Source organism: Brachyhypopomus gauderio, chromosome 12, assembly GCF_052324685.1.
Source record: "Brachyhypopomus gauderio isolate BG-103 chromosome 12, BGAUD_0.2, whole genome shotgun sequence".
Taxonomy (NCBI): Eukaryota; Metazoa; Chordata; class Actinopteri; order Gymnotiformes; family Hypopomidae; genus Brachyhypopomus; species Brachyhypopomus gauderio.
The window spans coordinates 4,801,842-4,873,930 of record NC_135222.1 but is presented as its reverse complement, the minus strand read 5'-3'; the positions used below and the strand labels follow the sequence as shown (position 1 = coordinate 4,873,930).

General features: G+C 43.1%; 3 protein-coding genes and 1 long non-coding RNA gene across 5 annotated transcripts in view; all 4 read left to right on the top strand.

The window, feature by feature from the left end:
• p3h2 (prolyl 3-hydroxylase 2) overlaps window positions 1-21,531 on the top strand; it is a 41,104-nt gene extending 19,573 nt beyond the window's left edge. The window contains exons 2-15 of the mRNA XM_077024567.1: window positions 10,469-10,621; window positions 11,521-11,710; window positions 12,491-12,622; window positions 14,012-14,139; window positions 17,184-17,273; window positions 17,968-18,008; window positions 18,107-18,198; window positions 18,382-18,509; window positions 19,056-19,151; window positions 19,288-19,438; window positions 19,567-19,684; window positions 19,965-20,040; window positions 20,137-20,277; window positions 20,678-21,531. Coding sequence (XP_076880682.1) covers window positions 10,469-10,621; window positions 11,521-11,710; window positions 12,491-12,622; window positions 14,012-14,139; window positions 17,184-17,273; window positions 17,968-18,008; window positions 18,107-18,198; window positions 18,382-18,509; window positions 19,056-19,151; window positions 19,288-19,438; window positions 19,567-19,684; window positions 19,965-20,040; window positions 20,137-20,277; window positions 20,678-20,767 — 1,626 coding nt within the window. The 3' untranslated portion in view covers window positions 20,768-21,531. The remainder of the gene's footprint in view (window positions 1-10,468; window positions 10,622-11,520; window positions 11,711-12,490; window positions 12,623-14,011; window positions 14,140-17,183; window positions 17,274-17,967; window positions 18,009-18,106; window positions 18,199-18,381; window positions 18,510-19,055; window positions 19,152-19,287; window positions 19,439-19,566; window positions 19,685-19,964; window positions 20,041-20,136; window positions 20,278-20,677) is intronic.
• A 9,378-nt stretch (window positions 21,532-30,909) lies between these two features.
• Window positions 30,910-36,607, top strand: LOC143528726 (uncharacterized). Its single transcript, XR_013134518.1, has 6 exons — window positions 30,910-31,139; window positions 31,245-31,378; window positions 32,078-32,437; window positions 33,016-33,066; window positions 35,616-35,723; window positions 36,196-36,607. It is a non-coding gene; the product is annotated as an uncharacterized LOC143528726 (long non-coding RNA).
• A 1,416-nt stretch (window positions 36,608-38,023) lies between these two features.
• LOC143528715 (semaphorin-4E) lies at window positions 38,024-54,593 on the top strand. 2 transcript variants are annotated; one of them, XM_077024566.1, is made up of 15 exons: window positions 38,024-38,259; window positions 45,411-45,707; window positions 46,158-46,303; window positions 46,414-46,476; window positions 46,636-46,734; window positions 46,901-47,000; window positions 47,483-47,593; window positions 48,037-48,188; window positions 48,322-48,494; window positions 49,064-49,223; window positions 49,311-49,533; window positions 49,746-49,861; window positions 50,505-50,668; window positions 51,153-51,205; window positions 51,288-54,593. In XM_077024566.1, the coding sequence occupies exons 2-15, from the start codon at window positions 45,596-45,598 to the stop codon at window positions 51,983-51,985; spliced, it is 2,370 nt and encodes a 789-aa protein (XP_076880681.1). In that variant the 5' UTR covers window positions 38,024-38,259; window positions 45,411-45,595; the 3' UTR covers window positions 51,986-54,593. The 2 variants fall into 2 exon arrangements, with proteins under 2 accessions (XP_076880681.1, XP_076880680.1); XM_077024565.1 differs by lacking the exon at window positions 38,024-38,259 and adding an exon at window positions 43,554-44,142.
• Window positions 54,594-70,805: 16,212 nt separating this feature from the next.
• onecut3a (one cut homeobox 3a) overlaps window positions 70,806-72,089 on the top strand; it is a 10,230-nt gene continuing 8,946 nt past the window's right edge. Inside the window, exon 1 of the mRNA XM_077024577.1 lies at window positions 70,806-71,838. Within this exon, the coding sequence (XP_076880692.1) occupies window positions 70,806-71,838 (1,033 nt within the window). The remainder of the gene's footprint in view (window positions 71,839-72,089) is intronic.

Sequence of the window (72,089 nt, the reverse complement as noted above, 5' to 3'; positions counted from 1 at the left end):
AGGTATATACAAGGAAATATGTACTGAGATATATAGTGGTGAGACCTGAGATTTGCCTTTAGGCCTGTTTAGCCATGGCTAGTTTATAAGACCCATGGCTGTGACTGAACACTCTTTTTTGGTTTTCCTATCCTCATTTCTCAATAGCTACCCCCCCCCCCCCAAAAAAAAACAAAAAAAAAAAAAACAAAAAAACTAAACAATAACAACAATGCCGGAACAAACTATCACCGCCTGCTAGAGGCGTTTACTCCTTGTTGAGCACCTAAACTGCTTTCCTCATTAGGACCACGGTGTTGATCTCCACCGTGTGGGAGATGCACGGAGCTTTCCCCAGAGCAGCTGCCTGCCTCGGCTGTTGGCCACTGCTCTGTTCCCCTCAGCCTGAACCAACAGCCCTCCCACGTCTCGCTCCCATTTTGTCAGCTGACAGCCTCCTAAACTGCATCCTGAAATGCGAGTCGCGCTTCATCACACGTCCACCATGGAGCTGCAAATTCATTAGTGGGCGGTTTGCCCTAAAACCGCACTGTAATAAGTAACATAATGGGGAGCTTCCCTGCGTGTGGGGGCTCTCCATAGTAATATGACGATCTGCGATGATGACCCTCGCCACTGCACCCCCCCCCCCCCCCCCCCCCCCAACACGCATTGCCGAGCGACTAGGTATACAACCGCAAAAAGACTGTGTGATCTTGCAGATGGGCCAGGGGGCTATTGTGCGGTTTGTATCAGCAGGGCACATATTAGCATGATGAGAGCATAACGGGCAGAACTCTAGCCACAGCCACAGAGCACAACTCTCACCCAGATAAGAGAGAACAGAGCACAACTCTCACCCAGATAAGAGAGAACAGAGCACAACTCTCACCCAGATTAGAGAGAACAGAGCACAACTCTCACCCAGATTAGAGAGAACAGAGCACAACTCTCACCCAGATTAGAGAGAACAGAGCACAACTCTCACCCAGATTAGAGAGAACAGAGCACAACTCTCACCCAGATAAGAGAGAACAGAGCACAACTCTCACCCAGATTAGAGAGAACAGAGCACAACTCTCACCCAGATAAGAGAGAACAGAGCACAACTCTCACCCAGATTAGAGAGAACAGAGCACAACTCTCACCCAGATTAGAGAGAACAGAGCACAACTCTCATCCAGATTAGAGAGAACAGAGCACAACTCTCACCCAGATAAGAGAGAACAGAGCACAACTCTCACCCAGATTAGAGAGAACAGAGCACAACTCTCATCCCAGATTAGAGAGAACAGAGCACAACTCTCACCCAGATTAGAGAGAACAGAGCACAACTCTCACCCAGATTAGCCACTCACTCTCTTATTATTACATCTAGCGAGCTGCTTCTGACATCCTTCCTCTGCCTCTCAGAACAAAGAGATCCTGAAATAGAAATGCCGCTCAGGTCTTTAGCCTTGACAGCAAAGCTTGGTTGGCAGGAACCCAAATATGAATCATTTAAAGCCTCATGACCCTATTGGAAGTGCCTTTGAAGGAAAATAGAATACTCTTGACATATTTATGTTATAATTATCAGCAAACAAACATTACTAAAAGTTTATACTTTTAGTGGTTGGTTGGTCAATTTGTGCTTTTTAGAGAAAGTCTGTTTCTAGTAGGGCAGCTTTTAAATAACCCAGGCAAGGAACTATTTGAAAAACACTGCCCACTCTCCTCTTTTTCAGTATAGAGCACAGAGGTCAGTATATTTCAGTATAGAGCACAGAGGTCAGAATTTCAGTATAGAGCACAGAGGTCAGAGGTAGATTAGTAGGCTATGTCATCCACTTGATCTTTCAAAGTTCAGATAAAAACAATAAAAAGACAGACAGTTGCTGACTGCTGTCAGCACAATTCTAACACAGTCTAAATGTCACATAAGGTATTGGGCAGTATCCTGTACACAGTCACAAAATGTCACTATTTTAAATTGCCTTCATCTCATTCAGCTGACTGACATATAAACACTTGTCTGCTTCCCAACAAAAACAAAAACCAAAATGATTTTATTTTTCTAATATACGTAGATTGATTAACCCCACTCATGGCATCTCTGCAGTTATTCTTTGTGAGCAAATGAAGTTTGTTTTATTTGTTAACAAAATTACTTCGGTAAGCAAAACAATCCAAGGTTTGCATCATGCAGGGATGTTAAAGTACATTTCTCAGCTGTCTAAATATTTACAGAAGCCCTATAACTTTTAAACTCTTCAAGCGCTGCACATTTGGTCATTTACTCGTTAATTTTGAAGCACTTTTTTGATGTACTGAATAGTGTCAGTCATTTCTGTATAGAATGTAGTCCCCAACAGCTAATGTTAGGCCTCTATTGAAGAAAAGGAATCCTGACTTCTCAATGCTTAGTAAATTTAGGACCAATATTTGTCTTAATACTAATTTCTTGACACATCTTTGGAGAAGGCAGTATCCATTCAGTTTTTGTGGTTATTACAGTTTATTGTAAATAAAGCTCAAAGGACATATATAGTTGTATAGGTGGATTCCATGTCTGTGAAGACAAAAATGTTCATTAAAAAGCTATTGTTTTTGACAGTGACCTCAGTTTCAAGAACAATAATAGTGAGGTCTGTATGATGTCATTATGTCTAGGTTGATAAATACAGTGTTATTACAATGCTGTCTTATGTTGTCTACCAATAAGACTATATAATAATGTGCAATGAGTTCAGGATGTAGAAACTCCCATCCTCAAACCTATCCACAGGATTCCACTATCTTTCAGAGATGATTATAAGATTTTAAAATCTTTTTTATGTGTATTTTAATGATGATTGTTGGATATGCTTCATCTCTGTCTCCACAATCCTGGCGTAGGAGGTGATGATATGTTTGTTAATGTGGTTCCAAGATTATGAATTCCCTTACTCAATTTGAGCAGTTGACAACACCTTCAAAAACATCTTAAAACTTTTTTGCTTGATTTTTTGTCCTTTTTATTTACCTATTCCTTTATACTTACAATTTATTAAGAAGGCACTTTGTAAACCTTTTTTTAAAAGGTGCTATACAAATATAATGTGTAATAAACCATAAACCACTGTACATGGTCAATTTAAGCTCCCAGAGGGTCTCCAGAGTTCTCTTTGTTCATGGATATATACGACTGAATGGGCTGGCACAGGACCCTGTTTCACTGTTGTGTTTTCCAGCACTAATTTTTGGATCCAGGCTCATATGCTGGACCAAATAGTTTCACTGATCTCCTGGGAGGAGCGCAGAAGAGAAAAGTCTTTGGCTGGCTTCATGAGAGGATGAATGGTAGCATTGTCTGGGCATGGACAATCCCAACCCACGACCGCCACCCCAACTCCTCAATCTTTTGTGTTTGTCATAAGGGTCTGTTATGCGTGAACAAAGTATACGTCTGCTTTAGATTTGACGCCCGTACATCGTGGCTTGTTCCAGCGTGTCTTTTTTCCTCATTCATTGTATGGTCACGTCAGAGGAGATGATGAGAATTGATCTCAGTGAATTGAATGATTCACTCACTCACTCACACAAGAGCAGGCCATTCAGTGAGACAAGCTGTTCACATTTTAAATATAAACGTATGAGACCTTCGGACTCTGGTTCAAAGTTTCAGGAGGAAGAAAAATGTGCGGCAATATTTTTTTTGGTTATGGTTATGATTGGGCTGTTCTGTGTCCAGCTCTGCTGGTCGTTTCTGGTCATTAAAGGGGGCCATCATGAGTGCAACCTTCATGGTCAACAAGTCAAAGGGAGACTGACCTCTGAAGTCAATTGCTCCAGAAGAATGTGAGATGGAAGTTGATAGAGGCTGAGCAGTAGCGACATATAGGCTTGGATGTCATTAGCTCTAGACCAAGAAATCCCAAAGCTTGAAAGGAGATATAAAATAAGGGGGAAAATAGGACCATTTGGACAAATATGAAAGTACATGGAAACGTTTCCATCCCTCACTCAAGGCCCTTTGCGCTGATTGTATTTAAAACAAAGGCAGAGCCGTTGTTTAAGTAACAGCAGTGGGTTTTCAGAAGCTCCAGAGAGAGTAAGAGCCAGTGGTTTGGAGAAAATGAGCTTAACCAACCTCATTTAGAATGGTATTTCAGAGCATTTACAAGGTGTTTTCTAAACCTGGACAGATATCCTTAATTTAAGATGAATTTTGTATTTATTGTACTACTTTGAATCAGAATTCAACTACTGCTTTTCTCAAAGACTTTTGTATGGATAGTGGGGAAGTCATTTACAGACATGTCTTTTCCTCCATATTTGTCTACGCCCTGTGGTCATCCACACCTAAATTAAGTCTAAATCAACATGTCTTATTCAAACAAGATCAAGCAAAGGAGCCTGACAGACTACCAGACCACACCAAGGACACAGAACCTTCTTTTCAGTAGGTGGCGTCAGCAGCGACGGTGTACGCTGGAAAGATTAACGCTTTTTCCATTTAGCTGTGCGGCAATTTTTCCATCCGTCTTGAGTCTACACGTGCCGGCCCATAATGAAAGAGGCCGTGTGTGCCAAGCGCCCTTTAAAAACATTCCTCAGAAGTGACCTTACTGGACACGCGTGTCCGGGGGGGCTGCGGGGGGAGCTGAATGGGGCTCCTGTGTTGGAGGGAGGTGGGAAGGAGATGTGAGCAGACGCATGACATCATCAGCAGGCCGGGGGCTCCTGAGGCCCACGTGCATTCTCGCACATGCTCAGTGTGAGATCCAACTTCCTTTCCCACACAGGAAAGCAGCTTTTGGATTTCGCACGACTAAAGGTTAAACGTGAACAGTAGCATGTACACTCGTGTGATTAAACGTCTACTATGAGAAAATATGGAAATTTATGAATGTTAGGAATACAAAAGTCCCATATTTCAGAACTGCTGCAGGTCTAAGCACTCAATCTGTTGCGTCCTTTTGATACCTTTGAAAACATCTCTGTTTCAAATCTGAAGCCTTGATGTGTCAAAGACATATCTGGGATTTTAGCTGTGCCCTGTCTCAGTTTCAATTCTTCTACACCCATTACTCTGTGTGTGCTTTGGGCTTCACAAAGTTCAGTGACATGATCTGGCTATGTGCTTATGTCACTGGGTTGAGCATATCTCTGGCCTCATCTCCATTCTGTTTACATTCTTCAAAAGACTTCAGCTAGGGGGGGTAGGCATGTTCACCCAAAGTTAATTGTTTGCGTGTTCTGGCTGGGCCTGGCCATGCCAAGTTCTGAATAGCAGGTCTGCAGGTGTTCTGCCTCAATATTCAGAGAGAAATATTTGATTTCAAGGGCATTGCAGCGTCCTGTCCTGCAGTCTATCTGTGTTATCTCACCTAAAACCGATACTCTACTGGATCTGAATGGGAGGCAGAAATTCCCTTGTATCCTATCCAGATGATTTCAGATCGGTGGCAATGCAGTCAACGCCAGCTTGCTTTGTCCTCTCAGAAGAAACCAAATATGAGCAAGAATTTCACTGCCCACTGCTTTATCATAGAAGAGTCACTTCTATCCCAAAAGGGGGCAGGGTCCCATTGTCAAGATCAAGAGGACACACATGGCTGTTTACTGACCTCTTTCATGGAAATGAAATTCTTGAACATGTGCAGATAATAGACTGCACACATGGCCAACTAATATCCAAACATCGCAGGGAGGCGTGTGTTTTAGGTTAATCTGTTATGTAAGAGATGAGAGGGTCTGGGCAGGTTGTCCTCTGTGCATGCTTGTTTATGTGTGATTGAACCAAGTCAAGATGCATGCTAGGTGCCTACCTTAGGAATGCAGTTGTTGAAATCAAGTTGAAACTCGAAAGCTTTAGGGTGTTTGTGTGAGCAATAAACTGCTTGTAAATTTACATGGAAAATCATATGCCTTATATAATCATTCATGTATTCTGTAATCTGTAGATTAGATAGTTATAGTATTATTTGGTATCTGTGACTTGTTGAAGCTCTGCTACCATAGTATGTTTTTGTTTTTGTTTTTTTACTGCTGTAAATTACATGCTGTGTGTTTTTTATTCAAATGTATAAAAATCAAGTTAAATGAATAACGTGTTTTATGAGGAAGGTTTACAGTATGCAGGGTTTGAAGGCCTGTGGAGCAGATCTGAGGTCTGTGTTTCATCACGACCGGAAAAAATCAACTAACAGTCCCTTAACCCCCATTCCCCCCCTGCTTCTCCCCCTACATTGACATTTTCAACCCAGCTGAGACCAACTGCCTTCAGAAGTGGTCTTTAATGTACTCTGATCATAAATCTGAGCTCATGGTCTGAGCTCCTTCATTCATCAGATATGTAGAATATAAAACACCACACACCGTCACTCAGTACTGCAGAAACCTGTTCAATTTTTAATCATCAATTCTCTGTAAAATAAACCAAAGCTGTTTATCACATTTAGTCTAAAAACGCCACAAATCTTTGATCCCCACCCACACCAACTGGTTTTCCCCATTCGCATTTCAGCACAGGACTATCAGCAGCCATATGTCCTGACTTGTGGCTGTAAAATCCCTTGGCTTGATTAAGGGACCATAGAGCCGATCATGCTTAACTGACTTGGATGCAGTTCTTCTAATGTAGCGTTAGTTTCCATCTATGATTTCTCAATTTTACAGCTTCATGTTTTACAGACTCGTCTTATTTTCAGTTCATGTTTCTTTCTTTCTATGGTCTTCTACAAATATAAAAGCACTGGAAATGAGTTCTCCAAATCTGTCACTGGAGATTAAGAGCTGGCACTCCTGTGCCCTGTGAGGAGCATTAGGATGTTTGCAACAGACTCTTGACTGAGTCGGGACATCAGAAGGTGTGAATGGAGCCACTGGCATGAGTACAGCTCACATAAATGAGCAATGGGTCAAAGTTGGAGCCAGTTCAAAAGCCAGGCTCCATGGATCATTGTAGTGTTAGCATCATGCATATCAGCTACGGCTAATGCTAATCATAGAGCTGCTCAGAAACTGCTGCAGACAATGACATGAGAGTATAAGACTTCAATTGCAAAGCAGATTTGAACTTCTTCAAGTCTTCAGTGTAGGTCTTCCTAAATGTGTGTTAACGGGCCGCCCAATGGAGGATGGGTTCCCTTTTGAGTCTTGGTTCTCCCGAGGTTTCTTCCTATTCCCCACCATCATAGGGAGTTTTTCCTCGCCACTGTCGCCTTTGGCTTGCTCATTAGGGTTCTGGACCCATAGTATTGTTAACCTTGTAAACCCTGTAAAGCTGCTTTGCGACAACTTGAGTTGTTAAAAGCGCTATACAAATAAACTTTGATTGATTGATTAAATAAGTGAGCTTAATGCAGAAAGAAGAGGAAGAGGAAGAGGAAAAGTCAGAGGGTCAGAGTGCTCCACCAGAGCCACGGTGCCCCAGCTAGGGTTGCCACCTGTCCCGGTTTTCCTGGGACTGTCCCGGTTTTCACGTCGCTGTTCCGGTTTTCCTGGGATGTCCCGGTTTGTACCGGTTTTCCTTCTATTTAATATTCGGTCCTGGCAAAAAAAAGGAATTCATTTAATGTCCCGGTTTTCACTAGGTTAGTTCAAACGACTATTTAGACTGTTTCTGCACACTTTAAATCCGTCTTTTTTTATTTGCTGTGTCCATTTTACGTTCGCCACCCCCCCTCCCCCCCGTCAACAATTTACGTTTGCGTATGACAGAGTGTCCTTGTTTTTTGTCAGACCTAGGTGGCAACCCTAGCCCCAGCTGGTGGACACACACTTATCCTCAGTGATGACTCTCAATGGTGTGGAAAACCAGAAACCCTTAGTCCGGTGTGAGCACAACATCACAGTCTCTGAGCTGAATGAAACTGACCTACTGACTGAAAATACAACAGTGAGGCAGATTATTATTGATGTTGACCCGACTGACACGAGACACCAAGAGACTGAGTTATTTAATAGGGACTTCAATGAGCTCTCTAACACAATTAGCAAGGTCAACATGCAATTATTTATCCATGGTCCTCTGCCCGCGTGGAAAACAGATATCTCAACACTTCTTGAATGAAAGTCAAATAGACTTTATTGACATGTTGTAAATCTCTAACGGAGACCTTAATTTTCTCCATGTGTAGTTTATCTAGCCCACACAAGCATCCAAGGACCCGCTTGCTTAAGACGATGTTGTAACACCATCACACCTCTCAGTGCTCGACACTGTCCTCTGTGTCCACTCTTGGAGAAGCTGCCATTAGCTAGACGAGGCTGTCCCCCATCCTTGTCACGAAGCCCTTGGGTTCTCTTCCACCCTCATGTACTTCTCCACCCACACTTCCGTCCCCTAGACCTTCTGATAAGAAGCATCGAGCTCCTCCACCATGTCTCAAAGAAAGAGACAACCTCCTCAACCACCAATAAGGCACCTAACCTCTCTCCCTAAATGTTAGAAGTTCCACACGTTATGATCCACTATAATAGAAAATCATGACACAGTTTAAGGCAGTGTGGAACCATGTTATTTCTCAGGACTTTACTGCTTGGGATGACAGTGGCGAGGAAAAACTTATAGGGAGTTTTTCCTCGCCACTGTCGCCTTTGGCTTGCTCATTAGGGTTCTGGACCCATAGTATTGTTAACCTTTTAAATCCTGTAAAGCGCTTTGTGACAACATGTGTTGTGAAAAGCGCTATACAAATAAACTTTGATTTGATTTGATTTGATTTGATTTGACATCGGCAGTTCGTGTTTTCAAAACAAGCTTGGACCCAGCATGTCTGCAATATCTCCCATCTCCCATCCCACCGCTTGGCAGAAACAGAAAGATCAAGAGGAACCTATCAGTTAGTCTACATCTAACCTGCAGGATGTAAAATACGAGTCAGAACAGAAAGTGCCCAGGTTACTAAGTCAGTGCTAACATTAATCAATTTCATTAATGAATGAACAGATGTTATAGTTTATTTGAATGATTCTGACCAATTTGTAATTTGTGGTGATGTTAATATTCATGTTGGAAATCCCAGGAACAGCTATGCCAAGGAACTCTTCATCATATTGGACTGTTTTGGGCTCTCACAGCATGTGGCAGAGAGCACGCACTGTCACACTCTGGGTTTGGTTATCTCACAGGATGTGAACATCTGTGAACATGCCGCCTCAGTTGACGATGTAACTTAAGATCATTACAGATCATTGCTTTGTGTGGGCCTCACTAGAAGTCAAGACCAGATGCATTAGTTGTAAGACATTTAAAAAGAGAAACAACTATACTTTTTGAGCAAAATGTGCAAGGTACCATGCAAAGCATCCTGTCTGTGGATGCTACTGGAATGCTAAATTCAGGTGGCATAAAACCAGACAATGATCCAGACAGAAATGTTAAAACATAAGGTTGCAATAATGCAAAGCTAAACAGTCCATTATCTCCAGCATTATCGACATTAACATGTCCAGTTGCAAAATACCGTTCATCGTAGTTCACAAACAAGTCTACCTACACATATGGCTCATGAATTAGTATCAGTTCAGTAATACACTAAAATCAACAATATCAGACAAGCCTTTAATATGTGTACACTAATGAACACGGGTCGTCTCCAACACATAAAGATGTTGTGGTTAAAATAGCTCGGTTTGCTATTAACAATGACATTTTACATGATAATGAGTTACTGCAGACAAAACATCTGAAAGCACAAATTAAAAATGCAAATTACAGACCCATTTCAAATCTGCCACTCATTAGTAAAATCACTGAAAAAAAATTAAAAAATTAAGTCTTCAAGTAACTGCAAAGACAAATTTCACTCAGGATTTCAATAGTACTAAGACTACTCTAATTAAGGTAATAATGACCCTCATTTAAAGCTTCAGAAAAGTATCAGTTTTACAACTCCTTGATCTGAGGGCTACCTCTGATACCATTGACCACAAAAGACTTGGAGGTGGGTTGGGAACAGTCCAGAATCAGTTCAGTTCATACCTGCAAGGCAGGGATTCTGTTGCCAATATAGAAAATATTTTTTCTGAAAGCAGGTTAGTGACTTGTGGTGTCCTCCAGAGTTTGGTTTTTGGGCTGTTCTTATACAGCTGTGAGGATAACACTTACTTTACACTTGACCCTTACTTACTTTACACTTGACCCTTACTTACTTTACACTTGACCCTTTCCCCAAACAACTTTGGTCCCCCTCAACTCACATTTAGGGACCTTAAGCACTTCACCAATTGGATGGGCCAATACTTTCTGCAGTTGAGAAACACAGCAAGAAGAGGCACAGGATCTTTTATGTAACGAACTTTGTATTGCCACTGTATATGAAACAGATGGTCATGACCTTTGTGACTTCCTCAGATGCATACACATACACTTATACATGTACACACACAAACTGTCAAGTTGTCCTAAAACTGCACTGAATTTCATCTCTCTCTCTCTCTCTCTCTCTCTCTCTCTCTCTCTCTCTCTCTCTCTCTCTCTCTCTCTCTCTCTCTCTCTCTCTCTCTCTCTCTCCATCAGCTGAAGCAGCTGGACAAGGCAGCCGCCGCTGCTCACACGTATTTCCAGGCGAACCCCGAGCATGTGGAGATGATCCAGGACTTGGAGCAGTACAAGGCACTGGAGGGGGTGGAAGAGAAGCACTTCATCGACCGAGAGGCTCGCCCACATCAGGCAAGTGACCTTTGACCTCAATGAAATGGAGTTAGGGCATTGTACATATTACATTGCATCTCTTCAGTCAGGGCAATGCATCAGGAAGGATTATGGGATGTGAAGCAGAGAGCATCATTGATGAATTAGCATTCCAGAAGCTGAGAGTGAAGCACCTTTGTGCCAAGTGAAACAATTGGACCATTATGTCTATGGACTACTCCCAAAGCAAACTAGGTCATGCCCGACAGTCCATTTTGTCTAAGGCAAAGTGATATTGGGAACTCCAACCATGTTCAAGAATAAGTTGTATGTTTCAGCACCACCTACAGTAAGTTTTGACTGAGTGAAAAAGCTCCCACACCATGCCAGATTATTTAACGGATCATGTTTTGAAAACTCTTCAAACCATAGCCCAGTTTCGTCATGAAGATTGCCCAATGTGCTCTCTGGAGGTGTAGGCTGGGCACATGAAGTGAAAGGCCTGTATATTTTTAGAGGATTTCAAGTGCAGATGGCCAAAGGTTCATCATTCATCTGCTTGTGCGTAGGAAGCTTACGGTGGAAAGCATTGGTAATGACTACACAGCCAATCTAACCTAATCTGGGCCTGATGTGTAACGTAGTGCAACCTGTCTGAGTGAAGCTACTGTTGATGGATTCCCTGTTGTCTCCATTTATCTGGCTGGCATCTAAGTCCTTCCTTATATTTTTAATGAAATTGCAAAACGCTGGCACACTTACAGTGTCGGGAGGTTTAGAGGTGAAAACATCCTGCAGAAATGAACCGCCAATCCTGAACCGCGGAGAAGAAGCACTGTGTTTGCCAGTCGATGACTGATCGGCAAGACTTGGCTGCCGATTGTCTCAGCTACACCCTGAGAGGTGCAGATGTAAGACCTTCTCCCCCGTGTGTGCAGAGGGCCTTCTCTGCGGGGGTGAAGCTGTACGATAAAGGAGAGTACGGACGCGCCGCGACGCTCTTCGAGCAGGCCCTGGCCGAGTACTACCAGGCAGACGTGAAGTGTCGAGCCCTGTGTGAGGGGCCCCAGCACTTTGAGGAACAGGACCACGCCCTCTACCGTTACAGTCTCTATGAACTCATTTCAGGTGACTGCACGCCTCCCACACAAAACCTGGACACGGGTTTTGGTCTTTCCTTGTACGGCAGCAGAATTGTGGCGCCTAAAACGTTGCAACAAACCTTAAAAGAACAAAGCAAAGTTATTTGTTTTCTTGCATTGTCAATGCCTTTGAGCTAATCTAGGAATGAGCTAATCTAGGAATGCCTTAGCTTCCTGTCGGAGAGTAACTGGGAGTCCACACTCAAAGAGCAGGCTTCATGTTTCTTGACCTTGGGTTCATTCTGTGGGGTTCATCATTTTTTCTTTAATTTTTCCAGACTTTCATGTGTGTTATATAAGCCTATCCACGTCATATTCTCTAAATCAAAGGCAGCCGTGTGAAAATGCCCTACCCCGTGGCCCTGCCATGTCACAGGCCTTTAATTAACCCAGAGCAGAGCCTTGTGGGATGACGTCTAGCCACATTTAACGGCGCAGCTGGAGTGGTGTGACGATAGTTTGGGTGCTTCGTTCACGGAGATCACCATTCGAGAGGGATGGGCAGGCTGGAGATGACCCCAACCCCCCCCCCAGTGGTCTGTAGTACTACTTGAGCTGTGAAGCACAAAGCCATGATTACAGCACACTACTCCCAGTGGTGGCCCACCAGACTGTGACAGTGACAGACAGAATGAGCTGAGCTGATGTGGTTTAATGAGTCGATGTAGAGCTGAGTTTCACTCCCCTGTGTCTCCCCTGTGTCTCCCCTGTGTCTACCCTGTGTCTCCCCCGTGATGGGGGTTTGGATTGGATTTCTGCCTCCTAGATCACTACACGCAAATCCTGCACTGTCAGCACGAGTGCGTGCGGGACCTGGCCACGCGACCCGGCCGCCTCTCGCCCATGGAGAACTACCTGCCTCTGCACTACGATTATCTACAGTTCGCCTACTTCCAAGGTAACCTGCCACATGGGCCTGAGCCCGCCCCCGTGGGCCTGAGCCCGCCCCCATGGGCCTAAGCCTGCCCCCATGGGGCCGAGCCCGCCCCCACGGGAATGAGGTGCTCCCCACTTTAACAAGAGCAAACGTTCATGTAAAAATGGAACATAAACCGCCGTTCCGACATATAAATCTTCAAACAAGTCCCACACTGTTCATTTCATGTGAGCCACATGCTGTGCTTAAATTTATATCAGCTCAAGGCAGGTTTTGTGGTGTGGAAAAACCATGCAGATGATGTGGGTTTGGCCGGACTGTGAAGAACCTGCTTGTTTTAACATTGCCTTGTTTAAAGTGTTCACATATGTACGGGATGTGAATTGAAGCTTATTTTGTGTAGCTACTGTATACTATTTAGTCAAACTATGGAAAATGATTAAGGACTTGAGCTTTAGCAGAGTGAAGAAATGTGATTTCACATCTTTGTGAAAAATGTAAAATGCAATCAAAACTCAATTAATATCACTTTTGCTTCTGTCAGCTGTGAAACATGAACATATTTTTCCAGACAACTGTTTGCTGTGTGCAAATCACCACATTTTAAATCCTTTACATCTGATTTAGGTACTAATACCAATATCTCAAAGAAGGAGTCCTGTTTAATTATACCTGAAGTGATTTTAAACTGTAAACATGTTTAACTAGTAAACTAGGACAACTGTTTGTGTATGACTACATGCCCATGTGTGTGTGGGTTTGTTTGTGTGTGCGTGCACATGTGTTTGTGCATTTATATCTTTGCGAGTGTGTGTGTGTGTGTGTGTGTGTGTGTGTGTGTGTGTGTGTGTGTGTGTGTGTGTGTGTGTGTTTGTGTGTGTGTATGTGTGGATGTGAAGAAACCTGGTTCTGTTTCTGTCAAAAGTTATTTGCTATTTCCACTATCTGAGTCCAGGGTCTGATCCTCTGTGGTCACTGTGCTGGAACGTATGTGCTTAGAGTTACGTGTGATACGTTTCTGAACACCCACACCCCCCCTCAGAAGAAAAAACTTACTGCCTCAGTTACTACTGAGGAAAAAAGTGATTCTGTAGACACTGGATACAAGCAGCCTCATAAAATTAACAACATGCACTCTCACTCTCTCTCTCCCCCTCCCTGTCTTTCTCTTCCCATCCCCCTCACTCTCTCCCTCTCCCTCTCTCTCTCTTTCTCTCCCTCCATATCTCCCCTCTTGTCCCCCTCCCCCTCTCTGTCTCTCTCTCCCTCCCCCTCTTTCTGTCCCCCCATTTCTCTCTCCATCTCTCTCTCTCTCTCTCTCTCTCTCTCTCTCTCTCTCTCTCTCTCTCTCTCTCTCTCTCTCTCTCTCTCTCTCTCTCTCTCTCTCTCTCTCTCCCCTCCCATTCTCAGTGAACAAACTGGAGGAGGCTCTGGCCTGTGCTTTGACCTACCTGTTGTTCCATAATGGAGAGGAGTTCATGACTGAGAATATGGAGTACTATGCCGACATGCTGGGTCACGGGGGCAAGCCTCGCCAGGTGAATCATGGGTCACCCTTTACTCCCACTTACATAATATTAGCTTTAAATGAATACAACAACAAATACAGCATGTTTCAGAACCAGTTGTATAATCAAGAACTACAAGCACGATCCAGTAAAGATAAATCATAGCGGAGCATAAAAAGAGCGGATCAAATCAGGGGAAATATTCAACACATGGCAGAACAATGAAACAAACAGCAGGAAAGCCAAGAACTGCCCCTGCGGTGGAGAAGCACTCCGAGAGCAGGACTGTGCTCCACGCCTGCAAACCATGCGGGAAACAACGCCGTTCTAGCCAAGCGTGAAAACTCCACTTTCCACTCACACACGATGGTGCTTACAGTGTTTCGTTCCTATCCTGTACTGTAAATGATACAGTGCACATAGCTTATTGGTGAGCAGGCCAGCAGCTGAGGGAGATGTGTGTAGGAGGAATTGAACTGGGAACTGACCTCTTTACCGAGTCACTGAGGACTTAAATATGCTGATGAATGAATAATAGATGAATAAATGTGTTTTTGAAATTAACCTATTTGTTCTCGCATGAAGACAGACACTACAACGCACACGCTGGGAATGTGAGTAGGCTGTGAGGGGGTTTGTGCTTTTGAAGTCCCAGTGACTGACCAGTACCAGTTAGAGACTGGGGTTTGTACTGAGGGCTTGTCGGTCCCAGGATGCCAGACGGGACACGTGTGCTGGTCCTTGGCACGTAGCCCCTACTGTATCTGCTGTTTTTGGGGATGTCCTGCTGCTCCCTGCTTGGGTGTTAGACTGCAAAATGACACGTAGTGTAACTCGGCAGGCCGTCGGAGTCGCGCGGTCGCAGCTGCCAAGGTAATTTCGTCCTGTCACTTTTGTGTTTATGCGTCATCTACTTTATCCAGCATTGTGAAATTCAGAATGGAACACATTCATTCGCATGTAAAGCCGGGACACTGAAAGCACGCCTTACAGGCATGTGACTCTTCCTCCTGATCGGGACAGAGGGACTGGCTTGGCTGGCAGTGGCCACCCTGCTGTTGTGCCCTGTCTCTGGCCCTGCGAGTCCTAACTGCCTGCAGACCTGTCGGCTGGCAGTGGAGTGAAGTCTGCCAGAAGGCCCTGCATTTCAGGAAGGAGGGGGGGGGGGGGGGGTGTTGTGTCCTGATGGTGAAATATCCCAGCACTCATTGAAACTATTTCAGAGTTGTTTACTTTACCATTACTGACGAGAGGTGGGCAAAATTTGCCAAAACCACAAATGCTACCGGCTGCAGTGCTTTCATACTGCTCACAATAGCAGCCTTCTCCCCTCGCCACCGTAGGAGGGGTCCAGGACGACCCCCCCACCCCCAATTCTGCACCGGCGCGACTTCAAAAAGGGGGGCGCTCCATCCCTGTCAGAGTGGCTCTGTGTAAAGGGGTCTGGGAGTGGCTAAGAGGAGAGAAAAAACGTTCCTCTCATGCGTTCCTCTGGGTTATCACAGCATTTCTGAGAGATGGAAAAGTCTTTCCAATAGAAATATTCCCAACTATAAACAATCATCGGCCAAATATGGTTTGCGTGTTTTCAGCGTTGCTCATTACCGATCATTTTGCCCATCTTTAATGGCCTACATTTAAATTACTAATTTAAACTAATTTAGGTCTGATTTGCTTCTCACTTTCGTTTAGCACAGATGCTATAGAGCTGAAATGATCAGCTTTTCTTCCCCATGAGCACAGGCGATGTGAGATCGAAGCTCTACTCCGCATGAGCACAGGCGATGTGAGATCAAAGCTCTCCTCCGCATGAGCACAGACGATGTGAGATCGAAACTCTCTTCTCCATGAGCACAGGCGATGTGAGATCAAAGCTCTTTTCCGCATGAGCACAGGTGATGTGAGATCAAAGCTCTCTTCCCCATGAGCACATGCGATGTGAGATCGAAGCTCTCCTCTGCATGAGCACAGGCGATGTGAGATCGAAACTCTCTTCTCCATGAGCACAGGCGATGTGAGATCAAAGCTCTTTTCCGCATGAGCACAGGCGATGTGCGATCTAAGCTCTCTTCCCCATGAGTACAGGCGATGTGAGATCAAAGCTCTCTTCCCCATGAGCACAGGCGATATGAGATCAAAGCTCTCTTCAGCATGAGCACAGGCGATGTGAGAACTAAGCTCTCTTCAGCATGAGCACAGGCGATGTGAGATCTAAGCTCTCTTCCCAATGAGCACAGGCGATATGAGATCAAAGCTGTCTTCCCCATGAGCACAGGCGATATGGGATCGAAGCTCTCCTCCGCATGAGCAAAGGCGATGTGAGATCAAAGCTCTCTTCCCCATGAGCACAGGCGATGTGAGATCAAAGCTCTCTTCAGCATGAGCACAGGCGATGTGAGATCAAAGCTCTCTTCCCCATGAACACAGGTGATGTGAGATCAAAGCTCTCTTCCCCATGAGCACAGGCGATGTGAGATCAAAGCTCTCTTCCCCATGAGCACAGGCGATGTGAGATCAAAGCTCTCTTCAGCATGAGCACAGGCGATGTGAGATCAAAGCTCTCTTCCTCATGAGCACAGGCGATGTGAGATCAAAGCTCTCTTCCTCATGAGCACAGGCGATGTGAGATCAAAGCTCTCTTCCTCATGAGTACAGGTGATGTGAGATCAAAGCTCTCTTCCTCATGAGCACAGGCGATGTGAGATCAAAGCTCTCTTCCTCATGAGCACAGGCGATGTGAGATCAAAGCTCTCTTCCCCATGAGCACAGGTGATGTGAGATCAAAGCTCTCTTCCCCATGAGCACAGGCGATGTGAGATCAATGCTCTCTTCCCCATGAGCACAGGCGATATGAGATCAAAGCTCTCTTCCCCATGAGCACAGGCGATGTGAGATCAAAGCTCTCTTCCTCATGAGCACAGGCAATGTGAGATCAAAGCTCTCTTCCTCATGAGCACAGGCAATGTGAGATCAAAGCTCTTTTCCTCATGAGCACAGGCGATGTGAGATCAAAGCTCTCTTCCTCATGAGCACAGGCGATGTGAGATCAAAGCTCTCTTCCCTTCACTTTGCAGGAGGCCGTTCAGTATTTGGAGCGACACAAGCAAGAGTCAGAGCTGCTTCTCATCGGCACGGCAACGATGGGCCTAGCCTATACTGAAGGGGTGAGTACACTTCAGTGTCCCGCACAGTGCTGACCTGGAGGAGACCGCCTCCCACTCCCCGCTCAGACGTGCAGAGAAATCGGTGCTGAAGTGTTTTCATGTGTGGACTGTCCTGCGGAGATTGACCTCTAGATGCAGTAAAAGAACGTCTGAATTTATTCACTTTGTGTATTTATACGCTGAAGTCTTTTTTGATTTGTTTTGGGGAAGGCCCTAATGGATCATTCTAGAATTTATTTTACTTCACAGGCAGATAATGACATTCGCAAAGTGACCAACCGAATATGAGCATATCTGACACAACTAATACATTATTTGAATACAGAGTGCATTCTGGGGATCTCCCTCCTGCCGTGCTGGCAATTTGTGGCCAAGACTGATAGAATTTTATAATACAATTATGATTCTCAAAGTTACTTAAATCATCGCAGCTAGTCCAATTTCCTTGCTCTCTGACTCCCTGACATAATGTAGTTGTAACAGGCCTGTTTTTCCGGCTCATTCTACAACAGGTGTCTCAAAAGCAGAAAAATTGTAGGCCTGGTTTACAGTGCCCCCTCGTGGGAAGCTGTCACACTGCAATGCCAGTTGAACTAGGTGGCTGTGGTTTTATTGCCAGGTTTACATGCATAACCACATGGAATATGCATCCTCATCCTGTTTTTGTTTGTTTGTTTGTTTATTTACCTGTTAGAACTACTGGAACAGCCCAGGAGGAAGAGACAACACAGATAGGTATACATCACTCTGTTCACTGGTTCCCACTGTCCACTGGTAACAGCAGAGGCTGAACAGCTGTGCTTTGGTGATCATGCCAGACTTGTCGTTTCCAGGATCCCCTCAGGGACGGACGGTGAGGTGGAGTACGTGCCCATCTCAGAGAAGCGGAACACATCAATGACCGTGCTGCATGAGCCCAGGGAAGGTGGGTCAGTGCGACGCCCTGCCTGTGACCTGCCTGTGACCTGGAAGTGGTTATCAACACCTGTAGCACTGAGCCTCAGCATGTGTGTGTGTATGTGTGTGTGTGTGTGTGTGTGTGTGTGTGTGTGTGTGTGTGTGTGTGTGTGTGTGTGTGTGTGTGTGTGTGTGTGTGGCGTCTGCACAGGGGGCCCTTTGTTATATGACGGTGTGCGCCTGGTGCTGAACTCAGATGATCTTAACGGAACTCAGAGGGCGGTATTTGATGATGTAATTTCTCAAGACCAGTGTTTGGAACTAAAGCACCTGGCACATGTAAGTGCACTACGCCTGCGCTCACTAATCTCAATGTCTCCTACGATCCTGTTAGCGCTCACAGTGCATTTGGAGTGCTGTAAATGGGACCTTATATCTGGTACTGTGCCAGCTGTTTGATGCGGATTAAAAATATTCCACTTCTGGGGCCAGAACATATCTGACAACACATGAAATCACATTCCCAACAGAAACCAAACTGCTTACAGGCAACAAAGATCATGATGACCTAAACCGATCATATTCCAGAAGAGAAACAAATGAATAAAACATCACTTAGGTTGCCAAATATTGTCAATTGCTTTAATAAAGAATGTTTTTTGTCTGTGTTTACACTGCTTGTTGGACACCTTCTACTGGGTGTGGGAATAGAAACAGAGCTCTCCGTCAGAATGGTTTTGTTGTTTGTTCATTTGTTTTTTCAATTACTGATGTTACTTACATCTGTCATGTGTGCAACAGCGAAAAGCAAGCTTTACTTAACACATTACCAGGGTCGCATGGCTCTACTAACGGCTATTACCCTTTATTATGTTTCACTGGCAGACTACAACCATCGCTGGAGATGGCTATAGAGGCAAAATGTCCCCTCACACACCAAATGAAAAATTTGAAGGGACAACTGTGCTGAAAACTTTGCAGGTTTAATTTTAATTTAAATCTTTTGATGTGGTCTTTTTCATATATTACAACTGTGATGTATCCTTTCTTGCCATTTTACTTCTAATTTTTAAAGGGCAACCAGCCCGGTTGCTAATGGTTTATTTGTGGTTTGCAGTACGGTTACGAGGGACGCGTCCCTTTAACAAGCGCCCGCCTCTTCTACGATATCAGCGAGAAGGCTCGGCAGATCATCGAGTCTTACTTCATACTCAACTCCACCCTATATTTCTCATACACTCATCTGGTGTGCCGTACAGCAATTCCAGGTACATTGCGCTACGTGACCATAGCAGACTGTGACAAAGCCGTGGTCCTGATACCATTGTCAGGTTCCGTTCAGTTGTGTCAGAACCTTTGGAATGCTGAGTCATCTTTTTTCCACCAATCACCTAAGGTCAACAAGAGCTGAGGAATGACCTCAGCCATCCGATCCATGCTGATAACTGTCTACTGGACCCTGAAGCCAGCGAGTGCTGGAAAGAGCCTCCTGCATACACCTACCGAGACTACAGGTAGAAACGTGTCTGGGCATATTTCAGGCAAGGATTTCTCACATATCCATTTAAGCCTAAGGTCAAGACTGGTCAATAGCAGCTGAGGTAGGGGACATTACTATTGGACAGACCAAATCCTCTCTTTGGATTTAAGGTATTCTGCTTACTGAGAAATCCTGCTTCATGACATTACCCCCTCTGTCACTGGGACGGCACTTTGTGTAAAAAACTTTTTAGTAGTTGTATCTGTTGCTCCGTTTATAGATTATGCAGCGATCTTCTGGTTTGTTCCTTCTAGTGCCTTGCTGTATCTAAATGGTGATTTTGATGGCGGAGAGTTCATATTTACTGAAATGGATGCTAAAACAGTCACAGTACGTAAATTGCTGTAATGGTATATAGGCGTTAACTTTGAGACACGACATGCTTGCATGACTGAGTGCTCCTTCACTCCTCTGTTCCTGTTCTAGGCATCGGTGAAGCCAAGTTGTGGGAGGATGGTTGGTTTCTCCTCTGGCGGCGAGAACCCACATGGCGTGCGTGCCGTCACCAGAGGGCAGCGGTGTGCCTTGGCAATCTGGTTCACACTGGATCCTCTCTACAGGGAACTGGTGAGCAAGTTGCAGCTACTGTTCTCACAGTTCACCTCAGGTTTCCACAGCCCTGTGGTGGTTTTATGGCAAGACATAACATGGAGGTACTGGGGTGGTGTGGTGTGGTGACGTTACAGTTGTGGAACATACATTTTAATGAAGAGGAAGACCAACACCTTCTGTGGCTTAGGTGTCTTCAGACTGCCAGATTACATGTTGGGACAAACTCCACTACATTGTTCAGACCCAGTCATACTTTCTTCATATCTGCTCTGTGACCATTGTTATTGCCTTTAAGCAGCACCAAATTAGGAAAATCCTAAAACTTAATGTGTTCATCATATTCATTCTGCAAAAAATGTTAATTACATATAAACTAGTTATTGGGAAAAATAAAATAAGTTTGCTTGATTTGCAGGAGAGACTTCAAGCGGATGAGGTCATTCAAGCTTTGGAAAACCAGCTTCACTGGGCTCAAGATCACATTAACCCAAAAGATGAGTTATAGTTCAGGAGCCCTTGTGAGCCAGAGGCAGCCTTTCATTCAGAATTCAGTTCAGAATTCAGCCTTTCATTCAGAATTCAGTTTCTATTTATGATCAGAACCGTTTGGATTTTTTGCACTGTTTGATTTGAAAGTGTGTCACTTTGTTTCAGTTTCTGAGAATATAAACTTTAGTGTGCATATCAGGTCACTTTTTCGTTCATACTTTCCTATGACATGAACTGGTTTGCATCACACGGATCTGAGGGTATGAACTTGTACCTTTTAGAACAAGTCAAAAGTAAACAGTATGGGTACATGGGTATGTACAGTGTACTGTATAGTAAAATATACAGCAGAAAATGTCCTTTTCAGATGTGTGTGTGTAGGGGGGGGATTGGCTGGTTTACATCAAATATGTACAGTATGTTTCAGATTATATGAAAATTAATTTTGTGTTTACTGTATTTGCTTTGGTGGGACTGCTTGTGTTTAATCACCAGTCTCTGATTTAACCTCATACCATCAATATATAGTGCACTGTTCCTTTGTCTTTATCCAGAATAGTTAATGTGTCTCATGGTTGTAGAGAACTGTTTACATTACTGACTCAACACTGTGGTATGCTCTGATCATAAATATCCACCATAGCATGTGTCAGCATTTGATGATAGGATCTTTTTTAATAAAAGATACTTTTTATTCCTGTTTCAAGGAATTTTAACTTAAGTGTGGCATGTAAAGGGTCCTTTATTTTTTAATAATAAAGAATATGTATTTACAGTCTGTATCTGTGTGATTGAGTGCTGTTTGTACTGTAAGTTTAATCTTTCACAGTTTACAGTTTAGGTCATATTTTATTTTCAAAAAGGAGGACAGACAATGTATTTTTGTACTTTTTAAGCTTGTCCCGATCCGATGTTTGGATCGGATCGGGCGCCGATATTTGCAAAATATGCGTATCGGTATCGGATCGGCAGCCACGAGATCCAGACTCCCGATCCAGTTTTTGAAAGTCCGATCCGGGTTGTTCAGCGCATCCATTTAGATAATCCATTCCAGTTTTTGTTGTGTTTTCGCCAGTGAGAGTAAAATCCGGTCCGCATTTTCCAGCACACCTTCAGCACACGACCATATTGTAGCGTGTAGTGCGGAGGATTGATTAAAGGAACGAGCCATTTTTGAACACTTGCTTTCTTTATTAAGAAGCAGCCCTCTCTTTAACACAAAGGGGCAATGCTCGTGAGCTCGGACTGCACATACATTGAATGGGTGCGGGTTATCGAATGAGTACGGACACACGGGGGTGGTAGGTTTGACAGGCACATTAAAAACACTCATACATACATCAATTAAAAGCTTACATTGTACAGACACATTAATCACATAGCATTTTATCACAAGTACATTACAGACATTATAACACTAAACTTAGCGACCAAATATGACACGAAAGGGATTATGGGAATAGTACCGCCCTCCTAGCGGTCCCACGCTACACAGCCCCCCCCTTAAGGGTCAGACGTCCCGGCGACCCCCCAGCCCCGAACCACAAAATCATTCAAGTGACCCGGTAGCCGCCTATTTCTAGTGGGTCTAACCTCAGAATTAACATCAACGGCCACATCATTAGGCTCAACGATGGGTACAGGAACACTTGTACACAGAACAACATCGTTAACATCAGAACTAAGCACATTGTCGATAACATCATGGTCATTCTCGTTCACGCCTGGTGTGACACGGAGAGATGGCTGCGCCGTCGCATCGTCCCGCAAATTTCCACTTGCCAGTTTGGGCCTGTACGGCGCTAGGCGGTCACGGTGCACCACCAACTTGCGCCTGTTCTATCGTATTCGGTACACCACCTCACCTAATCTCGTCAGTACCGTACACGGACCCACCCAGGCGGACTGTAGCTTCGGGCACAGCCCTCTCTTTCTTACCGGGTTGTACAGCCACACCTCCGTGCCCACCGTGAACACCTCACCGAAACATTTCTCGTCATATGCCCTCTTCTGTTTACTGCAAGCAAGAGAAATATTATTGCGAGTCAGCCCATGAACAGTGGCAAGTGATTGTCTCAAGTCTTTAATATAAACAGGCAGCGAGCTATTCAGGTCAGGGTCGGGGTCCCCGAAAGCTAAGCACACGGGTGCTAAGCACACGGGTGTCTCTACCGAGCATTCCTGGACAGCTGACCTACAAGCTAAAAGTACCACCGGCAAATGCCTGTCCCAGTCCTTTTGCCTGTCCCAGTCCTTTTGCTGTTTGTCAGTGATGATCGCCAGTTGGCCCACCAGAGTGCAATTAAAACGCTCCACGAGGCCATCACACTGCGGGTGGAGCGGCGTAGTCCGAGTCTTTTTTATGCCTAGTAAACGGCAGACCTCTTTCATTACCTCCGACTCAAAGTTCCTCCCTTGATCACTATGAAGCGACTCAGGCATCCCGAAGCGGCAAAAGAACTCGTTAACCAGGGTGGATGCGGTCGTAACCGTGCTCTGATCAGGCACAGCGAAAGCCTCGGGCCACTTGGTGAAGTAGTCCATGGCTACCAAGACAAAACGGTTACCAGATTCAGATGTCGGAAACGGCCCCATTACGTCGGAAACGGTCCCATTACGTCCACTGCGACTCTTTCCATAGGGCGGCCTGAAGTCATGGGCTGTAGCGGTGCGTGGGATCGTCTTTGCGGGCCCTTTTTGGCGGCACAGCTGTCACAGCAATGTACGAATAGCTCAGTATCAGTGTTGCAGCCGGGCCAGTAGAAAAGCTGGCGGAGTCTGCGCAGCGTCTTGGTTACGCCGAAGTGACCCGCGCCAGGGGCCCCATGGACCCCCCGTAGCACCATACACCTAAGTGACGCTGGAACAACAGTTTGAATTAGTTCGCGGCCACTCGACGGGTCGGACCAGATCCTTTTTAGCACGTCGCTCTTTAGGCACAAGCTTTCCCAGTTGGAACGCAGTGCTTTTGCTATAGTGCCTAAGCCCGACACAACATCCCAGCCTGGGTATTCGTTCGCCGTCAAGAACGGTATTGCCCAGCCTATCTCTGGGTCCTCCAATTGCGCCGTCGCGACTTGCTCGTTCGACAGGGACTCGATTTGTTCGTTTAGACCAGCAGTGTTAGTTACAGCTGCGCATGTAGGCGCCATGGTGGCATTCGCATCCGCCCTGTCACAGTATTTACAACCATGTTCGGCGCATGGCCTACGGGAGAGCGCATCTGCGTTACCATGCGCGCGTCCGGGCCGGTGTTTGATGACGAAGTCAAACTCTTGCAGCCGTGTTAGCCAGCGCGCTAGTTGGCCCTCGGGTTCCCTAAAGTTGACCAACCATTGTAGTGACGCGTGATCCGAACGCAGTTCAAAGCTCACGCCATAGACGTACGGCCGAAAATGACCCAGCGACTCCACCACTGCCAGGAGCTCGCGTCGAGTTACACAATAGTTTCTCTCTGTTTTGGACAAGCGCCTGCTAAAATACGCGATCACTCTCTGAGCCGTCCTGCAGCTGCGACAGGATCCGAGTTCACGATAAATGGTAGCGAAAAATTAGGGAACGCCAGAATCGGTGCGCCGCACAGAGAGCGTTTTAAGCCCCGAAATGCTCGGTCCGCGGCGGCTGACCATAGGAACTTAGCCCCCCCCTTCGTCAGCTGGTGCAACGGTGTCACTATGTCAGCGAAACTTGGTACGAAGCGCCTGTAGTACGACGCGAACCCCAGGAAACTTCTGAGTTGTCTCACATTTTTCGGTTCAGGCCAGTCTTTCACCGCTTTGGTCTTTTCGGGGTCAGTCTCCACGCCGTCCCCACTTACTACGTGTCCTAAGAATTTTACACGTCGCTGGAGCAGATAACATTTCGCCGGGTTTAATTTTAGGTTAGCGTCTTCAATCCTTTTGAACACCAGCTCTAAGTTCTCGATCGCCGCATCGAAGTCGTTTGTGTGCACAAGGACATCATCCAAATATACGACGCATTTAGATTTAGGGATTCTGGACAGCACGCGTTCCATGAGGTGCTCGAACGTGGCCGGCGAATTGCAAAGACCGAACGGCAGAACTTTAAAATGCCACAATTTATTTCCTATGGAGAAAGTCGTCTTCTCCCTGTCCTTTTTAGCGAGCGGTACCTGCCAATACCCACTACGCAGGTCGAGCGAGCTGAACCAACACGAACCGGATAGGTGGTCTAGGGTATCATCGATCCTAGGAATTGGATAAGAATCCGACTTTGTGATTGAATTTAGTTTGCGGTAGTCGACACAGAACCTCCAGGTGCCGTCCTTCTTTTTAGCTAGCATGACCGGGGCAGACCAGGGACTATTAGACGGTTCGATTACGCCCGCATCAGCCATGACTTTGATTAGTTTCTCGGCCGCCGCCCGTTTTGCATGGGGCATACGGTGAGGGCGGATCTTAATCGGTTCTGCGTTACCGGTTTCAATCGCATGCTCGGTCAAGCTGGTCCTTGTGCACTCGTTTTCCGAATCCGCAAATATGTGTTTAAAACCGTCGATAATCCGTCGGAGTTCTTCGCTGTCGCGATCGGATAGCCCCTCACAGCTGCGAAAGCACATTTCGTTTATGTGATCACGTTCGGTATCGTTATGAGTACTAGTATTACCCGCCGCGCATTGCGTCGATAAGAGACGGTCACTCACCCCCTTGATGCCGCGGGTGGCTACGGGGAGCCCATTCAAAGACACGATGCCACGTTCCAGGTCGATAACAGCCCTTGTAGCCTCCAGGAAGTCCTTACCCAGGATGCACGACTCCCTGATATTGCTCACCCAGAAATGGTGTGCTTTCGGTCCCTGACCGTAGTCGACTTGCACATCAAGAGAGCCGAGCAGCTTTAGTTGCTCGCCGGATACTGTAAACAGTTCAACGTTGTTGTTTCCTGGGTCAGGTGGACGTACCTCTGCGGACACGTTCGGTTGGATCAAGGAGACTGACGAGCCCGTGTCGATCAGAGCCCACACACTTGAATCCCCAAAACTGCATTTAACCTAGCAGTCGCTGCTCCCCGCAACCTGGAACACTCTCTCGTAGGGCGTTGGATAGGACATCTACTGGCTCTGTGGCCCTTTTTCCCGCAGTTCCAGCACGCGACAGTTGAGTCCTCGGTGCCCTGGGTCACAGAGGTTCTGGGTTGATTAGCGCACCATATGCCGTTGCCGTGCGATAATATGAGCTCGACTCTTTCGGCCTCCGCCACCGCCTCGCCCAGCGATGGTGGATTAGATAGACGTACTTGCAGCTGTAGTTCATCGGGTAGGAGCGCGTCGACAAAGAAATCCAGCGCTAGTTGCATCTGAGTTTGCCCGCTGAATGCCGGGTACGCTCTTCTCACCAACGCGGCTATCTCCGCAGCCAGGACTCCCAGACGTTTGCCTCTGTTGCGTCTCCTAGTTTTCAGCCTAGTCTTAGCGGACGACTCGCACGGTTGACGGCCGAAGCGGCACCTCAGGGCTCTGACCAGCGTGTCCAGGTCCTGTCTGTCCTCCAGGGGTAGGTCAGCCAGCACCTGCAGGGCATCGTCTCGTAGGGCTAGGCTCAGGTAAAGCGCTGTCTCGGCGTTCGACCATTTGTTGTGCATAGACACGATTTCAAGCTGCGCCTCGTAAAGCGCCCAATCAACAGCGCCGTCGTAAGTTGGCAGCGCGTGACCGGCTTTGCTCGGAGGCACCCAATCAACGTGCCTGCTAGCTTGCGTTGAATTAACCGGCAGTAGAAAGCGGCGTTCCGTGGCGTCCCCCCTGTTAAAATAAGTGGGTGGACGGCGACCCTCCCCCACTACACCCCTGTCCGCGCACCGCGCGAAATTAAGAAAAGTCGGTCATAACTCCGGTCCGTCGTTAACCACACCCGTCGGTAAGCGGGGACTCACCGGCTTTTAGCCCTGTGTGGCTTATACAACATTTTCCAAAAAAATAACTTTGTAGGTGCGGCGTATTAATTACGGTAAATGTTTATTTTTTTCAATTAAACCACGTTGTCTCGGTCCACAGCGGCTGTTGTTGTTGTTGTCTGGTGACGTCATGTGCGTCCCTCAGGTGGGCGGAGCCCGTGATCCGTCTCACCTGAGGGTCGTTTGTTTGCCTATATATGTCTTGTCTTTGTACCAGTTGACCGCTGGTCATTATATCCTTAATTTGGATCTTTTGCACGGGTTTTGGTTTGCACACTTTCTATTAAACCATCCTTTTTCCCTGAGACTTGGCGTGATCGCTTCCTTTTCAGTTGCTCACACCGCCCGTCACAGAATGACCAGCCACCCTTCGGAAGCCGCTGAGTCTCTTTTTCTTTCTCCTTCGTTTGTGGTCATGTCTTGTGGTAAGTGTTTGTCTGCGTGGTCTTTTGTGAAGAGTTCCGCCGTGCTTTTGTGTTGTTTGTGGCACGGCGAGGACCAGGGCTGTCTGCCCTGGGAAAAAACTCTTCGTGTTTGTCGTTTGTTTGTTGGAAGAGCTCCGCTGTGCTCGTGTTGTGTTTGTGGCACGGTGAGGACCAGGGCAGTCTCCCTGGTAAGCTCTTCGTCTTGTGTGGTGTTAGTGTGTCCAGGTGAACGGACGTGAGGATCTGTGTGCGTGCGCGTTTGTTGTATGTTAAGTGTTTTGTGTGTGTGACGCGGTCGCCGCTCGTCACTGTCGCCTCGCTCCCCGTGTGTCATGTGTTTATGTGGGGAGTGACTGCGACTCTGAGCGGCGCGTCACCATCGTTTATGTGTAGTGCACGCCAGTATCGGTCCCGTTCGTTCAGTGTCTGCGCACTAAGTTCTGTTTGTCTAGTCTTTGTGTGCATGTTTTGTCCTAGCGTGTTAATTGTTTGCGTGTGATTCCACGCATGCTCCTCCCCTTGAATGTGTGTTTGGGGGGGGACCGGCTGTGGTCCCGTGCCATGGGGTGTGGCACGGAGGGCGTCGCTCCCGAGGGAGGCCCTGAATAGGGTAGGGCGCGTTTGTGTTTTGTTTGTATGTATGCGTGTGTGTGTGTGTGTGTGTGTGTGTGTGTTTTCTGTGCAGGTGCTTCTCCTTGGCAGTGTTCCTGGACCTTGTGGGGATCTCCACCTGGCAGGAGCCCCCTTGTGTTGTGGGGTGACCGGAGCCCGGTCATGAAGAGCCCCTCCCTAGAGGGCTGGGGCCCCCGGATGTTTGGGGACCATGGGGCTCCGGTCTGAAAAGCTTCTGCTGGAGATGGAGATCCTCCCTCCTGCCCGGGGTGACCAGGAGGCCCTTGGGGCTGCTCCCTAGCCCGCGTCGGGGGTGCTCTGGGCCTCGGTCTCTGGCGCTCCTGGGTTGGGTGGAGGAGTCCACCTTGCGATGAGAGGCCCCGGGAGGGGTTGGCTCCCCAGGAGGCTGGGGTGACCCCTAGCAGAAGGCAGGGGTCAGCTCTGGGAGGAGGTAGGTCCAGGAGGTGAAGTAGCCACGCCTTGGAGAGGTAGCCTGCACACACACACATACACGAGGGACGAGAGGAGCCGTAGCCCCTCGTCCTCACACTTGTGGGGCTCACCGGCTGAAGGCCGGTTAGGGCGTGAGGGTCCTGTGACCGACTTGGGCGTTGTTTTGTGTTGTTAACGGCCCGGTCGGTCCAGGGTCCCGCCCGGGGAGGTGAGCTGTTTAATGTTGTGTGTTTTATGTTCCAGCTCCCGGACGGCAGGAGGTGTTCCTGCCTGTCTCTGCCTTCCTGCCCCTTCGTGTTTTGTGTGCAGCCGCTGTGTGCCACACACCCAGTGGAGGGGAGTGCGGCTTGGTGGGGGGGTCTGTCACGGTGAAGCGGCCCCCTACCTGCCGCCTCCGTCCACAGCGGCTGTTGTTGTTGTTGTCTGGTGACGTCATGTGCGTCCCTCAGGTGGGCGGAGCCCGTGATCCGTCTCACCTGAGGGTCGTTTGTTTGCCTATATATGTCTTGTCTTTGTACCAGTTGACCGCTGGTCATTATATCCTTAATTTGGATCTTTTGCACGGGTTTTGGTTTGCACACTTTCTATTAAACCATCCTTTTTCCCTGAGACTTGGCGTGATCGCTTCCTTTTCAGTTGCTCACACCGCCCGTCACACACGTGGCTTTTCATTAATTTATGATATATTGTGGAATTTTGGCCTGGATTTTTTCTTATTTTTCATGTCTACACATATGTTTAGAGAATGTAGGGTCATTAAAATTTGCCTCAAAGTCATGGAAAAGTCATGGAAATTAATAGTCAAAAAAGGTGTATGAACCCTGGTGTTGGTAAAGCTGTAAGAACTTTTAATACAACCAATCTAATCAAGCATTTAGCGAAATACCACCATAAACAACAGGAAGAATTTCTAAAGAAAACCGAAGTCTTCAATTCCATATTGAAATGCTCTTTGTAAAAAAGAATCTCCCCATCATGCTCGGACTGCAGGCAGGGCAAACAGTTGGAATTGAAAGGAGTGTGTAGATGGGGATGGAGCAGAAAAATGTAGAGGAAATTAGGGAGTAGAAGGCATTTTGCTTTTTAAGTAGTTTACGATTTTTGCAATGATTTTTTTTATTTAAGCTTTGGTTTACATTTGTTCAAGAGTACAGCACTCAAGAGTACTGATGCTGTTAATAGACTATTCTACTCAGGTTGTGTGTTTTGCTTTTTAAATACAATTTACAATATTATTTGCACTTATGGCTTAAGCCTTGGTTTACTGATGCCATTTCTGTTTGTTATTTATTATTTTGTCTATTTTGAGTTTATTAATTGCTAAATAAACAGGTCAGTTTCTCCTTACCAAGCATAAACACACCTAATTCAGCTGGCTATTGTTATCAAGAGTAAACCGCTTTTCAACATGAGTTTGACAACAAAGTAAGTTTGCTAAATAACTTACCTAATACATGCTCAGATAGGCCGGTATCGGATCGGAAGTGCAAATAAATATTGGTATCGGATCGGAAGTTCAAAAAGCTGAATCGGCACATCCCTTGTAATTTTAATGCATTGTATCTGTTCAGTTATTATCTGTTCTCAAAATTTCTTGATCACAAGGACATACAAGGATACTTATCACATCTGTTTTTTTTTTCTAAACATTTGCACGAGAAATATGAATCCAGTGGTGTGTCTGAGAGGAAAGTAAATTAGCTTCTCTGTGGTCTTGTCAGAATGGTATCTGAAAAGAAAAACATTTTGATAAATTATACAATTGTATACAAGGTTATACAATACAAACCAAAGTCGGGAGGAATTAAGAGATGCATATCTTAAATGCTGTATTCTTTGTCATTATAATACTTGTCTTTCATTACAGACAATTACAGAGAAGCAATATGTAACTGACAGATAGTATTATGTACCACAACCCCAGCCTCCCCTCCCCCCACCCCAGACCTTTGACCCCACCGCCTACAGATCATTTTTAAAGAAAAAGCAGACATGAGCGGTAATGGAAAGACACACAACTGGTTTATCTGTAAAGACAAATTTGTGTGTGTGTGTGTGTGTGTGTGTGTGTGTGTGTGTGTGTGTGTGTGTGTGTGTGTGTGTGTGTGTAATGTAGCAAGGGAAATTAAACTTACCAGATGAAAGGTTTGATTGGTTAACACATTGGGAGGAATGTGTTTCTCCTCCCCCACATGTAAAGGCGTTCAGTAACCCCTACTGCACTTTTACTTAAGGCAACACAACAGTGTTCCACTCAGGCCAGGAAATGGTAGAGGCTGCACTCGTCACCGACCTCAGCTGATGAGGGAAACACTAAAGTCTACTACAGAACAGTTCAAATACCAGCTCTGGTTTCCAATTCATTCTCCTAAAAAATAAGTTTGGACATGTGGTTCCTTCCTTCAGTGTTATGCTGTCAAGAATGTCAGATTACCGTTGAAGATGTTATGCTGTGTTCTGTGGTTTTACCCATTGTAGACTTCTACAACTCTATTGGTTAATATGATTTTTTGTGAACGTTCTATGTCTCTCTCAGTTTCGTGCTTGGGGGTGTGCTATGTAGTTTTGTTTCTCGTCTAGCATTCATGTGGTTGACCCGTTTTCACAACATGCTTTCCAACTTCACTGCATACTGACACAAACTGTCAGTAGGGCAACCATTTTCTCTCTCTGAAGAACAACAACTCTCTCTTCTCAAACAGCGCTACAAATGTACTGATGGGCCGACCTGTCTTTTTGTGTCGCGTTCCTTGGTTCCAGCTTTGATTTAGCCGTCGTCGTCCTCAGGGTGTGAAGGGCCTTTGCCCTTCCTGCATGCCCCACAAAAGCAGAAGTCGAACTTCACTGTGGTGGTTTTTGGAGACCCTGCTCATGTTAACACTTCCGCTCCAGATCAGGCGATCAGGCACTGCTTCTCGTGGTCTTCAGCTTGACTACACAGGAACCTGCCGAGACACGACACTGTTCCTTTACCACCACGAACAGGTAAGCAATAAGAACCTTTCAACCCACCATACACTTTTTGACATCATGTAAACTTTAATATTGCTGTAATCTCACTGTACTAACATATGTACTTCTCTTCACAAGAGTGTGGCTCTGAGGACCTCCACTCCTACCCAAGTTGCTCTGGCCATATCAGAAGAGTTTGTCATTTAAGGCACAGTGTCTCCAAACCAAAGCAATGGACGAGTTTGGCAGTATCTTTTTTCTGCTGTTAACAGGTCAGATATACCATACTCTCCTTAGCTTTCCAAGGCAGATTACTCTACTTATGTAGTTTATGCTACTAGACAAATTTGGAAATATAGCAGCGTTCATTAGTTTTTTTTGTTTTGTTTTCATTGTTCTAATAATTCATCACTAACTGACATAGTGATTGATATACTCTACTCTATTTGGTGGGGACTGTGTTGTGTTTACCTTTTACTTATATTATCCTAACTTGCTTAATTATTTAACTCTAAATAATTCACGACTCCTGAACTAATTATTAGTCTACTGTGAAACGATTTGAGTGAACATTTGAGTGAAAATTTTACAAACTATGCAATTTTATGTGCATAAACCTTTAAGGTTGTACAACGTGGAGGCAATTTTAGTTTGCCTGCATGTCGTACAAGGGTGAAGTTTAAATAAATGAACCTATAAAATAGTCATGACAGCAGAACTCTTTGCAGTTTAGTGCATCTGAATTTGGAGAATTTGATTACATTAATGTATAATGGTTAAAAGACATCTACAGTGATAGCTATTAATGGAGCCCTTCAGGTAAAACTGCTAATTGCTATAGATCTACTACAGACCTACTAATGGCTTAGTCATTTGGGAAATGTCTAGGTGAAAGTACTTCTCTTTATTTTGACTTTTTAAATAAATTTTCTTGTGGTTCTCAGTGTGCGTTTAATTAATCTTATCCACAGTGGGAAGCGTAATTCCGTGTGCAGTTCTGAGTCCAGACATGAAGCCAAAGTTGACAGGATCATATGAAACGCATGTCAGATCCAGCGCAACCTTCAACTGCACTTTCCAGACAGACAATGAAACACTCAAAGTGAGCTGGTACTTCAGTCCAGATCAATCAACACCCAGTGAACAGATCGAGTTTTACCTTCAACACGGCACCTTAAATAATCATTACCATGAAGAGAAGAGAAACACCTGGGCAGCTCTGACTATAAAAAACGTTACAGTGAATGACAGCGGGTGGTATTACTGCAAAGTCGTCCAGGACATTCCAATACTGAAACAGAGCTGCAGCAATTCATCATATTTAAACATCAGTAAGTATCTTCACCGAAAGAAATATTCAGAACAGGGTTAGGGAGTATTTAGGGTTAGGGAGTATTATACTAGGGTTAGGGAGTATTTTACTATAACTTTTGGATGCATGTGGACATCGGCAAGCATTAACAGAATGGTAGGAAACAATCAGAGTGTAATCACCCTATAATACTCCTCATAAATATGCAAATTAAGTAACATTATATAGTAACATTAAATACTAATATTATACATTATACTAACATGGCATAACCTAATTGTTATATTTTATTCCAAGTATTAGTGATTGGTTATTATTATAATATACTATTGTTACATTCATGAAGGTAGGCTACTTTATTGGGGTTACCTAAACCTGTTTTTTTTTTTATCTCTTGTTATCAAGAGAATTTTGTACAAGACATTCTTGAGATAATCCTCACAAGATTCTCCAGTGACTTTTAGAAGAACTGTGCTAGCCTCCCAGCTGCATGTTCACTATTCTATACATGCTGAATTATCAGAATCTGAAATTCTCATCATAAACTACAATCGTATTTAATAATACCCTTTATCATATCCACTCCTGTCCCCACAGCATCCCCACAGGTTCCCCCCACAGAGGAAAGCACAAGTTCACCAACAACAGGTGAGGCCGAATAATAATAATAATAATAATAATAATAATAATAATAATAATCTTTATTTGTGTAGCAACTTTCATATATACATGCAACTCATAGTGCTTTTGAATGCCGAGGCGGGGGTCCGTATTTACAAATAATATTTTATTTAAGAAGTAACGCATGTAAGGAGGGGTCAATGACTGACAAAGGACAAAACAAACTCTAGGGCTTAAAATATACACAAATATATAAACTAGGGGGAAAATGTGCAGAACATAACAGGAGGGTTTTACACTGAGGCTGATGAGCATGCGGAACCCAGAACACTAAGACACTCACAGCACGCTATTCTAGCTCCATCTCTGTGCTCTGGCACAGACACCCCCCCCCCCCCCCACATCATTGAGGTACTCTTCAATTTTCCCGGGACTCATGTCCAGGGACTTCCTGTGGTTGTCGGCTTCATAGAAGTCTTCCGAGTCGAGTAAAAGTCCCTCATAGCTCAGGGACTCAACCCTTTAGAAAGTCCGGGAGACGCCCCTCCCCTCTGCTGGGGTACAGGGTGCTGACCTGATCTGTCTGCCCTGCGGACAGGGTGGGGCAGAGCTTCTCCCACTTTTTCAACACTTTCCTGGCCATCCTGGGTCATTCAGTTACAGAAGAGGTGAGGCGAGTATGCCGAGGCAGGCCCCGTGTTTACAAATGATACTTCCAAGGCAAACTATAGGGGCTTGGACGTTGGGGGGGGAGGGGGGGACGAGACTCAGGTCCAGCACATCACAGGAGGGGTGTGACACAAGCTGATAACCATACTGCACTGAAAAAAATAAAGCATTGGCTCAATGTAATAAAATTGAATTAATCAATCACACGAATTTTTTTTCATTGAATCAGTCCAAAAATTAAATTCGTTTAGTCATGAATTTAGTTTTTTGGATTGAGTCAATGAAAAAAAATTTGTGTGATTGATTAATTCAATTTTATTACATTGAGCCAATGCTTTATTTTTTTCAGTGTGAACACTGAACACTAACCAGACACAAATAGGAGTTGTGACTGACAATCTTACACACATGGAACACTTGACACATAAGAGGGAGGGGGCTGATACTCTTACGGTAAGAGGTTCAGTCTCTTGTTTTCTTTTGTACAGTCATAAGCTACTCGAGCTAGTTTTTTTTTACTGCAGGCTTGTTAATTTGCAGAAAGCATGTAATTAAGAATTAGCCTGATTTTCCAAAAAAAGGAAAAGAAAAACGAAAACAAACACACCTGTGGCGCTGCTTTTGCAGGCGAGGTCTTCAGGTGTTTTAGAGTATGGAAAATATCAAATGGGGAAATACAGGCAATATAGAGACAGGGTTGCCAACTTTTCAAGATCACTTGGAGTGAGATTTGAACCTGGAGGGGGTGGAGAGTGTAAATTGTTACCGGGCGGGGTGTAAAATGGACTCAAATTAAGTATTTATATCGCGATCGATCGATCGCCAGTGGTTGGCGCCAGAGCGAACTAGTAACTAATTGAACCATAGATATGGATCAGAGGTAAATAAACTCGATTTTTTTCCTCGTGAGAAATCGGATGTGTGGCGTGTGAGCGTGTGAAGACAGTCAAATGCGTGTGTCTCACGCTCAATGCCTGAGAGTTGGCAACCCTGTAGAGAATATAGGATTTTCTGTGTGGGGAGTGAGAATTATAGCTTCAGAATCCTACAGGAATCTGAATTAATGTCTTGCTCAGGATTTGTGTTTATAAGGCTTAATGTGCGTATATGCACTGAAAAGAAAGGAGTTTGGACAACTTTAAGCACGTTTCACATAGACACGACAGCCCTTTTGTCGGCACTAAAACAAAAACTGAGTGGAAACAGGAACGTTGAGTAGTTCACAGAGTTTCAAGGGAAAACTGTAAACCTCAGATGGAGTCATTCTAATTTCTTGGTGAGGGTCCGTTTTTGTTTTCATAATAACACAATATAACATGCTAGTAAGATTACATACTTCCTTTAATCATTTATTGCGCTACTATACTAGGGTGATACAAAAGCACTAGCCAATAGGTTACTATGAACGAATAAAAAAAAAATACAGTAGTGGTAGTGGTTATTAACAGCGTCTTTTTCTGTAGCAAACAACAGAAAACAATAGAGTCGGAGGGAGCTTGCAGATAACGTGCATTCAAAGGCATTAGGGACTGTCAATATTTGGTAGAATTAGGGGAACACAAAAAGGAGACGAGTGTAATAGTCCATCAGATGGGGCACTGTGAGTGGGGAGAGAGTGTGGATCAGTGTCTGGTGTTAACTGACGTGTCTGTACCGGGTACCACTGTGTGAGTTACGCTGGATAAAGTTAACTGGGAATGGACTAAAACTGGCATTACCTGACACCACGCAAACGCAAAGCAATGAGGTTGCCTCCGCATATATTCATTATTTAAATATTTAGAATAACAAAAGGTTGTATTTTGAGTTCCTGAAGACTGAATTATGTAATGTCATATGCTTACTAGGGACGTATTTGTTTCATATTATAACTATTAAATTTGACAATTTTCCTTTTCTTTCTCCAGCGCCAGATTCGTCGGGTCACTGGTTTGTGTGGCTAGCGTTGGCATTGGGGTTCACTGCGCTGATAATCATTCTGGTTGTCATATGTGTCACCTACTGCAGAAGAAAAGGTACTTCTTAAACATTTTCGTCGCTACACGTTATGATCGTGCGCCTCAAGACAAACACAGCAATGACAAAGGCAGTTACACAGAAACAGGTCTTCACATCACCTCCTTACAGGTCTCCACTGGTCCCGACAGACCGACTGGCTGATGAACTGATTAACTTTAATAACTGCGATTGCGAGTAAAGACAAAATCAGGTAGCATGATCGCAAACCACAGCTGCATTAAGAGTCGTACACCCCCCATTGCAAGATCTGCTCCTTCCGGGGTCATGGCATAACGTTACAGGATCATGAAGGCTGTGGTTTCAACACACACACATGAGCTGAAGGTTCAGATAGACGTACACACGTCCGGCTGTGGTTATGGTGCTCTGGTGCAGAGAGCAGAGCACGTTATCTGACCTCTTTTGCCAGACCATTTGTAAAAAATAATTAAAAAACAACTAACAAAGATCAATATGTGTATTTCTTAGAAGGTCCAATTTATGAAAACACCGCAGCGAGAAAGAGACACCCACGGAAGGATCGTTCCCCACGCCTTTCCATGCCCGTAGACAACAGCAAGATATCGAAACAAAGGGACATTGCGAAATCTCATACCTATACTACCCCAAAATTAGGCAGCCAAACAACAAAAGGTAAAAGACCAAAGTGACCAGTCTTCTCTCAATCTCCACTCTCAATCTACCTCTCTCTGTCATTGCTGTAATGTTCGTTATGTGATATACCTCTCTTCCACTAGATGGCAAAATGCACAGTTCTTTTCACTTTGTCATAGTTTGGTATGTCTAATAAAAATATTTTTATAAAATATTTTCCTTTAAGAATTAGAATGCAGTCTTTCTTTATTGTTATTTAAAATAAAACACACAATGGATATGGATACTCAATGGATAATGCTATAATAATAATACTAAATTAATAGTATTAATGTATTATTAATAATAAATCAAATACATTAAAATAAAGCATACATCTATGTTTATATTAGCTATCTATATCTTTTATTTCTATATTGTATATAAATATGTAAATAAAAGCTGTACAAGATGTTGCAAAAAGTTAGCAGTTTATGCAGTTTAGTTTTTTTTTATAAATTGTTGAATTAATCAATTTATCTGTGTAAATAGTGTATTGGTTATTATACAGGGCACTGTACATTTATAAGCATTTTATACATGGATTTTTTAATTATTCGTTTCTTTACTGCGTTTGTCTTTAATGTAAGCAAGTTCAATTAATCAACACCAGTAGATGGTTACGAGGAGATACTAAATGTCCAGTAGCTTACTGGTCAATGTCTGTCCTGTGATCATTAATTGTCCCTGTTTCACTGAGCACATCAAGAGCGCGAGCGGCAGGCGTCACCCTGTGGATTTACTACGTCATTTTATTTCATCCAAAAACTAGTCGAGCCATGATTTCACCTTTGTAGTTCGCCTCTGAGGTTCGGCTGACTACACTTTGCCGCTGAGGTATTTAACTTCAGCCTTTATAATTCAACTCCTGTCGTCCTTAATTGTGTAATCACTACTAATTAACTGAACATTTAATGTAACAGATTCACGACTTTGTTGTAATACATGACTACTATGTGAAGGGGGACGTCTGCAGTGCCTGCATTTTGAAGCCTGTAATTTGAATTCGTTTTTGTAATATAAATTTGCTACCAGTAATATCAAACCCCAAGGATTTACTATATAGGACCATGAATTCGAACTCCACATCAAAAAAGAAAAAAGCACTCAAAGCCCCCTTCATCATGGACAGGGAAATCTCTTCCAAAAAATCACGCAAACGGATTTCACGGATCACGGATTTAATGCTCAAATCAGCAAGCTGTGACATGGGATGATTCATAATTTTCACTACCTGAAGACATTTTCGTGTATAAATAAACAAAAATGAACAATCCAAATGTATACCAGCTGGAATGTGTCTGCTTTATCTTTAAACCAAACTATGGCCATTGGTTCCGTTTACAGCGAGAACACATACTGCGTTAAACACATAATGAGAAACATGTACGTTCATAGTTTCATAGGACGTAAGAGCATCTGACAAATTATGCAACATTGTTACATCCAATTTGCGCAATTGATGAATTGATGTAGCAAGACTTGTTCGTTACGCCTTCTTTTTGTCGTTCTTGTTTACTTTAATTTAGGTTCTGTTACTTCTGTAGTTTCCAGTTAAGGAAGCGCCTCTTTCATTCCTGTTGCATTGGAGTTGGTGCTACCTTAGCGCCCCCTTGCGACGAGAACACGTACTGACATGAGAGTAAAAGTAGAACAGAAGACCTTCATGTGTGAGCGAATATGTACAAGGCAAACCTCGCCGCCACATAGTAGCTTAACCACTAATACCTGGAAGGAAAGTTGTCACTAATTAGTGGTCTATTAACGTTATTTTCTCCAGCTGAAAGTCTTAGTAGTTTAGATACTTTAAACTACTTTATTTATTCGATTTTATCATGGTTAGCTATGCCCGAAGAAGCCTGAAGAAATCTATTTACAGGAACCTTTCTGCCAAAGCAGGTAAGTCATGTTTGCTGAAGGTGCAGCTCTATATAAAAAAGAAAACAAAGGGGGAAAAGGGTAAATTCAGTTTCAGCTCAGGTGTTTTTTCCGTTTTCAGTTGCTATATTCTATATGTAGGCTATTCTATGCTATATTCTATCTACCTATATCTTTATTTCTTGACCACATAGCCACAATGCTTCGGTGTGTCTGCTTTGGTGCCAGAGATTTCAAATGTAATTTCACCTTAACTTAAACAAGTTAAACCATAAATGTGCGAGATGCTGGTAGTCTGCCTAAAGAGATCTAGACAGGTCCCCAAGACTCGTTATCGTTCTTCCATGCAATTTTAAATAATTGATCGAATGTTTTCATTTTATAAAGTCGCACAGGATATAATTAAGATAGACGTCTCGGTGTCAGTATTTCAAACACGGCACTTAAACTGTGCGTTAGCCGGTTTTAATGTAATACACTTAAACCTGACACAACCTGATACCAACGTGATATAAACACAGCAGCGCCTGTAATCACTGCATATGTAACCACAGTGTCTTTAGTTTAATAAAAGACTGGGGGTGTAAATGATGGCGATGCGGTGTTATTGCCCAAGATTTGATATCTGACAGGCTGGGAACGAGCTTGCAGTGTAACCTGTTCACATATGATACTTCCCGTAAAATCCAACTTAAAAAATCAACTTTCTTCTTGCGCTGTATACACGCAGCAACGTTTCCACATCATCAGGTCGTATTACTGATCCCAATGGACTCTTTAAATGGACAGAATGTAGTTCTCACACGGTGAGCAGGTAAGGGACGTTAGGTAGGTAAACGAGGATGTTGAAACTATAAAGACTACTAAAAACTCTTAACGGTCACAGAGGATCTTATTCTTCTGTGTTAGTTTACAAGTCCTGCTCTGACATGTCTGCATATGAGGCTTTTTGTTTGGCTATGACTCCCACTTCTGTGAGCAGGTCTGTCTGCTTGTAATGTCTTACTCATCTCCACCTTAACAGGGTTTGGCAACAGCCTTATCTGCCGTATCAACCATTGTGTTACTATGAAATTAATCATGAACTCTAGAGAAAAGGTGGTCACTTCTAATTGATATTCTGGCCTACAAAGGGGTTGTAGTTGAATGAGTTCAAATGATTAAGTAGGTTCTGGCTTTGCCTGAGGTTACGAGTGACTAAACCCAATGTTGATCAAGTGATTGCTGTTCGGGAGAGATTTTTCACATCGACAGCAACATACTGTGTGTCAGAAGTGCATCATGTTTCCTTAGCACTACCCTACTGACTCAGTGTCTCTGCTGGTTAAGATCACATGGCAATAACTGTCAGTGGGAGGCTTCAGAATAACCCATTGTATGTGCAGTTTGCAGGACAAAGCGTCCCAAATCATTGATTCATGATGGTACGGGTAATATTGTACTGTGTGTAGATATTGCTTTGCTGTCATTATAAATAAGAAACAAGTATATGGGTGATTCTCATGAAATCAGACATATGAGGTGGCATTAAGGATTGTGATGAACAGGTAAATCCTATCAATTTGGGAAACACTGGTTCATAAACATCTCATCATAGGCTATATTGGAAGTGATTAAAAGAAGACATTGTAATATTTTAAATTATATATTTTTTATAATTTAGTGTGAAATTCTCAGTACCGCAACGCGTCCATTGCTGAATCTCGGCTCTTCAACTATACGATTTTTATATTTAAAATAAATAAATAATAAAAAACTTAAATGTATCTCATAAAGTAAATTGTTACAGTCAATAAAAATGTATTACTTGGAATTCATTGGTAAAAGAAAAGAAAATATTTAGAAAAAGAACTTTGGTCACAGCCAATGTTCTCAGCCTCCGCAACAATTTTCAAGCACCATTTAAGACCACAAGGAACAGAAAAAAACCAGCCATTTTGAGGAGGGGAACACCTTTTACTGTAACACCCAAGATGACTACCAAGTAAGCCCTTCATTTTATACCTCTCCAGATAAATGTTAAAAACTTGGTTGTCAGCAAGCATACACAACTTTTTGTTTCTCATTACCGAAACAGCAAGTTTTCTATGTTTAAATTTTTTTATTTTTGTTGAGTTTTGGGAATTTTAAAGGTTTTTGAAGTCTAAATACAAAAAGCTAACAAAAGTTTAGCTAGGCATCATAGTGGCCCCACAGAGATCAAAGAAGGTTAAGGTCACTCATACTCCGCAACAGCCTTCTCATACACCGCAACAATTTAAGGCCTGTTGCGGTGGAGAGATTCACTATTGCGGTAATGAGAAATGAATGTTTTAAGTATATATATATATATAATATTGTTTCACAAAAAAGCCTTTATTTACTTATATATATATATATATATATATATATATATATATATATATATATATATATATATATATATATATATATATATATAACTTATCTATTACTTATAAGATGCAATGTCAGGGTTGCCAACTTTTCAAGATCACTTGGAGTGAGATTTGAACCTGGAGGGGTGTAGGTGGCGAGTGTAAATTGTTAAGGGGGGGGGGGGGGGGGTATTATATCGCCGAGCGTGTAAAGACAGTCAAATGCGTGTGTCTCATGCTCAATGCGTGAGAGTTGGCAACCCTGCAATGTTATTTCCTTCCAGAAAAGAATCTATTCATTATAAAACTGCTCTCGCAAAAACTAGGCTGGCTAAGTTCAGAGAGAAAATCTACAACAATCCTGAGCTACTTGAGGAGTACAGACGGAAAGAGAGAGAGAGGTTCGGTGACGGGGAGATAATAGGAAAACACACACACAGGTGGAGACAACTGTGAAAGACAGGCGTGTACATGAGGCTGAGGCAGATGTGCGCTCACACATGCACACATATAATGAACTCCAAGGCTTTTGAGGGGACGGTGTGGACAAACACTGGCCAGTGGCCCAGGGCTTTGTCCACGTTTTTCCCAGCACATGTCCCCTCAATTTTAACTGCACCATATTTAACTGGTCCAGCCATTTGCCCCACGGAGGGTGTGTTAGTTTGGATGAATGTGTGTCTTTGTCCTTGTCTCTTTTTGTATAGGTAGATGAATGAGAATGAGTGTTGGGGGGGGGGGGGGGGTGTACATGTATGGATGTACATGTGCGTGTAGGTGTATATATGTGTGAGGGTCTATATATGAGGGTGTGTGTGTGTATGTGTGTGTATCTGGTTGTGTGTATGTGAATATATAATGAGGGTGTATATAAGGGGGTGTGTATATGTATGTAAGGGTGTATATATGGGGGTGAATGTAAATGAGTTTGAGTGTATGAGTGAGGACGGCTGGTTCTGGGTTGGGGCTTGTCATGCCCGGTCCTCTCCCGGCTGCTCCCATGTGGTTACTTCCCCCACCCAGATGGGGGACGCCTTGGGGTTTCGGGGCCTGGCTTGGTGCTCCGGTGTGGCGGTTGGCCCGTTCCCCTGGGCGGTTGTGGTCCGGGGCGGCTCGGGGCTCCTCGGTGGGAGGGGGGCCCTGCCAGGTGATGGGTGGCTCTCAGGGGCGTGTGGCGCTGGGGCCTTGCTACTGGCCCATGGTGGGGAGGGGGGCATCCTGGGAGGGGGGGGAAGGCTCTGTTTCCTCTGCTTCCCTTGGGCCTGCGCTCCTTGGTTGGGGGGTTGCTCTCCGGGGTCTCCCCCTCCCATCCCAGTGTGCGGTACATGCGGGGGTCACTGGGAAGTGTGGCCCTGGAACTCCACTGCTCCTGGAAGGGCAGCGGGTGGGTGGGATTCCCGGGTCCTTCTCTGCCTGCCTCTGGTCTCTGGAGGAATGTTGTCGCAGCTCTCTACCCTCGCTATTAAGTGCATTCCGTACATTTATCCTATGTTGCACTAACAAACACACACACTCACACATACACATACATCACAGTCATTTGTGCTATATGTCTTGGGTATACTTTCTGCTCTTCTTTGCAGTGGTCATTTGAGCTGGTTGTTTTGTTATTTTGCCTACCCTTCTGTCTTTTCCCTATTTATTTTCTCTCCCCCTCTTTTCTCTTCTCCTCTTTTCTATATTCTATCTTCTTATGGTCCACCTAACCCCAATTATTGTTATCACTATTGCACTGTATTATACAGAATTGTTGTCATTTGATCTGTACATAAAAACAAAGTTGTCCTCCAAAGATGGGGGGTGGAGGTGGGACACAAAAAAAAAACTTACTAAGAATTTTCAATAGCAAATGCCACATTTTGTTCAATATTACTACTACATACAAAACTCTCATTACCGAAACATTGACTCTCTTTTCCGAAACACCATTCTCTTTACCGCAACACACATTTATTTACTCATTATTTTACTGTTATAAAACAAATTCTAGTTTATAATGATATTTGGATGAATTGTATTTCTTCATACGTCATTTGTACTAAATAAGTAATTATACATGTAATTTTTCAGTTAAATATCCTGAAAAGACAGGACATGAATCGTGAAATCTGTTGCGGTAATGAGACAAATCATAAAATTGAAAAAAATGGGAAATTTATAAACATCATATTTTCTGGGTTATATACACATATTAGCACAACTGTTAATAATATCTATTTAAAAAGTAACAAATGTGTCACTTTTAAACCATATCTGTTCTGCGTTATCATGTTGCGGTACTGAGAATTTGTGTGCTCTGACTGACTAAAATGGTGCAAAATATACAAAAAAATAATAATAATAATTAAAAAAAAAGTGTTTCTAAGAAGTTCAAACCCTAATCTTGCATAACAAAAAGAAATTTTGTATTCAAATGCCTTTTGAATTTTTTCAAGTGTGAACCGTTTTAAATCTGGTTTTCATGAGAATCACCCATATATAAGTGTCTAGTCATAAAGAACATGGCATTAGATTCAGAAGAGTTACTATCTTTAATAGGACGTAGAGGCCCAGTATGTCTTATGAAATCTGACATTCATGATGAATATATATGTCATGTCCCCCTGTGGGGTCAAATCTGAGTGTGGCTGCCCAGTGCATGGCCTCTGTGTCTGTGGAGTGAATGTGTCTTTTCTCCAAGGTAGCAGTTCAAGATAATACATCCAGAGAAGTGATCTGTAGGCAGAGTGAGCCTATATCTCAGGCTCCTCTCAAACTACAAGACATGGAGTTGGTACGTGTGTGTGAATAGATATACTTTTTTTCTGCTATATTTATAATACCATGAAGCTAAGCTAGTCATTTCACAATGCATGTTCTGTGATTCACAGTAAACACTCCCGCCTACTCGAGCCTGTGTCAGTTCCTGTGGAAACCCAGTCCACTGAACCCAAAGGGTTTCTTCAGGAATTATAATGACAAACATTCTTTAGCTTACAGCCACATTATAAACTGCACGTGAGGGTCAGCTTTCTAAAAAACACCTCCCACAAGCACGTGAGCAGATCCCCTGCCTATGAGTAACTCCACCCACTCCCTCTTGCCCCAAACCGCCTGTCAGCCTCAGTCCTTTAACTCACCCTGCATATCCATACTTCAGAAATTCAGGAAAATATCTAGTGCTCCCTGAAGTGAGCAGTCTTTATCTAGCTCATTGCTAACAGACAGTAGGGCTTAAATAATAGTCCCTCTGCCTGAAACATCAATTTCTTCGCTCGGTCTCTAACGTGCTCCTGCTTGTCCCCTTATTTTCAGTAATAATACAAACCAAACATGCAGTCACACGTCTGATTGGCTACAACAAAGGAACCTCGTAATCAGCCTTTCAAATAACGTGTATGAGCCTGACGCCAGTGTGTTCTATAGCGCAGGTCACAGCCCTGCTGGAAAACAGTGGATCACTATAGGATTCTAGGAGATGTGTGAACATGTGTGTACATCACTCTGAAAGTCAGGATATATAGGTGCCGTGGGAGGAACTGCAGCACACGTGAGTTGTTTTAACATTAAACTACCATGTTTGCTCCTGGGTTGCAGTAAACAGTGTTTGGAATGGAAAAAGAAACTGAGTGTTTTTCTTTTGTTTTTTTAATGCAAAAGTAAATTCTGTCTTGCCTGACAGAGAAATACACGATGACTAATTGAAGCTCTGAGAACAAAAATCGAAAGGTTTCCCAGGAATGGCTAAGCAAGGCATGAACCTGGCTAGTTGCAGAAGAACATTTCTTACAAGTCATCTTAGCTATGAGTCATTACTCTCCCAAAAAGCTTGTGAGCTAATGCTTAGATGAATGCTCAGTGAGAAAAACATCAGTACTGCTGGGGTTGTACTCTCATGAATAGACTCAAACATATACCTGACACTATTTCCCATGTAACATTTGAAGGTCAAGTGAAGACCAATTAAGAAAAGTAAGAATTCAGTAAGAATTTTGTTAGTTGTAGTAAAACATTCAAATTCATACAGAGTGGTAGGCTTCAAACACACATTAGGTTGTTTGTTAGCATGTGAAGTGCTTCAATTTGACGTTGATTGTAGTAAAACATGTCTGCCCGTGATTGTCTATTTCTGTGTTTGTAGTTAACCCTTTTGGAGACAATCCTCTTTTTGTTTGTATATTCGTGAAAGACGAATAACACAAACTCTGTGTACTGAATGCGAGTTGATCCTAAACTCCTTAAAGTGGGAGAGAGTTCAGGTGTTGGGAGGCCACTCCCTTGTGTAGTTGTGCTTGGAAACTTGACAGCTAGTTACAAAAACAGACTTGGTAGGATTTGTTGAAGTGGCCAACAGTGCTTGAAGTAAAGGAGGAGCTTTCTGCCTGTTTTTCCTGCTTTTTCCCTAAAGCCCATGGCGGGCTGTTCTCTCCAAATGTGCTTCAGAAGAAAAATGTGTACTGGGAATGAGAATCTTGCTTGTTTATTCTTCTGACATCTGCAGTGTCTTTTATCTCTGGTTTTTTATAAATGTATTGCAAATGGTCATGTATAATTGCATTTTGTAATTGGGATCTACAGAGGAGATGGGCATAATGACGGACCTTTTCTTGGTAAATGTAAGATGGTAATTAGTTATATAATACATAACGCCCCCATCCTTTATGAGAGCATTTTAAATTAATGCGTGACTTCTCCCAAACTTTGACTTACCTAAAGGTGCATTGCTGAACTTCAGTTCAATGTGTTTATTTATGTTGTAGATGGTGTAGACACTTAAACAAACACCCAACTATCTGAATTGCTTTTCTCGCACCATAGCACCATGGATTTCTCTTTATGCCTGCAAGAAGGCAGAGGTTGCAGGCGGTTAAACCAGCGACTTCTCCCAACATAGCCTGTCTTCCTACTGGCAAACAGCTCAATAAGGGATACCCCAGACTCCTGGACGCCTGCTGCTCAGGAGACCTGCACTTCAGATTGAACCTCTTGTCTCGGCTGAGGTCATGTCCTGTCCTGTCCTTCCTCCCGCCGTCCTGCGTGGCTTTCTCCTCGCCTGCGTCTGCGCCGCTCACTGCACGCTGGACTGCACGCCTCGAAAACGCGTCCCTTATGACAGTAAGGCGCCGTTATACTGTAATATATACCTATACTCACATGCCACTTAGAAACGCCTACATTAAGGCCTATTTACTGGGTAGACGCATTTAATAGGTGCCTACAGCAGTCCTGTGGTTAGATACTGACTACAGATGAAAGGCTTACACAAACTGAGCAGGGTCATAGATGGGCAAATGAGTAACTGCATGCCTCAAGAAGCTAAACCACAAAGCAGGTGTTTCTAAAAGTGACTGTTGTGGGTCCTTCATATGTGCATGTTTATCCTGTGCACCAGTGCAGTTACATGTAAGTAACATATTTTATCCCCTACTATAGCCCATGCTTTTAATAGCATTTGCTCAGTGGTGGAATTGTCTGCGTTCACATGCGATGTTACCAGTAAAACAGCCAGGAATTACAGAGTCCACATTTAGTGTTTCTTCACATACAAGTTTTTGCACCAACCAGGAAACCATCTTAAAGTGTTCAGAGAAGAGGGCGTTTCAAACTACTCCACCATACTGATGAGAGAGGACGTGGGTGTTCTGATGCTGGGGGCGCGAGAGGCCGTCTACGCACTTGACATCAATAACATCTCTGTTGCCAAGGCTAAGGTATCAACTTAACCTTCCTGTGGCTTCTCTGTAAGCTGGTACACGAGTAGTGTTTGTTGCATTTTCAAATGCAGTGGTTATTGTTAACAGACATGCACTTCCTTTCCTAGATAATCTGGCAAGTCACACAGACCAAACAGAACGAGTGCACCTTCAAAGGAAAGCATCCTGATGTGAGCATCATTCATAAATGATTTTTTAAAATCATTTATTTTAAAATTTAAAAATTTTATCTTCATCACCATAAGATATGCAGCCACCTGCGTTTCAGAGGCTGAACGAATGTCCGTGTCTGACCTACGTGGGCTTAACTAACCAGCGTCCTCTTACAGATCGAATGTCGGAACTACATTCGTACGCTGCACCAAATCAACGAAAGTGTCATGTACGTCTGTGGCACAAACGCTTTCAGCCCGGCTTGCGATTACATTGTAAGTACACGTTCCCAGAAAAAAAAAACTGCTTTTTAAAAACGGCTCCGAGCCTGTTGTTTGTATTGAATGTGCAGCTGTCTTATTTCATCATTCTAAAAATGACATGCAGCCAGATAAGTACAAGCAGGTGGCATAGGGCAGTGATGCGTTTCCTGTGAGACAGACCTACGTGGGTGGACGTCTGACGCTGGAAGGGAGGCAGGAGGAGGGAAAAGGGAAGTGTCCCTTTGATCCTTTTCAGAGATCCTCTTCCATCGTGGTTGGTATGGACTTCATTATTATGCTGAATCACAGCTAATACATCCTAGAAGCCTGCTGAAGTTCTCATGTCCAATAAATAACCATAGTTCCTCTTTCAAAATCCTACATCCGCTTTTCCCTTGTGATTCCTAGTGATCAACTCTAGACCAACTTTTTTTGAGCATTTGATCCACAGCTACAGGGATACAGTATGTTTTAATAAGTATAGCAGCCCAGTCACAGAATTTACCTGTCAAACACTGTAGGGAAAAGTGTATATCCCACTGTTGGTTTCAAAATATTAGGTAACTAGAGATGAAGAGTGGAATTGAATCACACATAGTTGTAGATGCTGGTGTTAAATGGAGATTAAAGTTAAGTTGTTACTCATGATCAAACGCTTTACAGATATTCAATGTTGTTTTGAGTTCTTCAGCTCAACACAAATTGATTTTGCTGAGGTGCTCATTGGGTTGCCTTTGGTAACGCTTGTCTGTGCTGTCAGACGGGGACCTGTACTCAGCCACGGTCCTGAACTTCCTGGGCTCCGAGCCAGCTGTCCTGCGCAACTCTGTGAAGTTCCTACGCACTGAATTCACAAGCTTCTGGCTCGACGGTATACACCTCTGTACATTTGGTTGCATTAGTGCTTTGACATTTTGAGCGTGTAGTATATTCTTACTTTTCTGTTTAGGGATGTTTACTGCAACACTTCACAGATAACACTGACAGTAAGTCATTGTTAGTCTGAAATAGTGTTCTTGTTGCCTTCAGTTCGAATGCTGAAAAAGTTTATTAAAGAGTTGTTGAACAGGAAAAAATAAGCGCCAAGAAAATAAGAGCCAATATCAAAAAGATATCATGATAAGTGAAAATATAACACATTCATATGAGGAATGTCAGATGCACTGCAGTTCAGGATTATTTTATTATATTATTATTATTATATTATTATATTATGGAGGATGGTTAGACACAAAGGCACAAATATCACAAACATCCTACTAAACTAAATCTTTGGTAAAACTGACTGTTGCATTTTTTTTCTCTTAACCACAGAGCCCAACTTTGTTTACATGGACCTAATCCCAGAGAGTGAGAACAACCCTGAAGGGGATGATGACAAGATTTACATATTCTTCAGTGAAAACGCAATAGAGTACGACTTCTACAGAAGACTTGTAGTGTCGCGGATCGCGCGAGTCTGTAAGGTAATTTTAGCGCCATTTATGAGGTGCAATAACGTTCATCATCAACAGAGGTCACTTGTTCTGTGTGACTCAGTAGAAGAGCATTATTGGTCCGGCCCTGCCATCCCTTTTTATGAGAGTCTTTAATGTGTAGAGTGATCGTGGAGGCCAGAGGACACTACAAAGGAAGTGGACGTCTTTCCTAAAGGCCAGTCTTGACTGCCCAGTGTCTGGGGACATTCTGCCCTACGTCCTACAGGACGTCTTCCTCGTTCGGGACAGCGACTGGAGGAAAAGCTTGTTCTATGTTGCCTTTACGTCCCAGTTGTGAGTAAGGTTTTACTGTGCTGGTCGTACAGGAGCTTGATGTTGTAAATGTAGGGTTGCTCAATATATTCTTTTGTGGTCTTCATTCTAATCTGCCTTAGCGACACTGATATCACCAAAAAATGTGATTTGTAAATGAGCTCTTTGCAAATGAGTCCAACTGCAGAAATGTTTATCATGCACGGAGCATTCTGCCTGATCTCAGACAAGAGCTCTCTGAAGGTTCAGTTCAGATATGGCATTTACATGACCTAAGGCAGTATGCAGTCCAAATAATGCAACTCAGTTTTTATGCCACATCAATTGTTCAGCATTGTGTTTGAATATTCATCAAGGGATATTGAGATCATTTTAAGTAGTACCATAATCGCAATGTGATATTTTTGTGCATATTGAACAGCACTGTGAGCTTTGACTTCACTCCTTGTTGTGCTCTCTGATCTGGGATGGGTCACTGCATTCCTACTAGGTCTCAGCACTGTATTTTTATTGCATATAATTACAGGATTTTATTCCTAATGTATTGTGTGTGTGTGTGTGTGTGTGTGTGTGTGTGTGTGTGTGTCCAGGGGCTCTAATGAGGTGTTTTCAGCAGTATGTGCATATTCTGTGATTGACATTAATAAGTTGTTCTCCCATGGAAAATATAAAACACCTGTAACGGTAGAAGCCTCTCATGTGAAGTGGGTCATGTATAATGGAGATGTTCCTGTCCCCCGACCAGGATCAGTGAGTCATCATCTATCATTTACATTGTTGCCTTTCAACAGTAGTTCATGGGCAAAATTCCGATATTAAGGTTTGATTTCGACACAGTGCATCAACAATGCCGCGAGGGCTTCAGGATTGAGGAACTCCCTGGACCTTCCGGATAAAACCCTGGAGTTCCTCCGCGATCATCCGCTCATGGACGACAGCGTGAAGCCCCTCACGGGCCAGCCGCAACTGGTCAGGAAAGGCGTGCTCTTCTCGCGCCTGGTGGTGGACCGCACGACTGCGCTGGACGGAGAGACTCACCTGGTCATGTTCATTGGCACAGGTACACACTCGCCGACCTCTGTGAGGGCAAGAGAGGGGATGTCACCGATTTCGGTAACGCCGGTCTACGCCAGTCTTGCAGACCCATGCTGTAAATGCTGACACTACTACTAGATTTTTGTCTGTCTTTTTTTTTTGCCATACTGGTCATAAACTCTGGTCTTTCTGTGCTTGCTGCCCATGTCTTTTTAATTTGAAACTCTCTTTGTTCAGACAATGGGTTCGTGCAAAAAGCTGTAAACTACAACGGGGAGATGCATATCATTGAAGAACTACAGCTGTTCAGAAACCCAGAGCCAATCGGTGTGCTGCGTGTCTCTGCTAGAACGGTACAAACCTCTGCATGCCTTCAGTAAGAGAGGTTGTGAAGCATTCCATGTAATTATATTCTCTGCCTTTAAAGCTTTAAAACTAGTTCTTGTTTATGAGCAGATACCAACACAACAAAATATGAACAGGAAGTAGGTGTCTATTGCAGTAACAGTGTGTGTTTTTCCCCCTACTGACCTGTAGGAAGATCAGTTCTCGAGCCCATAACTGCAATTACAGTACCAGTTCAACATAAAAAATTATTCCATTGTAAAACAATAAAATATTTGTATGTATAGTACAGTATGTATGTGGGAATAGATTTAAGCTATATTCCCCATATTGTTACAGAATTCTCAGTTTTTAAGTTTCAAAACATTTTATAAAAATAAGAACATCCCTTTTTTCCGGGGAAATTGAGTCAAGAAGGATTTGGAACCTGAGACTCCTTCCAGGGTGATGCATCTCACTTTCATCCACTATAATGACCTTAACTTGCTGCTACACAACAGAGGCTAAACGAGTGTGTTTTATGTTACACTGCACTAGTGTAGTTTGTGCGACCCTGCGCCAGGGAGTTGGGCAGAGGTGAGGGCCTTGATTTTGTCCAGCAGAGCTTTTTATCTAGTGGTTTGTTGTCTGGTGTCATTCTGTTTGCATCAGGGCCAGGTGTATGCGGGCTCTGTGTCCGGTGTGGTACAGATGCCCATGGCTGATTGCCGGCGTTATTCTTCATGTCTGGACTGCGTCCTCGCCAGAGACCCTTACTGCGCCTGGGACCTGGGCACACACATCTGCTCATCCTTCCCCACATCTGCCAAAGACACGTATGTAAAGCATGTCCTCACTCTCTACCACACTCCCACGCCCTCAGCATCTAGGTGAAGCCATCATCCACCTTAACCCAACAGCCCTGAGTCCAGGACAGGTCATCCCAGTCTTGAGGTTCCTGGTGTGTACTTGTTCTGTTTTATCCTGTTCTGACACATGTAGTTTGACTAGAAATTCACCAGAATCAGAAAGTGCTAACCGTCAGTTCCTCAAAACATGGATTTAACCCCCCACACCCCACCGCACACGCACATAACCTACAGTACTGAAAGTAAACAGAAGCAGTTTACATTTATAACCTGAAAATCACCAGGGGTCAGTGAATGACTTTTTTTTATAATTACACATTCTGTAGCCTCTTTGACTGTTGACACATTTCTAAAGTATAGAACCAAAAACAAACTTTGAAAATCTGTTCAGTGGAGACAATACAAGGACACAAATTCATACGGCCAGTGACCATAATTGCTTTCATTTCAGTGACTTTGTTCAAAGCTTAAAAGAGGGAGATGCCTCTCGCTGCCCAGATCCAGGTACTTATTTTAGATTTGTTGTTCGTATAGAGTTAAATGTCAGACATGTACATTCATCATAATCTGCATATGTCTGCTACAGGCCCCATTAAGGCAAAAAAGAGGATTCTGGCACTGGGCAACAACATCAGGCTTCCGTGTGTGCTGGACTCCAGTCTGGCTCGGGTGCAGTGGCTTCTGGCCATGAAGCTTCTGACGCCGACCGGCGGGAAGTACAGCGTCCAGGCTGACGGTCTCCTCATATACAACGCCTCGGCCGCCGACGCAGGCCTCTACACCTGCGAGTCAGTGGAGCATGCGGCCGGCAGACAGTACAACAGGACACTGGTCGCATACCAGCTACGCCTTTCCACGGGTGTCGATGACAACGTGGGCACCGATGGTGGTGATTCTTGGATCGGCATGGACACGGAGAGCGCTCCCTCCGACGGCCCAGACGTGGTGCACGTGTCCTCGCCCGCCTGGCGCCACATACCCCAGAGCGGCCTGGTGGCCCTGGGGGTGTCGGTGGCCATGCTGTCTGTGCTGGTGGTGGTGCTGCTGCTATGGAACTTGTACAAGGGCTACCTGCCACTGCACCGGTTCAGCCAGCAGAACCACCGCAAGCAGCCTGGTCCGGCGGTCCACAGCCGTCCTGTTCTGTATGCGCTGCGTCGACATGCCACCTTCGACGGCGTGGGAGACGCCCCGGCCAGGCAGACCCTCCACGCGCCCAGTACCTACGGGAACGGGTTCAATACAGACGGTTTCAAACATATCATTGACGAATCTGAGATTTAAACGCTTTATGTACAGTGTACCAGACATTTAAGGCAGGAAGTACCAAACCCGTCGGAGAGGAAGACGGAAAGGCCAGCGAGTCGGCTCTGCGAAACATTTCAAGAAATGAACGATAACGATTCATTTTCTTTTATACGTTAAACAGTTCTGCTGAGAGTTGTCCTTTTTTGTATGAGAGTCAGGAGGATGCCATTCCACCTGTACGATACTGGGGATTTAGAATCTCAGAATCAGAAACTCTTTATTTCACCAGGTATGTTAAACATACTAGGAATTTGTCTTGGTGAGAGCAACACATGTATGACATGTTACACGTGCACACTGTTGACAAACATAACTCTAAAAGGTACACTAAACAATAAATAGACTCTGGAATATAGTTAGTACTAGAAAAAAAGACATAAATAAGACAATATAAAATGTAAAATAGAAAATCTGTACTGTACACATGTGAGTATGAATGTGTGCGTATGAATATATATGTATCCAGATGTTCCTAAGGTAGGTTTATGTTTAATAATGTTGTAGATGTTGCGGATGATGTTAACATTGTACAGCTGTGCAAAATAGCGTAGTGCAAGTGAGCGACATGTCCTGTTCAGTGCAGTTAAGTCCAGTTGGTTTGGTTCAGTGGTTTGAAGACTCAGAGGAGTCCACTGTGGTTAAGGAGAGCTACAGCTCTGGGAAAGAAGCTGTTAGCATGTCATGTTGTGCTGGTTTTAATGGTCCTTATTCTTCTACCAGAGGGGAGAGTCTGGAAGAGGTGATGTCCAGGATGTGAGGGGTCAGGTGTAATTTTGTGAGCGCGTTTCCTCACCCTGCTGGTGTGGATCTCCTGAAGCGTTGGCAGGTTACATCCAATGATCTTCTCTGCTGATCTGATGATGCACTGGAGTCTGGCTCTTTCTTTTGAGATAGAGGAACCAAACCAGGTGGTTATGGATGAGGTGAGGATGGACTTGATGATCGCTGTATAGAACCGGATCATCAGGGTCTGCGGCAGGTCAAATTTCCTGAGCTGTCTGGGTCACCTCTGGTCACTGCAACACTGTCTATGTTTCTATACAATACATACCTGCAACATTCTCAATGTCTTTCTAACTCAAGCATGTTCAGTGTGAAAGAAAAAACACAGTTTAAGTAGTAGAGGTCTACTTAACTCTTGGTGCGGAACATTTTTTATTTGATTAAGTCTGTTAACTTAATCAAGTCTGTTAATGTAACAGTGTTACATCCCCATTCAGTATGTAACTGTAATGCAATTAAGAAAATTCTTGTCATGTATTCTAGCCTTGTTATGGGCCAATGAAATCCCATTTAAAGAGCAAATATGCCTCTTTGAGAACCTTTCTGTGCCAACATAATTGCATTTTGCATTTTCCATAAGCTTTGAAGTCTGACAGTTATCACCAGGCAAGAATGTGTGCTACGTTATAGTTTGTGTGTTACATATGTATTTGACACTATTTTGTAATAGCATTACCAGAGCATCCGCAATCTGCATTCACAGCCTACTTACCTGAATGTGCCCTGAACTGTGAACCAGTCTAAATCCGATATGTTACCCATGTGCTGTACCAGGTGATCAAAAATCATTGATCAAAATAGTATGAAGTTTACATATGCATAAGGAAATATGACATCACCATTATATTGGACTGAGAAGAGACAACTAGAACAGTATAATTACAAGTGTATTGTAGCTGTGAAATGCAAAACACTAAACCGTTTAGCCTTTATTCAAGGGCTTTGAAGAAACTTGGACAGAATGCACTAATGACACAGAGTATAGTATTAAAAGAAGATCAGTTTTCTATATACTGTAACTGCATGACCACACATTGTTTGTTATTTATTTTTGGGCGGGGGGTGGGGGGTAGGTGATCTTTCGGTTTTATATGTAGTGCTGTATGGGTTTGTATGGTGTTTGTAAGCCATGTTGGCCAAGTTCCACCCTGCTAATGGTGTAAGCAAGTCAACTGTTATATCACGTCTGCTCATGCCAGCTGTGTTTTGTCTGTCAACAACAAACAGGCAGATGTGTAGAACAGACATGTCAATTATACAAGTTTGGTTTTACAGTTTGAGATACATAATCATCCATTTGCTTGAGATCGTTCATTAGTGAATGTTTATAAACACCAAACAGGGCTCTTTGGCACGGTGACAGTCTGAGCTTGTATTAATGCCAAATTTAGTGGCAGCAGAGTATAACATTCACAGGCTTTTAGGGGGAACCTGTTTTTTTCTGAGCTTGTTTTAGATGTAAATCTTCTCAACTATTTTATGAATCCAAAACACAAACCCTTTTAAACAGCCACATGTGGGTTATTTCTGTTTTGACCTGGAAATGCCATTGTTTCAATTTATGGCAGTTACAAAAGGAGGGGTGCTTCTTTGTCTTTAAGTTGTGGACTGCAGCTTTTATATTGTTATGTGTTATATTGTCATAGGCATATTTTAAGCGTTATAGGTGTGTTATAGATTTTACACGTGTCTGAGCCCTTGTAATACATGCTGCGCACATGATATGTAAAAATAACATCCAGTTGCCTAATTTGTGTTTAAGTGGTGGATTCTAACTTTAATGAACCATAACATTTGCTAATTCCGTTGCTTAATCGAGTCTTTCTATAAGAACACTAATTTGCTTAATTCCCAGGAATTCTTTTTGGCATTAACTTCTATTCAGTTCACCAGCTTTACGGCTTATGTGCTGTAATCTGCTCGCATTTGCATAAAAAAAATAAAAAAACAAATGATCAAAACCATACGATTACAATCAAATCAGTGTGTGGCTACACTGTGCCACATTGTGAATGAGCATAAAGATGATGAAAATGAATATTTTCAGAATCATCTGAAGCTGTTCGCATCCACAGTCTTTTTTAGCTTCATTAATAAACGGCTGATCTAATTGTCATTGGCAGACCGTGCCCTCCTACCTGGCTGGTGTGTGATGTTTCCAATTAGATCTGCTTCATCTAGCAAGGTGCTACGTGAATCATCCATGACACTCCATGCTGGTTTGATCTCAGGTGACATTGGGGATCAAGGCATTGCAGAATAGGCAGTGGTTTTGTCTTTTTTTACATTTTTTTATTCAGATAAATCATGTGTGACTTGTGCTTTAATGTGTGTTTACTGTTAAATCTGAACTTCTAAATCAATATAAAGCAAAGAATGTAAGAGTTAGTTTATATGTAAATAACTGATGCTAAAGTAAACCTCATTCCCCAAACAGGGAGAACATACATATGCACTGTTAACTAAATAAGTAATATGATTAAAATTTAAATAGTCATTTAGATAAAGAAATATAATATTAAATATTAATTACAAGTTACAAGTTTATTTTATTTAAATAGTATGCATATATATAGTCAGATTAAATTCAAGTATAAATTATTCTTATTCTGTCAATAGACATTTAAAGGAACATCAATAAAATGAGCTAAGAGGCTTTTAGGTGCCATTTGAGCGTACTCTTTTGTCAGGGCTGTGTCACTCCACTGACATCCCACTGTCACCCCACTGGTGGTGTGATCTCTGGCCTTTCCTCACTCCACAGGGTCACCTTGTGCTGCAGAAAAAAATGAGCTTTGTTTGTAGTAGCCTGATTTCTCTGTGTGGTAGCCAATTTCTAATGTAACCACTGGGAGGCACAAGATGGCCATTAAATCACTTGCTCATATTTTCTATTTATTTAATTACAGACTTTTTCACTTTGAAAAGGTGAGTAAGAGGGGAAAAAAGATTTAAAGCAGAATGGCGTGAAAATAGAGTGTATATATACATTAATTGTAATTATGTTCCTACTGTACGATAACTTCCCATAGCGTCCACCAGGGGGATCCTAAAGACCATGAACTGTAGTAACACAAAGACGACCCAACTAAACAGCACGGGCCTTCTGGAGAGACCACAGCCCTCTTCTCCTCTTCTATCTCCATCTATCTCCAACAGTTGCTATGGTGACCACACTATGGCCAGGTCAGCAGTAACCCCTGATGACCCTTGAAATGATCTTTGACCCACAAGACCATGGCCAGGAACAAGAGGTCAGGACTGGCCAGAGGGCAGTGAGAGCATTTCTGTGATTGGTTGTTCTATCAGCCCACACATCAGTTTCTCTGAGATGAGGAACCAAAAAGCAAAACTAAAGAAAGATGAGCATGGCTCACAAAGTCAGACCAGACATACTCAGGTGCGTAGACCTTCACACAAAATATTGAATTTGTATGGACCAAACCAATTTTATCTTGTTACCTGATCTTTCAATACTACTCTAAGTCTGATTTACATTGTATGTACATTTACAATTTAAATCATTGTAAATGAGGGATTATGGCTCTGTCTGACTGTCCATGATGAAATGGTAATGGTTACACCACCACCAGTGCCATTCTTGCTCTCAAATGTCCCCAGCACTTATCCTAAGGATGACCGGTGTTAATCTGTAGCCATCTTTCCCCTTTAAACCCAACGCCTGCTCTAGAAGTCATCCCATATAACAGCATCTCAGTAAACGGTGGAGGACTAATGTGACAGTCACATGACCACGTTCCCCTTCACCCACCTAATCCAAGCTTTAGCTGATGGTGTGTTGATATTGATTTTTAAAGGTAATGGCCGTGGACTGATAAAACCTATGTGCGGATGGAAGGGTGGTGGAGAGGAGAGGAAGATGGAGTTGGCACACTTTCAAGACAAGACAAGAGTGGAGGAGTGCGGCGGATGTTTTTAAAAAGGAGTGTAATAAACATATGTTTGAATAGCAGGTGAAATGTCCAGATCAGATTAGCTTTCTATTATCCGATCAGATTCATTGGTTATTTGCCTGATCAGAATTAAAACTATATAGGTTGGTAATTACATGGAGTGCCTCTAATTTAACAGGAACAAAGACGCAACACAAAAAACTGTGTGACACTGAGAAGCCCAGAATTATAAATAAGTGTGACCATTTAACCTTGCTACGTCTCTTTTAACCTCCCCACGTTTCTTGAACACTCCTCCAGTATATGCATCCTTCATGAGAAAGCGAATAACCTCCCAGTGATTCGCACTGCCATTACATTAGCTCCCAAAAGGACTCGAAACAGGGGTCTTAACAGGACCCTCAGCACAATGACCTTTCACCTGCTTGAATTGAACCTAAGGTCTTGACCCAGATCACAGACCCTTGAATCACGCAGCTACTCTCCCATCCACCAGTGCTGCTACCTCATTTCCTCTTCATACTGGACAATAGCATGCATTTGTTTGCCCACAATCACTTATTTCCATTATTTTCATGGCTTCTGCAAACTGGGATTAAGGAAACTAGAATACAGTAAAGCTTGTCCAATTATCAGTAATAGAATATGAGACGATCAGATGATAACATGCATGTATATATTTTATTCTTTTTTAGTATATTTGAACAAAAAAGCTGTGTGATTTTAATGTGAATATTCCAATATTACATCACATATTCACATTATGACTGACTCTTAGTTTTTGATCACAATGCCACTGCTGACCAGATATTATTTGGGCCTGATCTCAAAACAGCTTTAACACTGACACTACAGTGACGTGGTTGTTGATGTTCAACTCGCTAGCTAATAAAAGTTTACAGCATTGTTGCTGTGGTTTTTACCCATGACAGTAGATCTCATATAACCTAATTACAATAATTACTTAAAAGTTGTTTGTAAAAAATACATTTTGTAGTGTATGTAGTGTCAAAGTTATAAAATTGTCAAGGATTGTAAATAGTCATTTTAAATGTAAACATCTTTTGTAACGTTAACCCCATAATTGAGCACATCACTGTCCTTTTTATACAAAGTCTCATTTTAAAAACTTGGAATTTATGGGCACATGGTTTATACATAGCAATGTTTTTATGGGCAGTTGAATAATAGTCTACATGTCACTGTGTTCTTAGTTTGTGCATAAGAGAGCTAACAAATGGTCTAGAGCTGATTCTGTGTTTACCATCTGCACTTAGAGTTTGTTCTGTTGTCTCTCCACACGAGGACCAATACGAGTAAAATAGGTCTTCATCATCATCTTCCTTCCGTGTTTCCTGATGGGGGCAGCAGTGGTAGAAGACTGATCAACCCAGACTTCTCTATCACCTGCAGCGGTTTGGAGTTCCTCCTGTGGGACACCCAGGTGCTCACATGCCAGCTGTGAAAGGTAATCCCTCCAGCAGGTCCTGGAACTGCCTCTGGGCCTCTTTCCAGTGGGATGTTCCTGGAGCAGCTCTAGTGGAAGCCATGAGGGGGCATCCTTCTGAGATTCCCAAACCACCTCAACTGGCTTCTCTCCAGCAGTAGCTCCATGTTGAGGCCTGGATAGATAGACACTCTATCACAGAGGCAGTCCTTCAACTCCAAGGAGAAACCTCATTTCCACCACTTGTATCTATGAGCTCGTCCTTGGACTAAGCTTGGTTTGCCTCGTGAACAGACATCCTAGTGTTACACCCACAGCTGGGGAGATGAGGCAAATATTTAGCTGCAACAGAGTTATAGCTCAGTCGGAATAGAACACATCCATGTAAACCCCTCAGTCGTTACAGACTATTCCGATTGAGCCTATTTCAAACAAAATTTATATCTATATCTATATAATTTAGACAATCAATTAAAAGACCATATTCTGAATAATAAGACAGAAGAATAATAAGCATCTGATTACATTCCCAATGTGAAAGTTTAAGTAGGTTCTCTGAATGTTTTATGCGTCATAACGGAAGTTTACAGATTTCAACATGGCGGAAGAAGAAAAACAGGTGAGATTAAGTTTATACTGCAAACTTGAAAAGGCCAAAAAACAGTAAGCACAATGGACATGGCCTCTTCCTAACCTTATGAATTAACCTTATGAATTAACCTTATGGGAATGTCAAGTCGCCATATTTTAACGCAACTAAACAAACCAATTGCAAACTAAGATAACCTAGCTAGTTACGCTGCTTCTCTTGCTCAGACTGGACTCAAGTAAAACACGTTGTCACGGTACCGTGTGCACCGAACGTATTCCACGTGCGCGTAATTCGTATCAGATTACATGTAGCGCGCAAAATGCGTTCACCTGAACACCTATGTCTTATCCTGTGATCGGAACGAATTCGGTCGGATTTTTTCATGTCATAACTGGTTCAAGAGGAGTGAGAAACTAGTTTATCTTCAACAGCACCACCACAAGTTGTTTTAGTTGGCAATAGGGGCGTAATTAGATTACTGGTACATTTAAATATACTAAAACATTTATAAGGTAGCAGGTACAAATCGAGTGAACGGTTCTCATGAGTGTTGTCGCATTCCAACAGCACGAGCAACTGATACAGGCTGCCTTATGGATCTTTAACTTTATTAAACTAATTTAACTAATGGATCTTTATGGAGCTCCTATTTGTTTTATAGGACTTTATGTAAGTTAAGTATTAATTAAAGCAATTCTCTTTTGTTTTTAAATGACAAATTATCTGATAAATCGTAAATTATCAGATAATCGTAGCGCAATGGTAGACTATTGGGAAAGGATCATATTGTTTATATGAACACATTTTCTGAGTTGTTTAAAAACCGAACAGAGAAAATTCACGTGTTTGTGGGAGCTTGTTGGAAGACATATTGGCACTGTGAGAGGCAAGTGTTACAAAACACTTACAATTTTCTTATAATGTGACTGTCGAGTATAGGATGAATAAAATTGAAGTATAATTGAACCAAATTATCCTGAAATGTTTTCACTACTTTAAACCTAATGAAGGCCTTGATGTTAAGGATACGCTGGACTGTCCTGTAAATGTGCATCATTGTTTTGCACACATGAGCAGTAGACCAACAGCGAATCTTGATTTCAAACTGCTGAGAGATAAGTGCTTCTGGGGTTAAGAGGTGTCAAGATTCTGAAGGGCCCCGGGAATGTAAGGACTGTCCAAACACGGCACTCCAGGCACATCCAAAGAGCTTCACTCATTTACCCTAAACACAGCTATTCACTAACACACTCTTCACACAGCCCACACAACGAAACAACTTCACACACCTCTTAAGACTAGGACACTTCACAATAACACCTTTACACACATTCTCTCTCTCTCTCTCTCTCTCTCTCTCTCTCTCTCTCTCTCTCTCTCTCTCTCTCTCTCTCTCTCTCTCTCTCTCTCTCCCTCTCTCTCTCTCTTTCACACACACACACACACACACAGCATCACCAAAGGTGTTCTGTTAACACCATGAAGCTGTTTTACCATAGCAGAAAAGGTGTGAGATGGAAAGGATTCTTTCCCAGGTAGTGAGTAAACCTCTTATGGTGCACTTGGAGAAAATGATCCTTTCACTGGTACATTTACATTTTCTGCATTTAACAGATTTGACATCTAGTCATAGAATGTATCAGTACAGTAAATTAGTCATAAGTACTGTTGAATTATATTGCTACAAAAACTTAAGCGGAAGAAGGACAAGTACGCAGAGCTGGCAGCAACGTGCTCACAAGCTGGGTGGAGACCATTCATCTTCCCAGTGGAGGTCGGATGCAGGGGCTTCACCAGGACATCTACACAGAGGCTACTGAAAACTCTGGGTGTCACAGGCCCTAACAGGAGGCGAGCTATTCGGGACCTTGCAGAGGAGGCGGAGGAAGGGAGCTTCTGGCTATGGCTCAGAAGGAAGGATGACACATGGGGGAAAGAAGACTCTTGAGGGAGACATTCTGGTATGCGGTCAGTACTTGTGCTTGACTCAGGGAGATGGACGTCCCTGACATGCACAGTCCCCTGCAACTCATTCCACACAACAACAATAACGCTGGGGTCAGAGAGTGGGGTGAATACAGATCCTTCAGCAGGCTGCAGGGGGCGGCAGGGAGACGTCCCTGTCGCTGCCCCACCACCCAGAGATGTTCTGGGGGATAATGGAGCGAAACATCAGTGAAGGGTGGCCCCCCCCAGCTGACGACCCTGCAGCCCACACAATGGCACCGTTGGAGGTGCGTCAGGCAGCAATGCCAAGCAGGTGTGACCACCTGTGCTTACATCTATCAAATCAGCTACTCAGAAGATGGTGAGCTTTGGAAGACTGAACACTAGTGATGCTGCTGTGTGGTGGATCAGATGTGGAGATCTGGAGGTGCGTAGAGGAAGACCAGCCAGGCTTTGGGATGTCCAGCGACTGCACAAGCACCTGTGCAGCTTCATGTGAGTGAATGAGCAGAATTCTTCACACATTACAAAGGAGGAAACTACATGAGCAGTTCAGACTTCACTTTCAATACTGATAACTGGTTCAAATTCAGATATGAGCAGAGAGTGAGGTTGGCTTAAAAAAGGTAGACAAAAGTACTGAGAAAGTAAGTACTGAGAAGTAAGTACTGACTATCTCAACAGGACCTACTCATTCTCCACAATGGCAAGGTTTTTTCCAGAGTCATTACTACATTTATCTAATGCTGTTATAATCCTGTACACTTTTGCTACAACCTCAAGGTGTGACCAGTGATTGTTTTGGGTACTCTGTCTGACCTGTACTGTATTGTCTATATAAATGTAAATATATTCGGTAAACATATTCTCCATAAATCTGTAAATGTCAAAAAGGACTACAGGAAGAGCAGGCCAGTTTCCAGGATGGTTGGACAAATGGATAGATGACTAAATCATCAGACTGATGGGTTTATAGACCCCCCCCCCCAAAAAAAAAAAAGCCAGGCACAGTATTAATCCACAACCCTACCTCCGGTCAGTAATGTGGGCATGTGGAGCGATGGATGAGGATAAGAGGAGGAAGGAAGAGAGATAGTGGCGTTGGGATGTAGAACACCAACTCTCCACTTTACCTCCATCTCTCGCCCTGCCCCGGCGAGGACAGTATTTTTATTAGCCCCGTCATACTTCACGTCGCCAAACATGCGAACGCACACACCACGCTTTATTATGAATTTTTTGAGGACCGTCGAGTCCGGAAACATTAGGGAGATGCGACCGGGTGTCGTAAAGATAGACGGAGGCGGCGAATTGCAAGATGAGGAGAGAAGCTGAGGTGAGGGAGGGAGGGAGGCCCCCGGCCGGAGTGCTGCTGTATTCTTCCGTTGCTCTGGGCGTTGTGTGGAGACGGGTTGGGAAAGATAGGGATGAACGATTTTTTTTTTTAAGTGCATTAACTGCCCGCCTTTGGAGGGTAATAACAAGGACAAGATCTGCCGCTAAAATGTTTGACATCCTGCGCGGGGATCAATGGGAGGCCAGCTTTGTGTATTAGAGCATCGTGCGCACCTAGATCCCGACAGACGCCAGTGATACGGGTCCGTCTCGCACCTGCACGCGTGTTCGGCTCGGCGCTGGTGGGCGCACGTGGGTCGATTCCTGCTCGGATCTATACAGGAACACAGCATGAGGAAGGAAATTTTTATTGGAGCAGAGTGGAAGAGTACAGTGCTCCGCTCCCTTCCCAATCAAAGCACAAAAAGACGTGCAAACTGATTTTGCCTGCCTGAGCTGTAGCATTCATTAACCGCAGTGGACACTCGGCACCTTAAACACAACCTCACTCACATGTCCTACTGGATGCAGCTCACATGTAAACGCAATGCATCTTTGCACTTTACATAATTCTGAAATGTACTGTAAATACTTCTACAATGTTTACATAACTGCAAAATACTGTTAAAATTGTATTTTTATTCAGTTATGCCTGGCTCTGGTACATTAGCCCTTTTAAACATACACTATTTATTGTATCCAGTGTAAAATCAAATCTCAACCTTAGCCTAATGTTTTTATTCTCATGAATAAATCATGCGTGCCCTTCTAGCATGTCTAGTATGTTACATGATATACACATGTGCATACAGTACGACAAACTCAGGTTCTGATTGTCAAAGCAGAGTCTGTCAAATGTAGTCTGACGCTTCTTGGTTCGGAAATATGTTGTTCCACTCGAGGCACAAGGCACCAGGAGAAGAACACCGTCTGCTCACTACATACGTCATGGTAGAGTTCAGAGCATTTACCCTGAGAATTCTTCCTTTAACCACAGCTTTATGAATACTGTAATAACCCAAATTCACTAGCACCAGATTATATCTTTGGGACTTTATTCCTAAAATTCTCACAAAACATCTTGTGTTTTTTTAAGGCAGAAGTAACCCAGCAGAGCATTTTCATATTGCATATGCTCTCCTCTTTCGAGAGGAACGTGGATCCTGGCGACTGTCGGGTGGTATCGGCCGGGTTCGTGTGAGGAACCCGTGACAAAGGGAAGCCATGCAGAGAGAGCAACAACGGCACCTATTTTCAGAGAGCATTTATCATCCTCTAAACTGAGGATTTCAAAAACGCCACATCTCACAATCATCCCCCACATCTCTCTCTCTCTCCCTCTCTCCCTCAATTCCCCTGACTCCTGCCAACAAGGATCAATAAGCTATTGATCAACTCTCTCCATTTCTATTCTATCCCTGTGACAAAAAGAGCTAGGGATGTTTGGAGCAAAGGAATATGCTTTTCATTCATTTGGCAAATGTCTGGTTTTTGAATTCATAGTATACATGAAGTATACATGAGAAGTATGCTAAAAGCACTGAACTGAAAACAATATTTAATCCGTAAGCTGTTTTGTGAGTCTTGTCATACCACTTCCTGTACACCAAACACTGATGCACAGAAAATGCTACAGGCAAAATCCAATATTTTGTGGAAAAAAGGAATATTTTTAGCATCTCATGATAAGGGCATTTGGTTGAAATAGTATTTGTGGGAAGGAAAATTGTGTGTACATATGAAAAGAAGTGTAAGTCAAAGCGAACAATGAAAAACGGAGAATGTTTGTAGTGGACTACATACCATCTGCATACCATATCTGTATAGACAGTAGTGAAGTATAATACTACGGGTGCTGGAGTACATTTCAAAAATACTTTGGTATGTAAAATATTTCAGCATCTGAGTTTTGGCTGAGGTTGCACATTGCTGTGGATTGTGTACGAGGATATAGAATCAACTCTGTGCAGTACTATTCAGGAACAATTCTCCCACTAATGAGATTCTGATTGACTCCCCCTGCCTCCACTGAGGCTCACCACCAGCCCATTGTCAGTTTACTGTTAGTCCAGCTCCAATTGGCTGAAGAGATTCTTTTGATCCAAAGACACACCTTCTCATTGGTTGGTGAGGCTCTGTAGGAGGGAGAAATTGATTTATCTGTGGTATTAGCAGATCAATTAATCCCCATTGTGCATGCCTGCACAGATTGAACACAATGTCTTATTGGATATGGCACTTTCGTATTAAACCAAATAAATAGCTACAATTTCTCACAATGTTAGAATATTATGGGATATTCCCCCCCAAAAGCGACATTCTACAGTGCATGTTTAATGTTTCTTGTTTGTTTATTGGTAAATTACAAAAACTGGAGTATTATCAGAAAAAAGGAAGGAAGAAAGAATGACAATAAAGAGCTTTATGGTGTGTTTATGCTCTTTTGTCTGTGAGTATATGTGTTTGTGTGTGCGTGTGCGTATATGTATGTGTGTGGGGGTGAGTGCTAATTCCTACTTTCAGTTTAAATAAAGATTGGCATTGGATAAAAGCCATTAAGGGAGGAATCAGACAGGCCATGCTATGTAGGACAAGAGCCGACTGCAGGGAGGTGAGTGGGAAGATCAATATCCAGTCGATTCACTCAACACTGTTCTGTGCAGACACACACTGCAGGGTATATGCATGTGTGCATACTGTGTGTGTGTGTGTGTGTGCGTATGTGTTGCTATCAGTAGGGGGCTGGGCATCTATCGGGACTGATGAAGCTTGAATCAGATTGAGGGTTGCAAAATGCACAATTAAAAACTCCTCAGTCAATTGCTATAGGGTTAAGGCAATGTGAATATAGATGTAAATACAGGGGTTTGGGGGCAGGCTGAGTGAGCTCAGGACAAAGGCAGTGATGAATTCATTATAAGAGGTCGGCTACAGCTAACGCTAACGTACACAGGTGTGCTGCAGCATTTTGGTCCTGGTTTCTCCTACAGCGTGGTGAACTGGGCAGTCACTTTCAGCTCTCTTCCACTCTGGTCTCACACACTCCAACTGTCCCTCTCTCTGTCTCCCCCTCTCTCTCTTCTTTCCCTCTCTCTCTCTCCTTCTCTCTAGAATTGATCGACTGTGCCTCCTCAATCCATCTCTCCCTCAGTCTCCTAGCAACCAGTGCTTTATCGAGTGTGTTGAAGGTTGATTTTTTTTCCTTCACTCCAGGTCTGAACCTGCGTGTTGAAGGCTGGACGTGCACACGTGCGCATGCACACAAGCAGGTGCGCACACGCATGTGCACGAGCACGTGCACACACACACATGCATCGGAAGAAATGTAATAGCATGCAAAAGCATATTACACTGCATAAATAAGCATAATATGTCCACGCTAGGCTACATTGCACTGAATTTATATTGTGATCATTCTAGAAAATTAATGATGTTTTGTTTAAATATACTATGTTCTCTTTGAGGGCCACATAGAGTGGCTACAAAAGTGCACATTTTATACACAAAGACATTTTGAAACAAACCTATGTAATGAGGTTTTTAAACATTATTCAGCTTCTTCTATAAGATTGTGCTCAAAATAATTTCCAGCATTGGTCTGTTTATTACATTTATTAAGGTAATACTAATAGTAATCATCATAGTAAAAGTAAGTCTGTAAACAGTTATCAACAGGTATTTCTGCTGAAACCCAGCTCACACTGAGAAGCAATATTTGAAAACATTTTGTAAATTCCACCATAGCTTTTTTTAAAAACTTTTTTGTATTGCCCTTTAACTTAAGGACACGTTTCACTTTATCATTCATACTGTTACTACTAACCCTAACCCTGACCATTAATAAATGCATCGAAACAAACAAAATAATATTCTCACACACAATAAAGCTAAAGAAAGAGGCATTCAGGGTGGTATACTGTTATTTCGGATATGGCACAGAAATATTCTGTCTCTTTTCTGTCTAGTCACAGTGTTGGTAACCTAGCCCTCTCTGAGTAAGTCATACAGCTTTGGGGCTCCTGGTACAAAAACGACTGACAAGTAAGGTTAAATACAGCGTGATTTGTTTCTTTACTATCCCTAAATCAATTATTATAAAAATGCCTAAATAGTGTAGATGTTTTCAGTGAGAATACAATTATTCTAAATATAAATTCATGCAGAATCACACTTCAATTGTGTCAATTATTTGTGAATGACGCATTATCACTCGGTAGACACGCAGTTATTTAGAGCTTCCAAAAGTCAACGGAGCCCAGCAGTTATGATGAAGAACCACAAAGAAGAAAACATACAGATTATATGATCACAGGAAGCTCCGAGATTCCGCGCTACAATAATCAATCCATCGATCACTCGATGACGCTGAAATTTAGGCTATTCATTAAGCTGATGAATGAAATGACAGCTTTTTGTTTGCTTACTCTTGTGCACAACATGTTTGCGTATTTTGCTAATTATATCAGAAGGCCGCTATTCGGGAAAAAAAGCATTGGACATTGCATACAATCAAAACATGAGGATTCATACTGAGCGAAAGAAATGAATTTCATTTGGGCATAAGCATTAAAGAAAATAGACTGTAGCCTTTGCTTTCTTTTTCAATACATTAATAACGATATAGGTTTATTCGATTATACTAGTTTCAGTAGGTTAACGGCTAATGTTTAAACATAGAAAAATAAAACAATTTGATATAACTAATATAAAATTCAGAAATACGCAGAATACAGTGTACACTGACTTAAGAATGCTGAAAATTTCGTTTTAGAAAATGTAACTTAATATTCATAGGTTGATAGGCTATAGGCTTAGTCAAATGTTCATCGACGATTAGAGAAAAGCGGACTGTCAGTAATAGTAATACATATATATTATATATCATAATACTCTAAAGCTCAATTTATAGTCTAACATTTTTTTGTCTACAGGCTTCTTGTGCTTATTGAAAGCATAAAACGGTGCCTGAGAATTCTAGTGCCATTTACCAATCGATCAGAATGCGGATATATCGATCAGGGAGAGGCGCTATAGATCTCTTTTGTGGAGCAGTTTCAAATACACAGGTCTCTAAATCTATGCGCTCTACTAATTCTTTAACAAACAGTCCGTTAGCTTCACACTCTAGCTGTCCTTTAAAGTTTTTTTCGACTGGGCACATACTTTAGAAATGAGCGTCTTTAGAAATGAGTACCGTTAAAAACAACGTGAAACCTAAAACATAAATACAATAGGGTAACTTGAGTCAAACTATTAAAACTACGAGAAAACGTTAATATCAAATTTTAAAAGACGGACGCGCAGTCAAAAACGATAGAATACAGATTTATATCGTCAGACGAAATGACAATACAAAACAAACAACAAACAAAATAACGAGACTCGATAACCTTGTTTAACGTTTGAATTCTTCTGATAAACCATGGTCTGTACTCGTAGGCTGCGTTATTAATAGGAAAAAAACTTAATATAAAAGAAAAGGGTGAAAAGTAGCGTTAGACTGATGAAAATATACTTAAATAGGCCTATACTTAAACTGTATTAATTTATATTTTTATCTTTCATTTGCTCTTTGTATATATAGATGATGTAGCTATATTTATTTTATATAATCAAAGAATACATTAACAGGATGAAATATATAGAAATGTTTTATATAGAAATTGATTTATAACGCATGTTCTGGTGCTCGGACTTTTAACAGTTCTAAAATGTATTTTAACTGATTGCGTCTGTAAACAACATGCACACAACATGAACACAAAGCGCCTTGGTTTTGATTGTTTTCCCAAGCTGGCCTGCTCGCGTTTGGTTACCAATCATTATTTGCTGGGATTATCGTCGTATGCTATAGATTTTGCTTATGATTTAGTTATTTGATGGAGTCTGAAATCATCTCCTTTCATAACATGCCAATTTGACCAATTTACGCAACCTGTAGGCGTCGGGTTTGAGTTATCTCATCGAGGAGTCGAATGCATCCTCTAAAACCCTGACAGTCAAAACATTAAAATGCGCTTTCTTATTTCCAGGATATATGTTTTGTGAGCATTTTGTCACCAGTGTTACTTCTATAAACTAATGCACCGAAAGGAGGAGGCTATCCACCAGAAAACGAAGAATGAATGTAGGCCTTCGTTGTCGTGGGTTATTTTGTACAATGTACAATAATGTTTTTAATTTACTGTGTACGTCTTTAATCATGCACTAATCTCGAAAAAACGCAGGCTTGCATTTTACTCTACGCGATATAGTGAACGGGTTTGTTTAAAGACAACGCATTTGTCGTTTTCAGACTGCGCAATTAATATCCAACATCGGTGGTCTTGTGCATTCTTATTAGTATTTTGGTAGTTGGTTGATTTGAAATGAATTATAGGAATGCTTGACAGCCTGCTGTTACCTAGTAGATTCGGTATATTTTAGATTTATTAAGATCAAATCAAACCGCCTTTTCCTAAATCATATCCACAAAAAACTATCCTGTTTCAGAAACTAGTAGGCCTACTAACTGTTTTCCCCACAATTATCTATTGTTCACAACTAATGCAACATTCTGGTAACAGGTCAGTGGGTAGCATTAAAGTACATTCAATTATCCTGGAGCAAAGCATGATTTTTGTGAGTAGCAGATGACTAATCAATGCTGTAATCAATTGTACTAGAAACATGTGATCTTTTTCTGTGGCAGGCTACAAGCTCACTTCACCACATTAAAACAGCTATTTACTGTGATTGAGTTCACGTAATATAGAGTGAAGGGCATCTAAATAGATAAACTATGAACGGCTTAATGATAACTTTGGAGCAGCTTGTAGGCCTCTTTCCGATTGGGATTTCTAAAAAAGGCTGCGATTAGGTAGGTCAAGGGAGACGTTGTGGGGTTGGGTTCAGTAATTCAGTAAAATGATTAGCTTTTTGTTTCTTTATTTATTTGTCTGGTTTGTCGGTTAAATTCCCTTATGTAGGCGACACAGGTTTGTAGATGTCAAGTCCTGGAGTAGCAGGGTCAGTTATTATTTCCTGAACAAAGACAGATAATGCTCCCGCTTTCAAGAACAATCCAGTGACTTTTCAAAGTTTGTTAACCCTTCGGCGGAGGTAGAAAGACAGCAAAAATACACAAAAACCTACATTATGGCACGTGACATCATTATGATTTTTTGTTAACATATTTATTCTTGTCTATTTATGCTTCTTGCTTCTTGCACAGCACGTTCATTTATTCAATATGCTTTAGTATTTAATCATTATTTTACAAAACATTTATGACTGATTTCTAGCCAGTGCTTGTCCGAGCCGATCGAGTCTCAAAGACCAGGTTCAGTCTGTCTGTCTTTTGGTCAAATGAGTTATATAGCCTACAGTGTGGACGCTGTGAGTAGGAGACATTCTGTGAGTAAGATGATAGGCCTTTGGGCTCGAAGGCATAATTTGACTTGCAGCTGTTCCGCCTGTAGTTATCTATAAACCCATTCCTAGAGAAGTCGTATTTTACCCTGGTGTCGATCTGGCGTACTTATTGAATCTTCAGTTTATCGAGTAACGAATAGTCCATTAATTGGCAAGATGAACTGGAAATGATACGACCCAGTGTGTTTGTGACAACAGGCCTACAGATAAAGCTTATATGATTATACAAGTCAAAACTATGGAGCAATACTGCAGAAAAAGACGATTGTTTTAAAAATACGACAGGAAGAGCTAACCCTTTTGGAATAAACATATGATCAAATAATAGATGAAAGTAGCCTACAAACATGGTCAAACTTAAATTCCTCAAAATAAACTTATAAGCATATCAGGAAAGTGCTTAATCGCAAGGAAACCCTCGACGTACAAGTGGTCAGAGGTGCTCACACTGTTGTCTTCGTTAACTGTATTCGCTATATGAATATATAGGCCTCACTTGTTTACACATATAATTAGGACTTTAATGTAAATGATCTGGTGATTTCATATCGCTCAAAAGGAATTTGGCAAACACATTATCTTGTTGAGTTTGGGAAATCCATTAATATTTAACCTTTTAGACATTTTAACCAGGCGCCAGGTTGAGCAGCTTTATCAGGAAAAACTGATGAATCACGCCCATGAAGGAATCCCTAATAACTCACTGATTTCTAAGTGTGCAGTTAGGGCTACCGGTTCTGAAATTGGAATCCCTAATAACTCACTGATTTCTAAGTGTGCAGTTAGGGCTACCGGTTCTGAAATATATATATATATATATATATATATATATATATATATATATATATATATATATATATATATATATATATATATATATATATTCAAATGGCACTAAGAACTGCCAGATAGGCTATTACAACAACGACGGTGTCCGTCCAGACAGACGGTACTGGTGACGTCAAAGGCTGCACAGTCCGAGTAAAACGCTGTGAACATAGAGCGCGCGCCCAAGTACACTCGCATCTTCATCCTGCGCGCGACCACAGACAGGCACATTGGCTGCACATGCGAGACGTCCAGCAACGCAGGCGCTACGGTCAGTAAAATACGAGCGTTTACACACACCAGAGCGCAGGCGTGTGCGGTGGGACTGCAGAACCGCTCTCCCGCGAGATACCGAAGAGCTCGTAAAATGATGCTGGATTGACCGGAGTGGAGATCCTGGAATCAATGGCGCGGCTTTGAGATCGTTCAAAATTTATTGGAAAGGAGTGTGAGACGAGAGGGAGAGCGAAAGAGAAGGAGTGAAAGAGGGGTCAAAAAAAGAGAGAAAAGCGATAGGGAGAGAGGTGTATTTCAATCATGGAACTTACGATGGAGAACCTTGGGAACCTTCACGCCGTTTCACACTCACATCAAACGGGGGACTTGATGAACTCTCCTCACGCCCGGCAGTCGGCGTCGCATCGGAACTTAGTCCACGGGCGATCGACAATGGTATCCAGCATGGCCTCGATACTGGACGGCGCTGGGGAATATCGCACAGATCACTCATTGTCCGGTCCTCTTCATACAGCTATGACCATGTCTTGTGATTCCAGCATGAGTCTTAGCAGCACGTACACAACGCTGACGCCGTTACAGCACCTGCCTCCCATATCCACCGTCTCCGAGAAATTTCACCATCATCCGCACCCGCACGCTCATCACCATCCCGCTCACCAGCGCCTCGCCGCCGGTAACGTCAGCGGTAGCTTTACCCTGATGCGAGATGACCGGGGCCTCGCGTCTATGAGCAATTTATATGGCCATTATCCCAAAGACATTTCTGGTATGGGACAACCCTTGTCCCCTCTCTCGAACGGTCTTGGTCCTTTGCACAACTCTCAGCAACCTCTTAGCGCTTACGGTCCCGGAGCGCATCTATCCGGTGACAAGATGATCACCCCGGGAGGCTTTGAGACTCACGCGGCGATGCTTAGCAGGGGTGACGAGCATATAGCGCGAGGATTGGGCGGTCATGGCGCTGGAATCATGTCCACTCTCAACGGTATTCACCATCATGGTCACTCACACTCTCAGGCAAACGGATCTATGCTTTCGGAGCGAGACAGACACGCGGCGGGAGGCGGGCAGGGTAGTGCATCCGGACAGGTAGAGGAAATAAACACCAAAGAGGTGGCACAGCGAATAACGGCGGAACTCAAAAGGTACAGCATTCCACAGGCCATCTTCGCCCAGCGAATCTTGTCTCGTTCTCAAGGAACGCTCTCTGATCTCCTGCGGAACCCTAAACCCTGGAGTAAACTAAAGTCAGGGCGCGAGACGTTCCGAAGGATGTGGAAGTGGCTGCAGGAACCAGAGTTCCAGCGCATGTCGGCCCTTAGACTCGCAGGTGTGTAAAGGTGCTTATGTTAACAGGTTCATAGGTCAATTATAAGCATGGCGACCGGAAATCGGCTATAGAGGCTTCACTGCTCACACACAAAAACACGTCGATTTACCTATGGAGGTGCCATTAAATCGGTGCTGACTGCAAATCCATAAACTACAAAACAAACAAAATCTATAACATTTTTTTCTGTGGCTTTAATTTTCTTTTTGGTTATTTTATGATTACATAAAATTCTCATTGTTGATCATTCT

Coding starts and splice junctions, on each gene's coding strand:
- LOC143528715 (XM_077024566.1), top strand. CDS start 45,596: ATGTCCTGTCCTGTCCTTCCTCCCGCCGTCCTGCGTGGCTTTCTCCTC. Junction 47,594..48,036: donor CACAAGCTTCTGGCTCGACG/GTATACACCTCT, acceptor TCTTAACCACAG/AGCCCAACTTTGTTTACATG. Junction 49,534..49,745: donor GGTCATGTTCATTGGCACAG/GTACACACTCGC, acceptor CTCTTTGTTCAG/ACAATGGGTTCGTGCAAAAA.